At 39.9% G+C, this 72,089-nt stretch overlaps 1 protein-coding gene across 1 annotated transcript; it reads right to left on the bottom strand.

Annotated features, from left to right (window-relative positions):
• Positions 1 to 6,756: 6,756 nt before the first annotated feature.
• Lrrn1 (leucine rich repeat neuronal 1) lies at positions 6,757 to 49,458 on the bottom strand. Its single transcript, XM_048438509.3, has 2 exons — positions 48,981 to 49,458; positions 6,757 to 9,969 (listed from the first exon to the last, which is right to left on the bottom strand). Exon 2 carries the CDS (start codon positions 9,717 to 9,719, stop codon positions 7,569 to 7,571), a length of 2,151 nt encoding a protein of 716 aa, XP_048294466.1. The 5' UTR covers positions 9,720 to 9,969; positions 48,981 to 49,458; the 3' UTR covers positions 6,757 to 7,568.
• Positions 49,459 to 72,089: the final 22,631 nt, after the last annotated feature.

Here is a 72,089-nt window from a genome sequence, read left to right on the forward strand (position 1 = left end):
AATAATAATGAGATAACAGAGCAAAGCAAATGAAGAAGCAGAGCTTACACTGCCAGTGTAAAGAATACACCCTACCCAGCGTGCAGAGCAAGCTTTGAAAATAGGGCAGTGATGGGTGAACTGTGCTCTCTTCCAACTCATGACCTACAATATTTAAGAATGCGCTTTTGTTTGGAGAGATGATCAAGTTTCAATGATGTCACTGCTCTGATCCTCATCCAAAATACTAATGGCCCTTGAAGAAGAAAAATCACACAGGGGAAGACAGTGAAACCTCAGGAGTTCCTCCCGGCCCAGTTTACCCACTGCTGGCACTATCTCATATTCTGGAAATTTTAGGGATCCTGCTGCCTGCTACTCTGCCCCCATTTTTGTTTGGGTTTTGTCTGTGTTTGCTATGCCACTGTTTAGAAGTTCCACACCGATTGTTTAACTTTATTTCTTTTTCTTTTCTGATATCAATATTCTTCTTCAAATACCTCCTTTTCCATATGTGATCTGTAGCTGCAGAATACAAAGGAGATAGCATACAAATTTGTGATTGGTTTTTTTAAAGTACAAGAGCTGCCCAAGTCACAAAGATGGCTGGCTGCTTTAAGAGTTTGGGAAAGTGTGAGACATCTTACTGGGGAGTCTTCGTATCTACAGAGTTCATTGAGACCTGCAGGATGCCCAGCAAGAGTAAGCTCTTTTGCTATGAGTTAGAATAGCATCTTGGAGGGACTGGACACAAATCTGCACAGTCCTGGATCTTCAGAAGTGGTAGAGCTTCTGCAGATCATGGAAGGTGCTCTGGATTAGTGACGACCACAATATGGAAATAATTAAGGCAAGTCCTCAACATGGAAGGGCTAGTAGCATTGTAGCATGTTTCCCCAATCAGCCAAATGCCAGTGTGTTTTCTGCAACTCTCCAATAATCTATTACCAGACACAACATCGAAATAGAAAGATATGTCTGTTTTCAGCAAAGTTTTGTTATTCCCTGCAAAGCTGATGTTCTGAACGGCTTTACCCATCCAACAAAACCCTTGGCTTTCAGATTCTCTAATACGTTGTGAGTGTGTGTTTGTGTATACACAAATGGTTTGTCTCCCTTATGTAGTTAATAGGAAGCTAATTATAACTTATCTTTCCAACAAGAGAAATGGATGGGAATTAAGATATTTATTTAAATCTTCCTCCAGAGAGAAACTAGTAATTCAAAGAATAAGTTGTTGGGATCTTCAGTAAGGTCTGGATTCTTCTCCCTGTGATAAAAAACATCATCCAATACTACGACTGACAAAATACTTGTTAAGGGTTGCACTGGAAGATGAAACATTTCTGTCATTCTCTGCTGGTATAATTTCTTAGTAGCAGGAGGTAATGCAACTAAGAACCCTGAGGAAGGGGCTGGGGCAATGACTCAGTTGGGGCAGTATTTGCTGTACAAGCAGGAAAATGCGGAAGTGTCCTTGGCTCTAGTTGCATTGGCAAATTCCAGATTCCGAGGCTCTATATGAAAATAAGGACTGCATGACTAAGGAAAGCACTAGATACCAACCTTCTGAGTTCATGGACACGTGAACACAAGTGCGTGCGTGCACGCGCGCACACACACACACACACACACACACTACCAAAATAATCCCACAGTATTAGAGTTTTGTTTCAGAAATATTTTGTAGTAGGCCATACTACAGTGTTGCTTTTTTTAAAATGAAAGGGAAGCAATATGTGGGCTTGAGGGTACAGGTATCCAAGTGTAGCTTGTTCATGTTCATTTAATTATTTGTGTGTGTGTGTGTGTGTGTGTGTGTGTGTGTGCATGCGTGCGAACACACGTGTGCGCACACACACACACACACATACATGGACAGACAAAGGAGCAAGCACTTGTGATACCACGCATGTGTGGATGACAAAGGACAATTTGTAGGAGTTGTTCTGCTTTTACAACCCCACCCCACATTATTTGTTTCAATGTTCCCAAGAAGCACTATTCGTTTTTTTAGAGCAGACACTAAAGGAAACCTGTATTAACTGCAGGCCACTGGCTGGAACAGACAAAGGCAATTAGAGAAGACTCACATCTGTTTCATGCTAGTGTCTTACATATTCTTGCAGCAGAGATTCCACACCGGTGCTCTAGGACTTAGAAAGGTCAATCGAGCTGCTTTTGCAAGCATCTTTCATCTCACTAGGAAGGCATGCCACCAGTGACTATGATGGATGGGAACAAAGACAGGAAGCAGAGGTTCACCTGGGACCACAGGGCCTTTCTGGCCCTGGATCTCTTCATCTTGGTACAAACGCTTGTCATAATTTCTCCCTTGTCTCCCATGCTACTCACTCTCTACTTCTTGAGCCCTCTCTTCTTCCTCTGAGAATACCAACAGAATCTCCAAGTTCTCCTTATGTCCTTGATCACAGTTAGAGTTTAAAACTTACATGTCTTCCAAAAGTCCTCTTGCAAAAGGCTTGGTCCTCAGTATGTGGCACTACTGGGAGAGGGTGGGACCTGTGAGAGGCAGGACCTAGTTAAACTAGTAAGTTACACAATTTGAGCCACAACTCCTAAGGACCGTGGTATCTCTTCTTTGGATCTCCAGCTGCTAGGTGGTTGCAGTAACACATCCCTCTCCTACCAGGTAATTCCTCAAGCTTAGGAAAGCTGCAGCCAGAGAAACAGACTAAAATTTCTTTCACTATGAGCCCAAGTTAGTCTTGTCTTTTGAAACTGGTAAACTCAGCTGTTTGTTACAAAGGCAGAAGCCAAATAATGCATGTGGTCATGTATTCCCAATCCTGACCCTGAATGTTTCTTATGAGAATTTTTACCACAAGTTTCATTTCCGAGTTTCCATAGTTTACTCTGAAATTTTATCAGGGCACATCTTGTTTTGTACAGTGTTTCGTCTTCCATTAGATGAACATCTGCATTTCTCCGTGACTGCCATTAAAGAGTATGGGAAACATGGATTCATATCCATCAAGTAAATGATCTGGTGTAGTTCCTTGCAGATATCTAGGAAGAAAGTAGATCATTCTCATGATTTCTTTCCTGAGTTGTTGCAATAAATTATATATCCTTGTCCACTAAGACAGGGTCTTTAGTTTCCTAGTGCCCATTATATCTTTGACTATTAGTGAGATGTGCTAATATGCACTGGAGAATTCAAATGGCACCTTTTAAGATATCAGCTTATAAGGAGTTTGATCATTTTGTCATGGCCTAGGATAGAACTCTCATCAGTGTAATCAGATCAGCTCTTCTTGGGCACTCGCTCTGTTTTTACCTATGTGCTTCATCTGCCAGTCAATAGATGCTCCTCTTGCCACCCGAGAAGGGTACTGTCAAAGAGAGAAAAATTGCAAGTGAACCCTGACATGATCATCCTGTCTGTCTGGTGCATACCTATGAAAGTCTTGCCATGGACTGTAAATTGGACAGAATAGTGTGCAATTTACCTGGTTGTTATCAGAATCCATGTTTCAGGAAGGTCCCTGAAATACACTTGTGGTAGACTTTATATGAATAATGCCAATTTGAGAAGTTCTATGAGTCAAGGAGCTCACTTAGATCTTGGAAGTTGTGCTGAAATCACAAGGATAAAAACATCATCATTTCCCCTTCCATCCCCTTATTTCTAAACTTCCCTGACTTCCAGAGAAGCTGATGTGTGTGTGTGTGTGTGTGTGTGTGTGTGTGTGTGTGTGTGCGCGCGCGCGCGCATGTGCTGTGTGTGTGTTTTGGAGGCAGTGCCAGTTGTAAGAGAATAACATGTACCCATTAAAGTTGTCAAATTACCTATAGGTTCTAGGTTAAAGTCATTGAGATTTCTGAATGGTGATACTAAATCTTGGATATAGAAAACCCTTCTCCTGGTGCTGACACTGACAGGTATGTACTGCTCTTTCAGAGGACTTTCAATTCTCATTATCTATTTGGAGGGGGGTTAATAACCACTTTTAATTTTAGCTCCAGTCCCCTTCTGACCTCCACAGGTACTATCACATGTGCGAGTGCACGCGCGTGCATACACACACACACACACACACACACACACACACACACACACGAGAGAGAGAGAGAGAGAGAGAGAGAGAGAGAGAGAGCCTTTACTCTCTCATTTTTAATTTTGCAAAGGTTAATTTGCAAACAGGTTGAGATAGAAATGAGATGATAAAGCGTTTTCCAGTTGTATCTTGGCTATATCAGAAGTTAAATTTCCATCTCAGTGCACAAAAAGGCAGAAAGTATGGTTGTCCCAGCAGTATCAGAAACACAAACGGCTTTTATTCCTCCAGGGGTGAGAACAGTAAGGAAGAAAAGGGAAATTCTTGGGAAAATTAATGCTAAGACAGAAAGCAAACACCACAATGGTGCTGTCTTCAGAAAAGAAATGAAAAAAGTGGACTTGGGTCCTGTTTGCTAAGGACTGGTCACCGACTCCTTTGCGCTTTGCAAGGACAAATTAGAAACAGTGACATCAAACACAATGCCTCTTTTTTATTCATGGCTCCAGTTTTCTTTGCCATTAATTAAATGAGCAAATTAGGGAATGCTCATTTTAAGACACTGCTCCAAAAATAGCCCCATAGAATCAGGTCAGAGGACAACAAGAAGCAAAGGGAAAATGTGAGACGGGAATATGACCTACAGCAGCCATCTCACAAGTGAAATGGAGAATACCTCCTCTGTCCATGAGGATCTAGCTTGATGTCCAACTTTACTGGCTCCCTAACTTACCAAACGAGGTAGAGATGAGTAAATCCTTAACTCAGAAAAGAGAACTTCTGTCATCTTGCTTTCCATCAAGAAAAAGAAAAAAAAAAAAGCAACTCAATAACATGGTCGGGATAAATTGCCCAAAACTGGTCTGGGAAATGATATCTTTCAAATAAACATTTGGATTTCCTTGAGCCTGTTCTGTTTTCATAATGGAAGAATGGTTGAGCTGTTTTTTTAAACCCATGTTCTTTGCCAGCTCAAAGCATGGCTTCATGGGTAAATGATGTCTTCTTGCAACAGTGAACAGCCCTAGGCCTTCTGCTTTGTTGCTGACCTGCCTTGTGACTTCCTGCGTCTCAGCAGATGTCTGAAGACAAGAATGCCCATGGTTTCAGATAGAGCACCTTCAATTCTGTCCCATATGTACTTGGTAGTAAAACAATGCAAGATACTTTGCTAGTCCTCTTGTTTACATTTGTTCTAAATCTTATTCCAGATAAATGGGAATTTGAGGATGCCCTGCATGTTTGAAGCAGGGGTACACAAGGTAAGAACTGTAAGACCACCACTGGACCTAGAGAACTGATGGATGATGGAGGAGGCTGCCTGAAAGGACTCACCTTTCCTGTGCCCTGTGTTTTCCCCATTAGCAAATGAAGTCTCGGAAAAATGATTTTTCATTATGATACTGGCTATATTTTGGTTGCAGTTTGCTTGCAGAATCTGGAATTCTCTCCCCACTCCTCTTTGGGCTGGGGATGAAAAGGATGGTCTTCTGAAGGGTGATTCACAAAGCAAAGCATTTGACAACGAACATCCTCTCATTTCCCACCTCATCTGGACTTTGTTCCCTTATCTTTTTTTTTTCTTCTCATCTGGCACCTGCTTCCTCTTAGTCCCTTCCTAACATCCCACCATTCCATAGTGACAACTGTCATCTGGAACAGCTTGCCTGCCTGCCTGCCTGCCTTCCTTCCTCCTTCCTTCCTTCCTTCCTTCCTTCCTTCCTTCCTTCCTTCCTTCCTTCCTTCCTTCCTCCTTCCTTCCTTCCTTCCTTCCTTCCTCCTCTTACTCCTTCCTTCCTTCCTTCCTTCCTTCCTTCCTTCCTTCCTTCCTTCCTTCCTTCCTTCCTTCCTTCCTTCCTTCCTTCCTATGCCTTATCAATGAGGGTTTTCAGATGGGTCTTCTGTTGTTTGCCTGTACTTTTCAGTCTGCTCCCTCTAAATGGTCACAGAACTCTGCAAAACTAACTCCTCTCATTTTGAACTTCACAGATGTAGTTCCTGTGTAATCTTGAAATTGTTAATTGAGATGAACTGTATGTAATATTTTGATGACAAATGCCAGAGTGATTAAGAAATAACTCTGCCTTCTGTCAATTGTTTTTCAGCAGACATCTCCATGACAGCATACACCCTATAAGCACATAGATAGCTGTTGAAAGCAATACTATAAAAGTTTTGAACCATTCCTTAGCTCTGTGTTTTAGACTTTGATGAGGAATGTGTATACTATAAAATAAAGAAAAATAATGGTACATACATTGTGTAATTATGCCAGGGTTATAGTAGTATGTGGGTTTTTCTCTTTTTATATGAATACCTCCTCCATCGGGTTTTATTCAGCAATATTGAAAATATGGAAATGCTATTCATTAGAATATCCATTAATTTGTTTTTTTCTAATGCATTTGCTTATTTTATATACATATGAGTGTGGGTACATGTGTGTGTCTGTGCATACATGGAGCATTGTAGAGGTGAGAGGACAACTTAAAGTCAGTTCTTTCCTTCCATAACATGGAATGGGATTCAGATCAGGTTTGGTAGTAGGCACCTTTACACACTGGGCCATCTCACTGGTCCAGAATGTCGTAGTTAAAATGGATACCTTTTTCTTTATAGAAAGAACTCAAAAGATTTTAGGATCTGACTGTAAAAGATAGCATGCACATATATACTTTGGTTGTTGACTGCATTGGTGTGAAAGATATTACCTCTACAACTAGCAAGAACTATAAATGATACATTATCGCAAGTGTTCTAAAAAATCAGAACAAACTAATTTATTGTACTTCTGTCTTCATTATACACCAAGTTGGTGAGTTAAACACAACAAAATTATCTTTTCTTTTTTAAAAGTGTCTACTAAAGATAAAAAGAATATAGTAACAATTAACATGTAGTTCATTACATTAGAAAATCTGATATACATATTTCTATTGCCTGTTAGCTTGTTCTAAGCCTCTTCAACTATTACAAAAGAAAGAGGAAGGAAAGGAAAGTGGTTGCTGAAAGGCAAACATTCAATTCAGTTGATACAACATTACAGTACAGCCAACTAACATCATTCAACAAAGTAGCAAGTTTAGTCTTAGCTTGAGTTAAAAGTCTGTAGACCAGGTTGCTACGGAGGATTTAATGCTGCTTCTATCCCATAGGTTAGCTTTTGAGAGGACACAGTTCTTTGTATTGATGGCTTCAGAAGAAGGGGTCAAGCACTGAGGAGCCCCCACCTGTCATTAATCATTTTTATTGAGCATTGTAGTTAAGACAGCATTATTGAGTTTAGCACGTCAACTAAAATAAAATAATAATAATATAATAATATAATAATCATAATAATGATAAGGATAAAAACCAAACACAAACTGGAAGCTGAGAGCCACCACCAGCCGTGTCAAACCCTTGCGATACGCTATACTAAAAAACTTTGAAATATCCACCCATCCTCTCCACTCTGCCACAAACCAGCAAAGTCAAAAGTACAAAAGTCTTCACCTTGTTATTTTTGCAGAATAAAGCAAAAATGTCTTTGTGCTCCTTACTACCAGAAGCAAAACACCCACTGAGTTACCACATGTAATAGCTTCTGGATGTGTCGACCTGGGTTGGCTTGGTGTCCGCTGAGCCCTCTTTGTCCTTCTCGCTGTCACCTTCCCAGAGGTTAATGAGCGGGGGGTACAGCTCGTTCAGTGGGATGGAAGAGGTTTTTTGCATATACTTTTTAAGCGAATGGTGGTAATTTTTCCTCTTAAACCTTTTGGCAATGTACACAGCAATGGACGCGAGGCTGATGACGGCGAACATAGACCCCATCACCGCAGCCAGGGCTGTGCTGGTTTCATGGTCGGAGATGTCCAGGGTGAAAGCAGCATTTTTGGTTGTGACATTGACACATGACTTTTGAGTCTGCTGGTGGATGTTGGACACCGTGAGACACACTTCATAATCTGTAGAAGGCTGCAGATGTGTTAGGTTATATTCATGGACATCTACTGGAACCCTGGCGGTGTATGTTATGTGGGGGTTGTCAATCTTCATAGTGGCAGATGACCATTTTAAGTTTGATGTCATGACATTGGAATTAACTTTCCAGGACACCAAAATTGAATGAGATTCTGTCTGTTTGACATATATTTTCAGCACCTGGGCACCATCTAGAAGGGTTCCATTAACCTTGATAGCTGCCACTCGAGTGTCAGCCCCTTGGACATTCTGGGCAACACATGTGTACCTTCCCGAGTCTTCAATCTGGATATTTGCTATTTCCAAGGTGCCCTCGTTACTCAGCTTGTATTTATCTGAAAGCGTTTCCACGGTTATCTTATTTCCAATGGGAGTGACCCAGTAGATTTCTGGCTCTGGCTCAGCCATGGCCCGACAGTCTAGGAAGACTGTTGTGCCAATGTCCATGTTTAAATGATTTGGGAATGTGTCGTGTGATATCATCGGGAGGCACTGTTCACTGGAGTCCTGGATTAACACCTCCTTCACCTGCTGCCCTCTGTACTCAGGCGGCATGGCGCAGAACATGGAGAGGGGTTCCATGAAGCGGATGTTGGTTTTGTTGGAGTTAATCCAGTGGATGACACAGTCACACCTCAGGGGATTGCTGTGGATGCTGATCTCACGTAGGTTAGGAAGAGATTCTACTGTCTTTTGGTAAACAGCATTCAAGGCATTGTTGTTCAACATCAAGCTTTCTAGAGCCGGGACACTTCGGAAAGCCAAACGGTGGATGTAGGACAGCTTGGGATTGTTAGTTGCTTCTAGCTTTGTCAGTTCTGGCAAGTTATCCAGGGCATAACGGTCTACAGAAATCAGCTCTCCCATGTTGTTGATTCCCAGTTCTTTCAACCGAAGCATATTTTTAAAGTCCCCTTCTTGGATTTTATGAATGGGGTTTTTATTGAGGTCTAAGAATTTTAAATTTGGAACTTTCTGCAGAGCAAGTTGTGGGACTTTGATTAGTTTGTTATCATAGAAAGACAGGCTCTCGAGGCTATCCAAGCCTACCAAAGCATTTCCGGGAACATCCGTGAGGTACATCCCTGCCAAAACTAGGCTTCTCAAGTTAGAGAGAGGTCTGAAGTTCATGTCCAGGATTCCAATCACAGGGTTTTCCCCAATCATGAGAATTTCCAAGTTGGGTGTAGAATCAAACCAGCGGCTATCAATCACTTTCAATTTATTGGAATTCAGGTGCAGCCTTAGGAGATTTTTTAAGCCAGAAAAAGCATTAGCTGAGATTGTACTGATCTGGTTATGGTTGATATAGAGTTCTTGAAGATTGCTGAGGTCTTGCAGACAGTAATCTGTCATCTCTGAAATCTGATTTTCCTCTAGATGTAGGGTCGTGAGCTGGGTCAAGTTTGCCAGCCCCACCTCTTTGATGTTTGTGAAGTTGTTCTGGGAGAAATCCAGCTCGGTCAAGTTGAAGAGCTGCTGCAGCTCATCCACCGTCTTGGCGATGTTATTGCTCTGTAGGAGAAGCACTTGTGTGTCACTGGAAAGGTTGCCAGGGATCCTTGTCAGACGGAGGTCATTGCAATCAACAGTGGTAGCTTCTCGGTATGTGGATTGTGGGGTAAACCAAGGTCGAATCTCACATACACAAAGCTGGGGACACTCACTACTCAGTATGGAAGACTCAGTGAATGAAGCCATCAGCAAGCCCAGCACCAGTCGACAAGCTGCTATCCCAATGCTCCATCTGGCCATGGTGGCTTGTGGAACACACTCAGTTCCTGATCAAGATCTGAGCACTATTTAGTGGCGAGGAGAACAGCAAACAGAGAGTGTAAACATCCAAGCGAGTCTCAGTTGAACAGAATTCCAGAGTCTGAAATGATGGTTTTCTGAACTTCCCAAGAGGCACAAAGCAATCTGAAATCCCTTAACCGTGTCACTCAATTCCAGGCATGCTCACAGGTCCTTGTTGGAGCTATTTCGACCAAGTCTGGAGAAGTGTCTGAAAATTAAATCAGGGAAGATGTTATGCTTACTCTGTACACTCTCTATTGTTTACTACAACAGTTTAATGACTCACACAGCTGAAAAATTGTGTTCAGAATATACTCAAAGTATCCAAGCAGATTTTGAGTTTTAGGATGCTCTTATTATAGTCCACTTGCTACACTGATGCTGTCTAGAACTCGTTCAGTTTTATAATTAGAACTGCACATAGTCCGGCATAGTCATTAAACACACACACATACTCTAGAAAATCCTAAAGATGACATTTATGTAAAAATAAAGTTTTCTTTAGAAACTGCATGTTTATGCTTCTAAAAAGGTACATGCAGTCAAATGCTCTACCACTGAGCTATTGGGGTGGCCCAGTTGGGGGAGAAGATGGAGAGGGAGAGCAATGAAAGAGATATCTTGATAGAAGGGGCCATTAGGGAGAAACCTGGTGCTAGGGAAAGTTCCAGAAAATCACAAGAATGATCCCAGCTAAGACTCCTAGCAGTAGTGGAGAGGGTGCCTGAACTTGTCTTTTCCTGTAATCAACTACCATAACTGTCATCACAGAACCTTCACCCAGTAACTAATGGAAGCAGATGCAGAGATCTATGGACAAGCACTGGGTTTACCTCTAAGAGTCCAATTGAAGAGAGGGAGGAAGGACTATATGAGGAAGGGTGGTCAAGATCATGACAGGGAAACCCAATGAGACAGCTGGCCTGAGCTCATAGGAGCTCACAGACACTAGATCAACAGCTAAGAAGCCTGCATGGGATTGACCTAGGCCCTCTGCATATGGGCGACAGCTGTGTAGCCTGGTCTGTTTGTGGGGCTCCTAGCATTAGGACCAGGATCTGTCCCTGGTGCATGAGCTGGCCTTTTGGAAGCTATTCCCTGTGGTGGGATGCTTTGCGCAGCCTTGACACAGGGGGAAAGAGCTTGGTCCTGCCTCAATTTGATATGCCCATGCTTTGCTGACTTCCTTGGGAGGCCTTACACTTTCTGAGGAGTGAATGTGTGTGTGTGGGGGCAGGTAGAAAGGAGGTGGAGGAGAGAAAGGGGAAGAGGAGAGAGGAGAAAACTATGATTAATATGTAAAATAAAATTTAAAATGTAATAATAAAAAATTAAATTAAAAAATAAAAAAGATAAATGGCCACTCTTAATAAAAACAAAACATGGGTTGTACTTCACAAAAGACTCAGCACATCTTAAATTATCTGTGGTATTTACATTAATATAACATTTGTTTTCAGGGATTCTTTCTATTCCAAATGCTGCATTCTGTAGAAATTTCCAGCCATAGTGTTTCAAGCTCAATTACTTTTATGAAAGAAGTCAATTTAACAAATCTATAGAAGGAAAATATCAACTTTTCCTATATTCTAATAGTCATATGATTTTGGCTGAATAAAGTAATGATTCCTCTGCTTCACTACAAGTCTTTATTTAAAATACAAATATATTCAACACACACATGTGGAAATATGTTTCAGGCAAGAATCAGAGAGGTGTGGTACAACACTGGACTATATGCACGAGACTCTAACTTTAATCCCTGGGACTGAAAAAGAAAATGTGTCCATACTTAACATCTATGTTTTCATTACACTCCTTTGACTATCAGAGGCTACTTAATATTCACAGTCCATGGATATGTTGTATCATCTCTCAATTTCTTCAAGCTACAAAACAGGGTTGCTCATAAATGACTTTTACAGTATTATTGAAGAATTTATTCTATGTTAAAAAACAAAGCTTGAGAATCTATATAATGCATACAGTGATTGGCACATATCAAACGCTCATCAAAGTTGTGTTTTCCATCTACCCTCATGTTACTCTGTTTCTACATATTGTAGTCTTTGCTCAGTAGTGGTTCTCAGAGGACAAATAGCTGATCCTCTTGACTTGAGTATTGATTTTAACAAGATACCACATAGAAAAAAGGGTAGCATGTATGCCTTGCTAGCTTATATAATACCAGTGGTTACTAGTTCTAGTGTTTTGAATTCCAACCAGGTATATAGAGCCATTATACATCTAACTGGAATTAATCTTGGTTTCCTAAGAACAGACTGGGCATTTGCTAATGCACTTAACTATACTTATATATTTTCTGTATAACAGAAAAATAAACGTCAACTTTGAGTACTGAATAACTCAGTGACTGGATTTTCTAGAAACATTCACTAAGAACAGTGTACATAACTCCAATGTTCAGAACACAGCAAGCGCTCACTTTATGTCCACACCTTGTATTATCTTTTTACTTTGTAAATCATATGCTTGCCTTTGATCAAAAGCCATGATAATACAAGGAGCCAACACAACAGTTGAGTCGTATGTTAGTAGAAACTATTAAAAGATCCTAAACCTGTTTTGATGCTTTATTAACTATGGAAGTCTTGTTACTAGTCTCACAAAATAAAATCATGTTCTACTGTGGCAAGTTTGAGGTGAAATGAATTTGTGTGGCTTTGATGCTAGAAACTTGCTGATCTATGAGAAAAAAAACATGTTTGGAATTGTTCTTGCCTTCACCACCAAATCTAGTTACTCTGTCATTTATTATGTGTTTAAGAATGTTTCAAGAGTATTAAACCACCTGATTTTGATGCTTATCAGTAAATTCTGTAACATGAAAACATGCACAATAAAGTTTTTAAATATCATTAACTCCACATTTTTCCTATGTTCGTTTCTGTTTAGATTAACTTCAAAGCTAGTTCAAGGGAATTACAAACTTCCAAAACATTTTTGCCAGAATTCACTCCTCAATCTTAATTCATACTATAAAGCCAGGTATTCAAACGTACCTTTCAGAACTCTAAGATGGAATTACAGCAAACTTTTATGTATTAATTGAGTTAAAAATATATTAGGAAGCGAAGTATGCTAACATTAAACTTGTTCGAGAAATGCCACAAATAGTGTATTACTATTGAAAGGATAACTTTAATAGATCTATGGTATCACTGGTGTTACGAGAAACACATCATTTAGCTTAAATTATAGGATGAGACAATTATATTGAAAAGTTGAATTTGTCTTTGCATATACACAGCCTCAGACATCTGACTGATCATGAACCTCAGAAAACAGAAGGTCAGATTTCATATCAAATGTCTCCCAACCCTGAATCTCGCTCTTTTGGAAGCACACAAGGAAACTCCGATAATACAAAGGATGAATGTAAAACATACAGAACAATGGGACATTGAACTCAGAAATAAATGAAAGTAATTTCTGACAAGGACTGCACAGCTGAAAAAGCACAGATCACACTGGAGGAACTGGACAGCCACACAGGAAGAATGAGGCAGTGTCCTCACCCTACATCATCTGCAAAGATTAACTTAAATCACAGCCAAAGCCTAAGTGCAGCACACAAAATAATAAAGTTCCAAGAAGAAAGTAAAGAGGGAAAATTTCAATTTCGGGTTTCACAGTTATTTGTTAGACATGACACCAAAAGCTCTGGTATAAAAGCAAAAATAGACAAGTAGGATGATTTCACATCTCCAGCCTCCTGTGCATGAAAAGGACAAAATACAAAAGCAGCCTAAAGTGTGTGAGAAAATATTTTGGAGTTATATATTGGGAAAAAGTTAAAAACCAGTATAGTAAGTTCAACAACTGAATAACAGCAGTAAGAACAAAACAAAATAAAACAAAACAAAAACATAACTGAATGAAAGCTGGACAAAGGACTAAAAAAACCCAGAGAGTTCTTCTCTGAATATATTTAAGGGACCAACAAACAATGAAAAAACCCCAGTTTAACATCATTGATCATAAGATAAATATAGATGATATTTGAGAGTGTATATATTATGCATTTGACATGAGAAGAGATAATAACTCATTATCATCATTAGAATGGTCTGTATCAAAAAAGTAGAAAACAAGAAACAATGGTAAATACAGAGAAATTAAAACCCTTATGCCTTGGTGAGGATGTATAATAAGGTGGTCATTACAGAAAACAATGTAGGAGGTTCTCAAGAAAGTGTAAGCACAGTATGAAATTCTCAAGAATACAACTTGCTTTCAGTATCTATGGGTTTGACATCCTGACCCAATCAGCCTGGGATGCAACATATTCAAGAAAAAAATGTGTCTGTATTGAAGTACAAATGCTTGATATTATTTGCAAAGAATTACATAGTATTTTCATGGAATTTAAACCAAATTGGTGTTGTAAGCAATCTAGAGATGGTTTAAAGTATCCCCCACAGGAAGGTATGTACAAAAATTACAGGTAAATACTCAGACTCCATCATTTTATGTTAAGCATACCCTGGGTAGGTGATCCTGAGTGGAGTATTTTCTCTGAATTTGTCAAATGCAAAAGGACTAAACATTGTTGATGTATTTATTGCCTGTATATATTGTATACAGTCTTGTACTTAATTATATTTAGTTTTTCTTATATTACTTATACCCTTTTTTATTTTAGACAGAAAGGGAAATATAGTGGTATATTATTTATATTTTAATAAATAAATCTTGCCTGAAGACCAGAGGCAAAGCCACTAGAGGTCAGGTAATGGTGACACACACCGTTAATCTCAGGATTTGGGAGACAGATCTTTGGAGTTCAAGATCACCCTGGGCTACACAAGATCAACACAGAAACAAATCCAGGTGGTGGCTCACACCTTTAATCCCAGTACTAGTGAGTCACACTTTTAATCCTAGCACTAGAGAGAATATAAAATGAGAGGAAAGATTTCGTCTGCTTAGTCTATGGTCGCCCAACATTGGTAGAGGTAAGATTTCTCTAGTAGCTTGTCTGCTTTGCTTTTCTGGTTTCCAGGTTGAATCCTAATATCTGACTCTAGGTTTTTTATTACTTTTGCTATACCTAAGAGGATAAGAGAGATTGATGAACGTGAGTCTGGGGAGCAAAAAGTAAAGAATATTCCCCTATGGTCTGTGCTTTAGTACCTGCCTTCAAGTTCCTGCTTTGGTTGAGCTGCTTTGGTTTTTCTTAAGAATGAAATGGGATCAGGATATGAAAGTCAAATATACCCTTTCTTCCCCAAATTGTTTTTGGTCATGGTCTTTATCACAGAAACAGAAACCAAACTGGAACAGTCACCATAAAGCCAGTCATATGGTATAAAACAGATGTTGATTCCTGGTGACATTATGAAACAAACCAGTCACAAACAGACAAATACTGCATAAGTCCATCCTTAAGAAGTGTCTAATGTTGTTAAATTGCAGAACTAGGAAACAGAACAATAACTGCCAAGCACCAGGTGAAGGAATTAGCGTGTAAATGGTGTGTACATTTTCACTTGTGAACAATGAGCTGTCTCAGTCTAAATAGACTTGGTACAACTTGGAAATGGGGGAAGAGTCAACTTAATACTGTAAAAATAAAAGTAAGTGCATTACAATTTAGGGTAACTTTTAACACACATCAGAATTAACTACCTTCAATTCTGTAAAAATGAAATGACTGGTGTGGATTAGTTAAAAAATAACACGGCTTTATTCTGGGACTAGCTGGTTATATCAGTCAAATGTGAGAAGAAAATGTTCTGCTAATTATGAGAATAATGTTCCACAAACAAAATCTGATAGTTTTAGGAAATAATCCCTTAAAGAACAAACTATAGCCTTAAAGGCTCAGAATTGGCAAGGGACACAATTCAGTAAAGGCCTTAAAACAATGAGACAATTACATTTGATGCTTGGGATACTCTGCTCTGAATATAAAATCCCAAGGGCAAGGGAATACATAGCTATCATCCTGATAGAAATGACTTCAACTCTTACCTTCCCCGCTTATCTGCTGCAGTTTGGATGCTAAATAAAATGGTGATACTTGGTGGGAGTTAATCTGAATGTATGCATTAAATTCACAGCGGAGTAGGAAAAAAGAAATATAGATTTGCCACAGAGTCACGATTACATATATCTTTGGTTATGCACAAAAAGTCAAGAAGCAAACACAGGCTGTGGGACTACAGAAGGTGGTTTCAATAAGGAAGAGAAAGAGGGGTCAAGTGATCTCTATCCAAAATCTGACTTTTCCATTTGACAGACGAATGTCTGATGCAAACTACTGGATTTTCAAAAATTCCTGTTCATAGTTAAATTTAAGGCCCATTACATAATTTACATACATGAAAATTATTTTAGTAAATAAAGTAATCTTTGTGAAAGTATTTGAGCTAAAGTCTAGAATACAGTTGAGAGCCCAAGGTAGGCTCTCAAAACTTACTTGAGTCTCTGGGATTTCACTGAGTCATTTTATTCCATTCTCAGCCCAGGAGAGGAAGAATGAGCAAAACTGGTAATACTCTAGGGCATGAAAAGTATCTCAGGGCATCCTTATAACTATTTACCATTTCTATTATATTTTAAACTACTGTTAACTAGAATTGATAGCTAGAAATCTGCAGATCAAATATTGCATTGGAACTAAATGAAAGCCTCATGGAGACGAACAAAGCACAAATTACAAGCTGAGAGTGCAGCTTAGTGGAAGAGTGAAGGCCTTGAATACATGGGCCATCCAGGGCTGATCCTCAGCACTGCAAATAGAACCATAAAAACCAATCTTTTGACCTTCCAACTTGGAATTACTATCACCCCTGGGCAGTCTAGTTACAATAGAGAAATAAATTTGATCACCAAATGAAGATAAGATGACTTAAGGCATCTTTTTTTAATATGTTTACTCTTTTTGGTGGACAGTTTGTTACGATATAGAAAAGTCCTGGCAGGCTGCAGAGATGACCCATTAGTTAATAGCATTTGTTGCTCTTCCAGAAGATCCTGGTTTGGTTCACAACACCAACATGGCAGCTCCCAATGGTTTGTAACTATAGCTCCAGGAAACTGACTGCTGGTGCTGGCTCGTTTTATGTCAACTTGACACATTTAGAGTCATCTGAGAAGAGGAAACCTCAAATGAGAAAATGCCTCCATACAATTGGGCTGTAGGCAGGCAAGCCTGTAGGGCATTTTCTTGGAGATTGGTGTAGGAGGGTCCAGCCCATTGTGAGTTGTGCCATCCCTGGGCTGGTGGTTCTGGGTTGTATAAGAAGGCAAACTAAGCAAGCCACGAGGAGAAAGGCAGTAAGCAGCATTCTTCCATGTTCTCTGCATCAACTCCTACATCTGGGTGCCTGCCTGAGTTACTGCCATGAATTCCCTCTGTGATAGAAACAAAAGCAAAATAAATACTTTCCTTCCCAACTTGCTTTTGGTTTCATCACAGCAATAAGAACATAAAGATACCTCCATAGTCACTGGGCATGGATATAGTGTACACATATACATGCAGGCAGAATGCTCATACACATAAACATCAAAGTAAAACATTAGAAAATGCTCTGAAAATATTACTCATTTTGGGTCTCTCAAGTCTGCAAATTTGATCCACTGCAAGTAAACTTCTGAATTTCATTTTGGGAATGATTTCAGTAATAGGGAAGTGGAATTTTGATCAAATATAGTGATTCCTAGCCAGGTGGCAGTGGCACACGCCTTTAATCCCAGCACTCAGGAGGCAGAGGCAGGCAGATGCCTATGAGTTCGAGGCCAACCTGGTCCACAAGAGCCAGTTTCCAGGGTAGGCTCCAAAGATAAAGAGAAACCCTGTCTTGAAAAACCAAAAAAAAAAATTAAGAAAATATAGTGTTTTCTCTGGCCATATAGGGCTAAAAAAAGGAATATTATCAGTGTATACAAATTCTCCAACTAGCCATTCCCATAGGGGTAGTAGTAAATTGATAATATGAAATCAACTCTGTGGACTGACCGTGCAGAAGGATCACTTCTGGACCTGAAGTCCATGGTGATGTCTGCTGTACATAGAAGTGCTTACAGTTAACACTCTCGTGAACTTTGACCTTTTTGAACCAAACAGGAACATCACTTTATAATTAGAAGCACGGCTTTGAGAAAAACTTGGTTTCCAATTCAGCTCCATGACCTTGAACAAATTACTGAAACTTCCTAAGTCTTGCTGAATTGGTTTCATTTTCGTTTTGGAAATGGAAATCATAAAATCTATTTTGCAAGAGTGGTGAGAACTGAGAGAGTAGACGTAAAGCTTTTGGTGGAGCACCCAGCACATAGCGAGTGCCCAGTAGATATTAGCTATTATTATTTACAGGTTTGACATCTCATATTGAAAACAGAGTCTTTTGTGTGTATGTGTAATGGAGGATAAAAGGAAGCAGTGAGTAGGTGAGATCAGCAGACGGTTCCCACTGAAGTTCTGAGCCTAATGTAGATGGATACTGCAGGGGGAAACAGAGAAAGAGAGCAGCAACCCTTTTCTGGAATAGCCATTTTATTTCCCTTCAAAAGGAAGGAGGACGTGGCAAGAAGTGCATCTGAACTGCTAATGTGCACACACTCGATATTAATTCCTCAGACTTTTTTTTTTTGCCCTTTTTGACTCTTAGATTTATTTCTCTAGCCATTTTCCAAAGTAATATTCCTGGTTGACACATTGTCCAAGATAGACTACCCTGTCCTGTGTGACAGGAACCACAGATATGAATTCTGAGAGGGGGAAGCAACTTAATGGCTGCCATAATATATTAGGACACAATACAAGGCATTCTATCTCAAGGAGCTTGCAGGGGCTCTTTTGCATACAGAACTTTCCAGAAACCCACATTATTCAGCAGAAGCATACCTGAGTGGTCCAAACAGCATAGTGAAACACTTGTGATGTGGGATTCCCCTTTGTATGCTGCAAATACCATTAGTGAATAAAGAAACTGCCTTGGTGAATAAAGTTCTGCCTTGATAGGGCAGAACTTAGGTAGGCAGGAAAAACTAAACTGAATGCTGGGGAAAGGAGGCAGAATCAGAGAGAAGCCATGTAGCCCTGCCAGAGACAGATGCTGGACAGAACTTTACCTGGTAAGCCACAGTCATGTCTCAATACACAAATTACTAGAAATGGGTTAAATTAAGATGTAAGAGTTAGCCAATAAGAAGCTAGAGCTAATGGGCCAAGCAGTGATTTAATTAATACAGTATCTGTGTGATTATTTCGGGACTAAGCAACTGGGAGCCAACAAGTGGCTTTCCTCATTACAACAAATTGGCGCCCATGTGGTCAACTCAGAATGGGTGGCATGCTGCAGCTCCTATAAGAGAGGTTTTCCAGAGTCAGCAGTAGCAGAAAAAAAGCCATGCTGTTTTGAAATGCAAGCTTTCTGGGCCATGCTGCCATGCCAGAGTGACCTCTGGCTTTTTCAGGAGGCTGAGCATTTAAACAAGGTTTGTGAAAAGGATGCTACAACTTGTTTAATGGCAACATCGACTGGCTGTGTGCCTAAAAATAGGGCTGTGAGCATGGCTCTCAGAGGCAGCAAACAGCTCCACCATGCTGGACTGGGCGGGGCAAGCAGGAAGTGCCATATTTTCCCTACCAATAGCACCACTTAAGTTCTTAAGAAGGGCTTAGCATTTTAAGAAGCAGTTCTGGTCAGAAAATAATTATAGATATGCAATAAAGACAAATCCAGATGGAAAAGACTTCTAAATGGGTCACAGTGTTGAATAAATGTATGTAGAAAAACAATACAGACCATTAAAAATGTAAATCATTTTTTAAATAAAGGTAAAGTTTTTAAAGAAACAGTGTACAGAGAGTCATGGATTAAAGGAGTAAAAATAACAAAATAAATATTAAAAAAGTGATAGAGTGAAAAAATAAGCCATGCAAAGATGGACTATATACAGAGAGTTTGGATTATGTATATTATTGTTCCTTCTTTGAATTTTTTGACTGTAAAGGAGCTAAGTACAGACAGATATTCCATTGTACAGAATATCTGTTAAACTAAACCAGCATATATACTCTAAAGGTATTTTGTTTTCAAAATATGGATCTAATGATATGTTGCTTTGGAAAATGGGTTCTTCTTTTGTTTTCTCAGAGGATGAGAACCTCTGGATTGCTTCTGGACTAATATAATTTGATAGACCACGACCTCCTGAAAGGTTGCTGTGAACATCCTCAAAAATTACTTTGCCCAATGAAAAGCAGAAAGCTCTATGGACATAACTACACCCATATCACCAACTATTGTTTATAAAAGTTTGTTTATTTTTAAAGGGGATTATGCTATAGAGATTTGCATTGGTATGGATCTTGGTTTCTTGATACAAATTTAAGATCAATTTTGTTATATGTATACAACACTTGATTAAAGCATTGTGTTTGTGTAGCTCATTTAAAAATGTAATGTATAATTACAAAATATAGGTTAATAGATAATCATCTATAATAGTCAAGCTTGTAGTCATGTTAGTTAGATTTTCTAGATGTACAGAGATGTATTTCAGATAAAGAGGCATTCTTCAAACCATTTAAAGACTACAGAATATGGCATTTAAATGTTTTAAGAACTCAGGACTTTTCATGACAATGAGACACATCTGCTCCTGGCAGAACTAATCTACTTCAAGAGGATGCCAGGCATTAAAGAGGTTCCTTGTGGAGTTGGCTAGCCATTTGGGCAAGAAACTGCTCTTGCATGGATTACTTGATGGTATTCTGTGTGAACTGGACATGCAGGACCCATGGAAAATGGCTGCTGAATTTGCCTAAAGGTATGATGATCTTTTGGGGTTCCTGCTTCATGAAAGAGTCAGCCACACATTCTACATGAAACAGAAGAAAGTGTCTGACAAACTGCCAAAATAAGTGGAACTGCATTTGAAATTTCATGCTTCATGGAAAAGTCTGCCAGATACTATGGGCCTGTAGGCTTTGTAGAAGTTTGGGTGACTGTCCAGGCACTGAGATGTCTTTGCCAATTCTAGAGCTCTGGAAGTGGCTTACAATGCACTTTATGTTTTCTTAGGTAATATTTTATCCTTCTGGAGTCTTCGATGGAAGTTTGGGTGACTGTCCAGGCACTGAGATGTCTTTGCCAATTCTAGAGCTCTGGAAGTGGCTTACAATGCACTTTGTGTTTTCTTAGGTAATATTTTATCCTTCTGGAGTCTTTGATGGAGTTTAATAATTTATTCTTGTAACATAGTTTTCCTTAGTTGTGATAAAAGATAAAGTAGATATAAATATTATAACTGCAATTCTTGCTTGATACCTGTTTTGTTATATGTAATTTTATTGTGTTAAAGTTAAAACCTTCCTTATCATTTAAGCAGAAAATGAGAGGTGATGTGGGATTCCCCTCTGTATACTGTGAATACCATTGGTGAATAAAGGAACTGCTTTGGACTGTTGATAGGGCAGGACTTTGGTAGGCAGGAAAAACTAAACTGAATGCTGGGGAAAGGAGTCAGAGTCAGAGAGAAACAATGTCACCCTGCCGGAGACAGGAGCTGGATGGAACTTTATCCAGTAAGCCACAGCCACATGGTGATACACAGATTACTAGAAATGGGTTAAATTAAGATGTAAGAGTTAGCCAATAAGAAACTAGAGCTAATGAGCCAAGCAGTGGGTTAATTAATACAGTATCTGTGTGGTTATTTTGGGTCTAAGAGCCTGGGCAGTAGGGAAACGAACAAGTGGCCTCATTACAACATACCTGCCAGAGAAAGGACTCATTTTTCTCTTCACCATACACTTTCGAAGTGACCTTGAAAAAGTCACATAACTAAGTAGGCGGAGAACAGAAGTCCCCACAGCTTCCCCAGCTAGATGGATACTCAGGATTCATTGCATCTATCCATTCTTCTGATGCCCTGGAAAACTGCACACTCAGCTGTTTTCAAGAGAAGTATTTGTTCCTTCCTTCCCATTCTCCATTCCCTTTTTGTTATTTAATTATGATGAAGAGATGGAATTTAGTATTCCAAGGTTTTCAAATTTGGAATTTCTTGGCTTTCCAGGTCCAGGAAGGTAGCTGGCTGTAACACTGTAGGAAGCAATGGAACAAAGAGTAATCCATCCAAATGTACTTTATCTGTGCAGCCTGAACAAAACCCATCTGCTCTCTGAGGTCTTTGCAGTCTGTGGCTACATTGTAATGTCTGAATTATGGACTAACATGATCACTGATATTGTTCAGTCAGTCTCAGAGAAAATTTGGTCACTAAATGATTAGAAGGAAATGCCTGGATATTCCTGGTAAACACTGCATGTGTGAAATCCTACAATTAGAAACATTAACGTCTGAATCTTTGCTCTTAAGAAAATTTTGTTAGAAGAATTTTTTTTAAATATAGAGACATTTTGTTTTATTTTTTCCTTTTTTCAGGGACTTCCTCTTATAAATGCAAATAGAGCTTTAGATATTCCCTAGGTGATCAAAATGACCCAGTTAATTGCTAGAGAGACAAATAAATCCCGAATGCTTCAATTCAGCAGTTCCTAAGCTCATTTTAAATTTCTCTGGCTCCCAAAGAAAAATATGATTGTCCTTTCCCTCATTTTATTTTTTATGCTGTAATTATTATTTAATAGACTCTGAGATTCTCTGGTGTGTTTGGGTGGTATAAATACACTAGTGTGCAGAGGATGGACACAAGTGATCTTTTGATTCTCCCTCACTTTCCTTCTTTCAGGCAGGGCAAATTCATCACACTGCAGGTGCAGCCTCAGCCAATGTCTCTGGGAAAAGCGCAAAGGCGCAGCTGGTCTCCAAGCAAAGCATAAAAGCCGGGGGTCACAATTCATTCAGTTCCTAAGAGGAGCTGGGCATGGCCAGCACATTAGTGCTTTGAGGGGTGTTAGCCAGGTCTGGAAAACAAGGCAGAGTTAGTCTGGGTGGACTAAAGAATTGCCAAAGAAAATTATAAGAAAGAAAGAAGAAAAGAAGAAAAGAAAAATGAGAAGTCAAAAGTCCAGTGCCAGCTGGCACGATACCAATCCAAGTGGGTGGTTTGGCATGGTTGAGAAGAGGCTGTGTAGACTCAGACTGTGACTGGGCTCCAACTGATCAAAGGCAAACAGGCTGCTTCCCTGCAAAATCTGGTGAAGCCAAGTTGGAGGAAGGTTCAGAGGTGGCCAGGAACATCTTAACAGACCTTGCATTTTTGGTTACATACTCAAAAAGGAACTCTGACTTCATTCCAAATCTCCAACCACACTGCCTATTATAGAATTCCTCTCTCTCTTTGTTTCTTAAAAAAAAAGAGTAAATTACATTTGTTGGTCTGGGAGGGATATGCCATGCTGCCTGTATAGATCAGAAGACAATCTCTAGAAGTTGGTTCCTTTCCAAGGTCTGAATTCAGGTCATCAACTTCTGGTTTTTGCTTCCATCTCTGAGTACAGTACACATTTTTTATTCTTGCAGATGCTCAGGCTGAGCTGAGAGCAGATGATGTGCAAGCATCCTTCTGCTCCAGGACTCGAGGAGAGTAATGCTTCTTTCAGATTCTGACCCCTATGGGCAGCCCCTTATGACCTGAGGCATGATTCTTGGCCCTGGGTTCTTAAGAAAAATTGAGTTTCGTTGTTTATTCTTATTTTCCAAGAAAATCTAAAGAAGTCTCAAGAAGAGGGCACAGCTAGGTTCATATTTTAGCATTACCAACGGTGCAAAAGACAAATTACTTCACTTGCCTTGGTCTTGGCTTCCTTCTCTGTTAGCAGGATACAGTTATAGCTCATGTGTAGTTATGCCTCATATGCATTTTGTGAGAATTAAATGAAAGAACATGTCTTAAGGAGTGTCTGGCATAAGGCAGGTTTCCACAATATAATTTCCTCTGGAGTTCCCATCATAGAAGATCTGAGTCAGATGCTGCAAGCCCCAAGAGTCCTCTCTTCCTACAAGGATATAGAGGTGTCTTCTGAAAATTATCTGGAACATTTTTTCCTCTTTTTCTACCTGACACTTATCTGGAACATTATTTTTACCCTTCAATATTCTGGGAATGCAGGAATATTGCAAGAACTGACTGATGCACAGGGTTCTAAGGGATCTGTTTGGAAGACACAGTTAGAAAGCTGTGGTGGTGCACACCTTTAATACCAGTTCTCTAGAGGAAGAGTCTGGTGGATCTCTGTGAGTTCAAGGTCAACCTGGTCTATATAGCTAGTTCTAGGACAGCCAGGACTGTTACACAGAGAAACCCTGTCTCAGAAAATCAAAACAAAACAAAGAAAATATTCTATCACCTCCCATAGACACATGATCCTATAGCCAAATGTCTCCTTCCCAATTTAGAGTCAGGTGAGTTGGTAAATCATGAAGTATCTGAACAACAGACTGGTTTCTTGGGGGGGGGGTGTCTCAGAGTTGTTGAAGATAATGCATGTTTTCCCCAGAGACTTTATCAAAATAAATCACAGGGAAGAGTGGGGCATGCTCTATCCCTAGAGATTTCTAGATCATATAGAAGTGTAGAGCAAAATTAGTTTAGTTTCCACTGAACTCAACCTGGGGATGTGGCAGTTCCCAGAATTTAAATCCACTTTATTATAAAATACAAGTACAAATCAATGTCTTCTTGGGAAGGCCAAAGGAAGGAAGCTTGGCAGCTTCCCACAAATCAAGACTACATCTTGAAAGTACAACCCTCCTTTCCAAATTCACTTTCGGAACACATTTGCAAAAGTGCCATTGTTTCGAAGATAATAAACAAGTCATAAAATGTTAATTAAATCCTTACATTTTTGTTACTTAGGATTTTAGCTTTGAAGTTCCATGGGAAATCTCTTTTTTTTTTTTTGCATGCACTAAGTTAAAATGCATTTATATGCCTCTTAGCTGCAAGAGAGGTTAACAGATAAAACATCTCACATTTCTGGTTGCTATGAAAAGTGATGTTCTCAGCAAGCTTCACTCTCTACCCATCTACCAAGCAAAAACAAAACGTTAAGCCAGTGACAGAAGCCAGGGATGGAATCCACTCTATCTCCTGCATACATCTTAGTCATTCCGGATGGAAGCAGCAAGCTAAGCTAAGTGAGTTTGGGAAAAGGCGATATGAGACCCTTTGAAGAAGCGAATCATTTTTTCCCCTCGCAGACACTCTTAAATGTTTTCTTAAAAGACAAACACACAAAAACAAGCAAACAACAAATATTTTTCAATATAGTACAGATCTGTCCCACACCCCGCATCCACACATGCTTCATGTGTGTGGAAATCTGCTCTCTGTTCCACCCTTTTCTTCTAGCCGCTGCTGAAATCTGGTGCTAGCAGTCTGTATCCAATAAGTTCAGTATGATGGTGCTGACTGAATCTGACTAACTTAATAAGTTCAAAAGATTTTCATTGTTTATGATGTTACAGGGCCAGGGACAACAGATCTTGCCCTCAAGGAGCTTATATTCTTAAGAAGAGTAAGACAGTGACCCTGGAAGATAACACAAGGCAAACAGGAGGAGTGGATATGTGGGTCCTCTGAAGAAGACATTAGAATTGCCAGCTTGTGACTGCCCTGCTCCATCAGTGCCACCCAATGTGACTCCCTGCCGTGACAGAAGCGTTCCGTATGTACATATCCCAGCACGGCAGCTCCTGAGTGCCTATTTCATACTTGAAATGTGTCCAGTGGGAACAAGAAATGGAATGTTTATGCTTTATTTTATTTTGATTGATTTTAATTAGAGTTAAATAACCAGATGTGACCAGCAGCTACCGTTGCAGACAGCATGGCTATGGCTCTCCAAATCCAGCTGTTCATTAAATTGGGATCATTTTAAGGCTGTGAATTCTTTTGCCTCATGAGGGTTGATGAACTACATCCAGATGGGGTCTGGAGAGACATGTGTATTTGTAAAAGTTCCACAGAGGGCTGACATGTGGACCAAGTTTAGATACTTCAACCTTCCTCTGTCTTGGTTTGATTCTGCTCAGACACCACTCAGAGGCTCAGAATATCTCAAAGGCTCTTGCCTGGATCCTTCTGTCTGCTAAGACACAGCTAGACTTGGCTTTGCCCCATCTATTTCTTTGATGCATGTACTCAGAGGTGACTTAAACTTCATGTTCATATAATGATTGAGAGGTCCAAGGTTATGTTTATTTATCACAGAAGGCACTGTCCTTAACAGAATGACTAGTCTGCAATTATTGGATATACATGTGCTCAAGCAAACAAGGGGAGGATATACTTAGACAGCCTTCCATTTTCTCTGTTACACCACAAAGAACAAAGCCTCAGTGGAAGAACATAGAAGATAAACATGAAAGTTGAGACACTGCTAAATGGGAATGGTGTCACATTGCCCTGGAAGTTCTCATCCTTATAGCCACAGAGAAGGGCATTTGCGGGAACCTTCTTTGTGCAGGAGATGGTGACTAGTCACAACTGGTCACTGTACAAAGAGAGATGCTGTGCAGTTCTGAGCCCTAAATGGGACATCTATATCATACTCTCTTCTCCCAAGGCAGAGATGATGTAGAGAAGAGGGTCGGAAGATTGTGAGAACCACAGGCAGTGGATGATTACAAAGAAACAGCGTACTGGACACAACACTGCAGCTATACATAGGAACTCACAGTGGCTGTGACCGCATGCACATAACACTGCGGCTGTACATAGGAACTCAAGGTAGCTGTGACCACATGGACACAACCCTGCAGCTGTACATATGATCACATGGTGGCTGTGACTACATGGACAGAACCCTGCAGCTGTACATAAGATCACATGGCTGTGACCACATGGACAGAACCCTGCAGCTGTACACAGGATCACCTGGTGGCTGTGATTACATGTGCATACCACTGCAGCTGTACATAGGAACTCACGGTGGCTGTAACTACATGGACACAGCCCTGCAGCTGTACATAGGAACTCACAGTGGCTGTGACCACATGTATAAGACCTGCACAAGACCAAGCCAGACAAAAGCCCAGCTTGACCGAGAAGAGGCTCTTGATGTCCCACCCATATGCTGAGCAACTGAGAGGCTATTGGCAGTTAATGGCTGCCAGGTGAGGGAGAGTCAGTTTTCTTCAGGGATATGGGTCCTCAGAGACTCTTCATAATCCAGTAGATGGCCCTGTATCCATGCACACACTGGCAGTACCGAGTAAACCCAATAGGCTTTAAAACAGAACATGAGAAATTTAGCAGAAGTGGTGGGGGAGTGAAGGGAGAGGAAGTTAAGGGAGGGGATACGGATTTGATCAAAATACATTATATGCATATATGAAATTCTTAAAAAATAAGTTCACAATTTGAACGAGAAGGAATTGAAAATCCTTAAAAAATAGTTCTCTTACCAGACTTCTGGGATGAGAAAAGCATAAGTCTTCACTATAAATCAAGTGTTTGTAAGGCAAGAGCTGGAGGCCACCATTGTTCTTTGTATTATTTGAAAATAATAGAAAATATCCCTAAGAAAACCCTGTGTTTTGTTACTGCATGTCATGAGTCAACATATTTTCTAAAAGAAAGTCTTCTTGAAACTATTCAGAATTATTTTCTGATGGTATCCAGTAAAAGGCTATGCATAGAATGGATACTCAGAAATAGCGCTAAATACACACACACACATACATACACACACACACAAGCACACACACACAAGTTCATATTATTGTGAGGAAGATAGAAATTGCTTTGTCAAACTCTGGAAATTATCTCTTTATTTCACGATAGCAAAAGAAAAGTGGGGGGGGGTGTGTCTGGGAAAATATGATACCGGAGAAGGTGGCTCTTCAGAATGAAGCTGAGGACCAACAGATTGAGATCCCAACTTGGCTCTGTACATGCATTGCTTCCTTAGTCTCCCCGATCCCCTTTGGTGTGGTAGCCCTGTCCTTTCCCAGTGGGTTGTGAAAGGATGCAGTGAGCTCACATAGAAAATGTCCAGGTCACACATGTCTAGACTTGGTCTAGACTGAACTGTGTACTTCCTAAGAAAGAACTGAAGTAGTAATCTCAAGATCTTACATGGTGGCTGTTTTTGTCACAGAAGATACAGAAGTAATTAGTTGTGAGAAAGTGGAACTGAAAGGAGATGGACTACAAGTCCAAGACCACTAATACTGTTTAAAAATAATGTTCTTACTTTTAGTGGGAGGAGTGTGAACGCATGCATGAACATACACATTAGTATAGTTCTATGACAACTTCTGGAGTTCATTCTCTCCTTCTACCATGGCAGTTCTGGGAACCGAGGCAGACTGGTTAGGTTTGGTGGAAAGCACATTTATCTGTTGAGCCCATGGTGGCCTTAAAGGAAGAGAGAAGATGATGAGGCCCCAGGGCGAGCACCCGTGTTAACAATAGGATTTGCAAGCTGGAAAGGGGTAAGCTAGCAAGAGCCTGCTGATGTGCAAGAGCTTCGTCCTGGCCTCTAGTCTCGAGAAAAACTGTGAAACCACAAATTCTATTGTTTTAAACTATCCAGTTTATGGTACTTTGATATAGTAGCCTTAGGGAACCGACAATGTGCATGGTTTTAATACACATAATAATTACATAATAAGCCCATGAAAACTACTTTTCCATGATACTCATTTTATTCATACTTAAGGCACTGACTGTCCTTAGGTGTCTCATCCCCACCACACTCCCGATACACACTATGGATTAGGAAAGGAATCTGTGTTCCATACTGTCTCAAGTTCTCATGGGTGGAGATAGGGAAACCCAGTTACTCATTTCAAGAACTTCAGTAAACTCAATGATTTCTGCCTCTTCATTTCCAAGTACCTCACAACCTAGACTAGTAATAACTCATGAACCATCTCAGTTCTATGCCCAAACCACACTTTCTTCCAAGATTTTAAAAACTATATACAAGACACACTGGGCAAATTATTAAATCAGGACCAAGAAAAAAATTTTTCTTTTTTTCTTGGCTAAATCTCTTGTACACTTAAGCGCCCCTCCATTTGAAGAAATAGGATATTTGTCTACCTTGAATTAAAGACACAATTTAACATTATTGAACTGAGAAATGGACAGGAGGCTAAACAGAACAGAACTGCAACCAACAATGGGGCTATTTTTACTGCTGCTTTTAGCAATAACAGTGATATAAAAGCTATCATGGAACCAATTAATTTTAGTCTTTTACGGATTATTTTAACTCTCTTTTTTTGTAATATGTCTACATAAACTAATTGCTTTCTAATTAGTGGTCTGAATAAACATTAAATGAATGCTACATCTTTAATTTTGCAACATTAATGCAGGTTTGTACTTTAAGTACTTCAGAGAATATTGGATAGTATTTTTATTTCAGACATGGACACAGCTTTCACTGTGTTCAATAAATGTGACAATGGAGCTGGTTACTACAATAGTTTTGAACACTCAACACTATAGAAGCACCTATGAAAATACAAGACTTACCACGGTCGATACAGAAAACATCATGTGTAGACTGCTAATGCCAAGGTATAGATTTTCGCATGCTCACAAAGCTGAGAACCTCTATTAGACTGTATCACATTTGATTTCACTCCAAGGCAGGATTAAAGATTTGCCTATAGTAGTGACAATACTCTCTTCACCAAAATATACCAAATAGTCTATTTATTTTGGACATTTGTTGTATTTTTCTTTGCTTTACTCGGGCTCTATACTGTCTCCTATCATTTAACCTAGCAGTTATCTGACTTTGAAAAATGATATATCCAATAAGATGGGAGCTTATAGCTCTGATGTTGTGTCATTCTCTAAAGAGTCTGGCTGCTTGAAATTTGAAAATTTCAAAACTTTAAGAAAATGCAAAGGATGTATCTCTTTCACATTAAAGTGCTCCTTTAAAATCTGAGAGTGCCTGGGGCTGTATCTTAGTTTGTATAGTTGGTAGATCGCTTGCTTGGAACTCATGAAACCCCGGGTTGGATCCCTGGCACTGCATAACCAGGTGTGCCAATGCATACCTTTAATGCCAGCATAAGGAGGCAAAGGCAGGAAAATTTGAAGCTCACAGCCATTGGCTACATAATAATTTCAAAGCCAGCCTGCAATAGGTTAGACCTTATTTCTCAATAAATAAATAAAGAATTCAAAGACAAATATATGAAAGAATATGCATCTCTGACAGAAACTCTTTCATTGGTCAAGGTTAAGTACAGCAGTGTCCAGGTGAAGGTCAGCAGTTGTCCTTTGGCTTGAGAGGAAGCAAGCACACGGAGCTGTGCATTTCACAGCAGCAAAACAAGGCCAGATGTCCTCAAACTCCTAGAATAAACTTAGTTTCCAGTGCTTCTTATAAGTTATTTTTATATAACTAAACTAATAAGATGTCAAGATCTGTGTGACTTTGTCATTTCTAGAGAATAAAGAAAACAATACACCTAAACCCAGAAGAAGACAGTTTCACAATGGCCAAAGCCAGAAGACAGGGCCAAAAAGATGGAAGGAATGGCCTGCACCTGTCACACTGGGACTGTGTAACTTTCAGGAGATGTCAGATATAGAGTCCTCCAGAATCCAGAATCCAGAAACAGTTCCCATAATCTCAGTTTTATTATCTATCTATCTATGGATCAATCAATCAATCAACCATTAGTCATATGTCTACCTACCCATCATCTATTTTCCTATTACTCTATTACAGAACCCTGATTCATTCATTCATTCATTCATTCATTCATTCATTCCTCTCTTCTCTGTCTACCTACCTACCTTACTCCCCATCCATCCATCCACCTATCTATCCAACCATCCATCCATCCATCCATCCATCCATCCATCCATCCATCCATCCATCCATCCATCCATCCATCCACCTATCTATCCAACCATCTAGCCAGCCAGCCATCTACCTATCAATCAATCATCAATAATCTGTCTGTCTATCTGTCATTTATTTACCTACCTAGCATCTATCTTCCTGCTTACCTTTCGGTTCTGCTTCTTTGGAGAACACTGACTAGTTCAAGTGTCAGAATTCCCACGACTAATATGGGAAAGCTTGATACTAAAGCCATGTTTGTTAGCTTTTGAATTCTTGACCTTTTAAGTGGTCGTACTAGCCTCAGTTGTCTAACTGGACTACATTGGGATACACTGCAGTGTTCTCTTAGTTACATATAAGAAAACTAACTTGCAGTATAAAATCTAGAAAAATGATAGGCTTGGGAAATTTATAAATTTAAATTTTTGGTTAGCTTAAGAGTTCCTAAAAAGCTTGTGGTTTTAAACCTTAATATTTTGTTTCTTCCTTTTTGTAACTTTATTTTTAATGTATTTTCTTCAAAACCCTGATAATGAATTGATACTGATTTTTTTTTAAATCTAGAGCCCTTGTTATTAACTTATTTTCTTTAAAAACATTCCCTTTTCTCTTAAAAGTAGACTTTGGTGTGTGTGTGGGGGGTGTGTGTGTGTGTGTGTGTGTAGAGGGTATTTAGTTAATTAGAATTTCTGTTAATCAGGATTTTAAATTGTTTTTGGCAAATTACAATTAGATGAAAACTACTTTCATGAATTTGAAATCATTTCTTATTATAGCATCTCCTTCTTACAGATGTGTCCCCTATCTTTATATGCATGTGAAACTAATGGTCCAGTACTCGAAAGTGTTCAGAGCACAGATGACCCAGGCACTGTAAACCCACACTTTAGTGACTGGCCCTTCATTATGCATTAAAGGTCTTGTCTAACCAGACGGTGCAAGGGAACAACTGAAAACATTAACATGCCCTCAGGCACTATAAATCATGCTTTCCATGCATCCTCCTCAAGTTGCAAGTAAAAAGAACAATTGTCCTTGAATATCCACAGTATAATTCATAACCATTAAATGATAGAGTACCCAACATCGTTAGATCATCTTTATTACATGCTGAGCCCCTAGTTTTCCAATAGAAATTGTAGTTTGCATTTTGAGCTTTAAAAATAAGTCATTTTAGTAATGATGCAAAACTAAACTTTTCTCTTAAATAAAAGGGCACTTTCTTAGTAACACACCATTTTGACTAATACAGACCATCTCCCTTTCTCTGCTATTCTCAACAATCACTTGACTCTCTTCTTTTGAACTAACCATGTCATCGCATGAGTCTTTGAGGATCAAGCTATTGTTGAAAATCATCCTGTTCCTCGGTGGGTTTGGGCGAGAATCAGAAATCAGTAATAAAATCTGGCACAAATACAAGAGGAGACATTAGAGAAGAGTCTTGAAGATCCTGCAAGGAACTGTGCATGACACCATACATGTTCATGCTATATGTGTTTTTTCTGTCTTTCTTCCTTTCCTTCCTTCCTTCCTTCCTTCCTTCCTTCCCTCCTCCCCTTTTCCCTCCCTTCTGATCTTTCTTTTAAACCATAACAACTTGAAAACATTATCATAACCAGGACAGTTGAACATGTCTTAACTACAAAAATTAATTATTCTTTGGGTTTATGTTCTGTACCAGTAAAAGGGTTAGGTAAAAAAAAAAATGTGATCCATTCCCTTTAAAGCAAACAACCTGCATTGCCATCTGATACAATTGAGGATAAGCCAGTTTTCTTCAAGATTTTTATATTTAAAGACAAATTAAACTATGGGATATTCAAATAATTCAAATGGTTCTAACAATGAAGGAATACCCCCCCCCACACACATATGTATTTTCTTTCTGGTATTTGGGATTGAACGTGAGACCTTGTGTATGATATATAAGTGCTCTGCCACTGACCTAAATTCCAAGGTTATTTTTTTGTGCTTTAAGACATATCTTGCCTAAGCTTGTCTTGAACTCATTCTTTACCTCATGCTTGCCTTTAACCTTTAATTTTCCTGCCTTAGCTTCCTAAGTGCCTGGATTATAAGCCTGCATTACTAAGCTTGGCTGAAAAAATAAATATTTAATATTATTTAAAATGGTATTCAAATTTTGATAACAACAACCAACAGGGTTTTAAAACAAAATCAGAAAAACATTTCTCCAAGAAAGTGACCAGCACTAAGCTCTGGCATGATGGCTAAAAATTCAAACATATAACTTTGTGTCTTTTAAGTCCAAAAAACTTAAAGAGCATGATGGCATAATATTTGGGGATGATAAATATTACCACTAACATGTGCTAGTAATTAGTTCCATACATTCCAAATGCACAGGCATAATAGAAAGAAATGAAAATAATTTACTGAGCAATGCTTCTAGGTCAGAGGAGGGGAGGGAACTGCATAGAGTTCTTCATAGAGAGGATGAAGTGCACAAAGTCGTGATATTGGGAACTAAGTATGAACACTTCTTTTCAAATCTAGTCCACGGACCCATTGTTGGCCTAATAGTCTACAAATAAGGGCTTTAAAAACAGAAAACTCTCAACAGAGGAATCTAAAATGACTGAAAGGCACTCATTGAAAGTCTCAACATCTTTAGTCATCAGAGAAATGCAAACCAAAACAACTCTGGGATTCCATCTTTTAACTGTAAGATCAAAAACACTGATGACAACTTATATTGGAGAAGTTGTGGGTTTAAAGGAACAATCCTGCATTGCTGGTGGGAATGCAAGTTGGTACAGCCCCTTTGGATGTCAGTGTGGTGATTTTTTAAAAAATTAAGAAATAACCTTCCTCAAGACCTAGTAATACCACTTTTGGGTATATATCCAAAGGATACTCAATTGTGTCACAAGGACATGTGCTCAACTATGTTCATAGCAGCATTGTTTGTCGTAGCCAGAACATGGACACAACCTAAAGGCCCATTTACTGAAGAATGGATAAGCCCCAAATTCCCAAAATGATTGTTTATAAATGTTTGTTTTCATTTAAAGGTGGATATGATATGGAAACGAATACGTTGGTATGAACTTTATACAAATTCAAGGTCAATTTTATTATCTCTATATTTCTACTCTTGTTCAAAGTATTATGTTTATACAGTTCATTTAAAATGTAATGTATAACTTAAAATTATGGATTTTTAGATAGTTATCTATCATAGTAAAATATGTTAGGTTTTCTAGAAATAAAGAGATATATTTCAAATGGATAGGTATTCTTCAAACCTTTCAAAGACCTACAGAATATGGTATTTTATATGTTTTAAGAATTTAGACTTTTCTCAACAATGAGACATGTCTACTTCTGGCAGCAACAAGTAGTTCAAGAGGATGATGGGCTTTGAAGAGGCTCCTTATGAAGTTTGCTAGCCATTTGGGCAAGAAACTGCTCTTTCTTGGACTGCTTGATGTTATTATGTATGGACTGGACATGCAGGACCCACAGAAAAATAACTGCTGAACTTGCCTTAAGAAGGTGAGATACTCCTTTAGGGTTCCTGCTTCATGAGTCTGTAAGACATTCTGCATCACACAGAAAAAAAGTGACTGACAAACAGTCAATACGAGTGAAATAGTCTTTCAAATTCTTCACAGAAAAGTCTGCCATATACTATGGTCCTATAGGATGAATATGGATACTCCAAAGTTATAGAAGAACTTTGGGTGACAAAGTTTAGGAGGCAAGATATCTCTGTCAATTCTAGAGTTTTAGAAGTTGCTTGTAATGCACTTCCTGTTTACTTAGGTAATATATCCTTCTGGGGTCTTTGATGGAGTTGAAGACAGATACTTATAGTTTTCTTTAGTTATGTAAAAAAAATTAGATATGAAGCTTTAGACTCACTAAGAAATACTGTAACTGTAATTCTTGCTTGATAGCTGTTTTGTTATATATAATTTTACTATGTTAAAATTAAAACCTCCCTTCTTATTTAGACAGAAAAGGGGAGATGATGTGGAATGTCCTTCTGTATTTGTGCTGTTTTTATTGGATAATGATAAAGCTGTTTCAGCCAATGGCTTAACAGAGTAAAACCAGGAAAGAAATCTGAACAGAGACATATAGAGAGAGTAGGCAGAGTCAAAGAGATGCCATGTAGCTGCTGAAGGAGAAGGGCGCTAGAACCTTACTGGTAAGCCACAGCCTCATGTCAATATACAGATTAATAGAAATGGGTTAATCTAAGATATAATAGCTTGCTAGGAATACATTTGAGCCATTGACCAAACATTGTTGTAATTAATATAGGTTCTGTGTGGTTATTTGGGTCTGGGAGACTGGGAAACAAATGAATAGCCACTGTCTACATCTTTGGGAAGTGGTTAATAAGCCTCTACAACAAGCTAAATGAAAATGTAAGGAGTCCTGGCATGGGGGCCACATTTAAAGAACATTTGGAAAAGACAAGTCCGGGAGCATCTATTGGGCACTACAGCTAACTAGATGTGAAACAAAAAGACGTTATATAATATGGAGGTCACCTGTGATGAAGATCTGGGTTTCATCTTGTCTGTGCCCCTCCCTGTTGGGCCAGCTCACAGTGGCTTCATTCTTATGTGGAAAGCAAACTTTGTCACACAGATACAGATAATTCTGGACATTAGACACTACTATTTCCTCTCACCTCAGGGTGAAAATATCTAGCAGACATTTATGTGTAGACAACCAGAATCTTTGAGTGATATTAGGTCAGGAATGAAATGTTAGAGGTTATTTCATCAAGATCTAGTGGGACCCTTCTAAAGATCTCAAGGGGCATGGAAAGAAAAGGTGGCCAGTGACCAAAGGGTCACACAGTATAAAGGATAACTAAACATTGCTTAAAAATAACTGAGTAGGAGAATGCAGTGATAACTCAGTCAGCAAAGTAGGGGACTTGTCAGCACAAGGACTGGAGTTTGATCTGTCAGAATTATACAGTTTCATTTTTGAAAAGCTGGGCAAGATTGGTGATTGTCTGTAACCCCAGTATTGGGGAGGTGGGGACAGGTAGATCCCTGGGATTCCTTGATCAGTTAATCTAGCCAACCCGGGTATATTCTGTCTAAAATATTGAGGTGGGCATGCTTGAGAGAGGACAGCTGAGGTTGTTCCAGGGGCTCAGCATGTATCCACACATTTACATCCAAGTACATACACAGCCTCCTCCTAGCTCCTGTTTCTACATATTCATAAACATGTACACGTGTACACACACACACACACACACACACACACACAAATTGGTTATACCTCTGTCATCTTCTATGATAAATCTACTTGTTGATATTATCTGACTATAGTTAATACTGTGAATCTCAATGACAGAAGGGCAGATCATACCACTGAAGATGAATCACTACCTTTCAGTCATTAGTGCTCTGGGAAGGTATTCAGCATGCAATCTCACAGAGAATCTTGCAGACTCCCCATCAGTCTCCATTCTCTTCATAATGTAAGAGGAAGCCAATTGTGATTTACATATGTGGAGGTCATAGACAACAGTGGCATCTCATACATGAGCCACATGCATAAGACTATTTTGAGATGCGTTCGAATCAGTATTAAGAAATTTGGCTCTGCCAGGCAGTGGTAGTGCATGTCTTTGGTCCCAGCATTCAAGAGGCAGAGACAGGCAGATCTCTGTGAGTTTGAGGCTAGTCTGGTCTAAAGAGTGAGTTCCAAGACAGGCCCCAAAGCTACAGAGGAAGCCTGTCCTGAAAAATAAAAAGTAATTGTGCTCCATAGACAACATAGGTGATGACTTGTCAGTTAACGCTTGTGACACTTAGCTATAACAAAAGAAAAATGCATTAGAAGGGACAAGAAGGCAATGAAAATAAGTCAAAAGAAGGAAGCTAGCTTACAAGACACTCACATTTTAATTATAAATTTTCTCTCTATTCTTTGGTTTTCTGATAATCAAGATTTGGGCAACTTAATCAAGATATATAATACAGGAGAGATTTTATTTTTCTCTCCTGGTGTGAACTTTATTCTTGGATATATGCCATATCCAACACACCAGACACGGGCATGCCACATAGCCAGCAAGGACTCCATGCTATTCTCTCATAGAGCAATTCAAGATTTCTGCTCTTTTCCTCCCACGACTACACACTTCCATATTTTTTTTTTCATTTTGCATGTGGTGTATGCATACGTATCTACCTGTTCATGGATGTCTTCTCTTCATTCATGCACACCGGAGACCAGAAGCTGATGCTGAATGTCCTCCTCTCTCTCCCTCTGCCTTTTTGCTTTGGAGACAGGGTCTTTGATTGAATCTGGAGTTCATCAATTCAGCTAGTGGGGAAATCCACAAGACACGCCTATCTGTCTCCTAGTGCAGGGTTGCAGGCGTGCACACCTGTCCACACCTGGCTTTTACATGGGTACTATCGATCTGAACTCAGTTCCTCAGGCTTGTGCAACCACCTCCCCAGTCCCAACTCCTCTTTATGCACCTTAAACCCTCTTTTAACCCTCCATTAAACCCTCCATTCCTCATACCAGCTCTACTTTCTCTGTTCTTATGTCACATTAGTCTTTTTCTTGTCCCTCAAGCCCACAAAGCTCCTTTCTACCTCTGTGCCTTCACCTGCAAAGCTTTTCCTGCTCCACATCCTTTGCCTGAAAAACTCTTACAGATTTTTGTTCAGATATCACCTGTTTGAAGAGGTCTTCTCTTAGATATCTCCAGGTCGTATTCCTTAAGCCCTATGATCACTGGACTTATCAATACAGCCACGATTTCATATTTACTTGAATGATTACCAGATTATTGCTTTTCTCTCCCAGAAGTCAGCAAGCTCTATGCAGGAAGGCAGACTGTCTCCACCCTTTGCTCACTGTATCCCAGCTTATGGGAAAAAAGAATCTGCCCACAAATGGTACTGTCACTGTTTGCCAAATGACTGAACTGCAGACTGTCATGCTCTGAGAATTGTGCCAAGTTCTTTCCCATATATACGTCTATCTGCAGATGAGAGAGGGTAGGAAGAAAAAAAAAAGCAGTTTTTTTATAACCACCCAGGACTGCCTGCACAGCCAGCATGTCTTACAGTGGAGAGTCAAACCTACATGCATCTGGCCTCATCTTCTGTTTTCTCTGATTTGTTCAAGAGTATCTACACTTAATTATTTTGCCTTGCTTCCATTTCTTGTGTCTCTCTACTAAGTCTGGAAGTTCATTTAGGACAGGAACAACGCCGTGTAATTCTATGTATCCCTCATATCTCCCTTCTAAAAGAACTTTATATTCTATTTGTATGTAATGAACATTTGGATTAATAACATAATTTAGTAATAATATGAAAGCTTTCTCAAATTGAGTTCTATGTTCTATTACAGCCTCTATATCATCTGAGTGTAATGCACACGCACATATGAACGGCTCATCTCTACCCGAGTACAGAGGAAATAATGAAACATTGTTTAAAAGATGCAGTATTGGCCAAATGAAACAGACACGATATGGAAATCTCTTCTCCTACTCACTGAATATTTGCTGGGTGCATTTTCCCTGTGCCAAGTGCTTTTATGAGTGCCAGAGACCAGAGACTAAGTTGTAGGCTTTTCCCTTATGGAGCTGTGTGGTAGCGATGGCATTGCAAGTGATATAAATAAATAATCTTAAATTAAGACAGCATGTTCTAAACTTGAGGTGAGGATGAGGAGGAGACTTGAGGGAAGCAAGGGGAGCGTGAGTAGCTCATTCTGGAGAAAAACAGCCCTAAATCTTGCTCTCCCATATTTACTAACTGACACACACCGGACAATTTCCTTATCTCACGTATTTTTTTTTTCTTTTTCATACACAGCAAAATACTTAACTCCCAGGGTTGCTACAGGCTCCTCTCCACACATATAGAAAATCATATTCATTAGCGTCCAGTGGTAGCCAGGCGACCAGCTGGGAGTAAGGACAGATCTAGAGTGTGCATTTTACCAGTGACTAGCAAACCCATCCACTGTCAGAGACCTTTCATGAGATGAACCAGACAATGCCTATGAGGTTCTTTGTAAAGGATCTTCGTTTCCATCTCAGAGGTAGTTCAAAGATGATATTCTACACCCACCCTTTCATGTGCAAATAGAAAGCTGCTAGTTGTAGCAAGGCAGAAACTGGGAAGCTAAGCAGTCTCCTGTGGGAATGGCTGTTAGGGAGCAAGCTCACCTTCCTGGCTCGCTTTTCTTATGTTCTTTACTTACAACAGTATCCATGGAGGTTCTTCCTGCATGTTGTAACACAGTGAGGGGGGCAGAGTGTGCTTATCTGGATAACCCTGCTGTGCTATATGGATTTTTCTAGTTACTAGCATGGAGAGCCAAATCAGCTTTATAAAATATACCAGTTATTTTGTTATGGCGACAAGAAATGGATAAGGACAAGATATGATCTGGAAATAATAACAGCAAAGACCTGAATGCATTCAACTATCTGCCAGTCCTTAAATATAAAGTTCTCTTGAGTTCTAGCATGGAAGTGAAAATTATGTGAGCTACTGACTTCAAAGAACATTTAATCTGAATCTTCTTGTCCCTTAAATTCTTGCCTCAGAATTAACATCCTAGGAAGGCAGATATATAGCAGGTGGAAAGGTCATACTCCCTCTTCTATGCTCTGCTATGTACTAAGGATCATTTATGGTGCGCTATCCAAAGGGCTTTGTATTCATGTTGGTATAAGACAGGTTTGACCATCACATTCCCCATTTTGCAGATGGAGATACTAAGGCTCAGGAAGATACTTCCAAACTTCAGAGACTTTTTGAAACTATTTTTTTTAAATTCTGAGCTGCTTCATTACTACCCCCTACCCCAAATCATCTGCCATGAAGCAGACAAGCACTTATAAACACGCTATTTTATAAAAACATCACTTCCACGATAGAAGGATACCTTAAAAGAGAACAACCTTTAGAAACTCTCAAGTGGTTGTTTTAAACACTGCTTGCAGCTTGAAGTATTGGAAGAAATCATTTGACACTTTCTTTCCCCCAGCAACTTACCTCTGCAAATGTTAAAGACACTAATTCTTTTCAAAGTTAAACGCTTTATATCTGCCTTTTCTGTGTGTAACAGAATGGTGCTCATCATTTGTGTGGGTGCTGGTGTACGTGTGTACATGGTCAAGTGTATATGCACATGTGTGGCAGGATCCATACTCATGTCTGCATGTGCATTTGGAGGCCAAAGGTCAGAATTGGATACCTTACTCTATTGCTTCCATTTATTTATTTATTTATTTATTTAATTTATTTCCTGAAGCTCACTGACTGAGCTACAACAGTTGTCCTAAAAGCTCCCGGTATTCTATCTCAGCCTTGCCAGCCTTGGGATTCCAGGTACAAGGTGCTTAGGATCAAAATTCAGGCTCTCATAGTCACACAGAAAGCACTTTATCTACTGAACCATCTTGCTAACCCTTGATGTCAATCTTTAGAAACCAAAACTGAGTCAATGGTAAAATAACCATATTCAGAGTGATGATAATGATACAAAGAACATAATCTTCCAAAATGCATTTTCATCCACTTAAGATTATATAAAATGAACTTTAAAAATATGTGGTGAGTAATGCCAACATAATTTTAAAGGAAGTTCAATAGCTACTAGGTAAGTAAAATGCAAAACTAGATTTGAACTTTAATAGCAATACAATGTTTTATTTTATTTAAGTATTACTTCGTGTGGCATGGTAGAATTTTGTAGAATATGGATAGGCTACTGAATTCATCTAATCCAATATTTTTCCCTAGAACTGCAGTTAAAGAGGGAGAGACATAGCTAAGGGCTACAATGGTGCAGATTTAGAGTGAGACAGACCCAAGTTCCCATCTTGAGTCTGCCTCTCCGCAGTCCTGTGAGTCACAGAGGAGGGTCTTACAATGCCTTGGCTAGAAAGCAGAAATGCTGTACCTGGAATCAAGAATTCTCTCCAGAAACCTAAGTCACTAATTCATTTAGTCATCCACTCATCCAACAAATAAGTATTAAGGCCGCACTAGCTGTATGGCCGCAGGCAGGTCACTTAGCACCTTCTGCCTAGATTTCCAAAGGAGCTGTAAAGTGGGGATCTATGTGACAGCCGTAAATAAGTTAATGTATATAAAGTGCTCATGGTACACTGCAGAAGCTAAGGACTAATATTGGAGATTATTATTATTCTCCTACTACTCTGGTGTGTTAGGAAAAACGACTGACTCTGGGGATATAATTTAGGAGCCCTATGTAATATTTTCCTTCCAATTACTAAGCTTCGCATTTGCGTGGATGCAATCTCTCATTCCATTGCTCAGCTGTGATAGCAAAGTCATTTGGAAACTTCTTCAGTAGAGGTCCACTTTGACGGGGCTATCCTTCATACATGGAAAGAAAAATACTCCATCTGGAATATCTGTGCATAAATTTTGTGTTTTCCTGCAGGTAACTCCGAAGTCTTAGCTGGCCTCCTGGGTGAGACCAGATGAGTTTGTGAGTACATGAGGAGGTTAGCTGTGTCCCTACAGAGCAAAGCAAAGTTAACTGCTCCTCTGGGGGATCGAACCTTACATGTCATCCTCAGTGCCCAGAACCTTAATCAGCCATTACAAGCCACAAAAAATCACCAATGACTATTTCGTTGTCCTTGGTTTTCTGTGAGAGTCGGATGAGTTAATGAGAACATAGATTCCATAACTCATGTCTGATGAGTTAATGTAGATTCCCTTACGACCGTGGAACACTCAGGATATGGCAGAAATCCTATGGAACTCTTATATAGGATCAAGTACATCACTGAGATTGCACGAAGCTTTTAGTGGCCATTTCTCTTTCTTCTCCCAAGACATTACACTATCTAAGAGAAGTGAAGGGTCAGCACAGCTTTAGAACCTTGAGAGAAAGCTCTCTTTAAGAGTCACTTTGACATGTGAGTCTTACAAATAACAAACAAACAGGCATACATTTTTTAGTATGGATTATTTTCTCTTCATGTGTATGTGTGTTCATATATACATGTGCATACACTTGTGTACATGCATACACAGCTTGGTCATCATTTTGTGGTAAGAAATCTGAACTGCCCCCAGCCAGGATAAGAAACACTCAAATTCAGAAAACTGTGTTACTGGGGCCAGCCAAAAGGTGTGTGCTGCCAAGGCTCTGACAGCTTCTTCAGGTTATCACACACAAGCTGAAGCAGTTCTTAAAATTTTGGGTGGAGTTTGGTCTCTGGGATCTACATTATAGATGCAGATCTGAGTCTTGAAAGTTATTCTTTAACCTCTTCACATACGCCATTCATGGGCACACACCACTCTGACACTATAAATTATATATTAAAAAACTCTACATTATTGCACATTTTCTCAGTAGACCACCCCTGTTTTCCACACTTTCTAATCCTACCATCCCTCTACTATGAGATTTCTTCCCAGTTTGCCAGTGAAGCTATTGTCAGCTTAGGATTTTAGAGAGCGGGCCCAATTAGTCTGCAGGGAAACCCGGTTTAAATTCCACGGCATGATTCATCTTCACCGTCGCATTCCAGGTCTTGAGTTTGGTAACCCAGGAGCTATAGTGCTGATTCACTGTAATCTTGCTACCTGCTTTCTAGTCAGAGAGGAAGAGGCAGTGGGTGTGAGAGATGCAGACAGCCTCGGGACTCATCATTTCTCCCATCCTCTACTTGCTATTTGACCTCAGAGAATTTCAACTTGGTCTAGGAAAGAACTTCGCTACCACCCTTCTCTCACAGAAAAATCAGATATACGTTACGTGACTTCCTCGGAGTCAGAAAGAAACTGTTCATGGTTTTAATTCCTTTAGTTACTGGAGAAAAAGAAGAAAGAGTAACACCTGTCATCTCTGACTGTGACACGCCAAGAGAGGCGTATTTGATGGTTGGGCAAAGTTTAAGACATGAGGCACTACATCATCACCAACTCAGCCACATCTTTCTTCCATGCAAGTTTGTGCTGTTCTGTTTGTTACCATAGACCTTCTCTTTCCCCACTTCTGCTTCTCAAGGCACACTGAATATTCAGTCCTCTAAGGACAAGCAGTCTCCACTCTGCAATTCCTCATCCACTGAAGAATCTTTCCTTGAGGAATCATGCACTACTTCCATTCAATGAGGCTGGATTTCAAATTGTCTCCTGAATACTTGTTCCTGTTGATCGCCCCCTGTTCACATTTATTGGTGTGTTTCTCAATGCCTTTTCTGAACAGGCACTGCATGAATTAAAATATATCCCATACTTCCATTGTACACTTTGTTCATCTGTCGGGTCCTGTCTGGAACCCCAGGTAGAACCCCAGTGCAAGCAGAAGCAACACTTGACAACATGATTTTACATGGCCCTAATGATAGAGAGTCAGGTAATTCTTAAATGAAGGAGACCATATTAAGCATTTTTGGAATTCTTACTGTTACTCCTGGCTTCTGCACACTAGAATTTCTACTGTTTTTAGATTTTATAAATTTTCTAAATACCCTGTGTATATGTGTAGGGTTTGCCTCTACTGCTAATCTTCTATTTGAAATACCTTTTTCATTGTTGACACCGAAGAATGTAGAAGAATACAAGGACTTATGGACACAGGATGCTTGTGTTGGATTTGGAGTATGAACAACAAGCTAACTTCATTTGGGTTCAGGGCCTTATGCGACATATTGCATGTAGCCAGTGTTAAATGTACTCATCAGGTGAACTGATGTTTGGGAATCATAACCAGCTTCATGTTTCCTTCCAAATTCTCTTCCCTGGAAGAGCCTACCAGGTCAGGGAGTATGGAGCTGTCAATATTGGGGGGTTATTGTATGTGTTTGTTTTATTTTTTGTATATGAATATTTTACCTGAACGTATATATGTGCACTAACTGTGTGCTTGATGCTCACTGAGGTCAAAAGATGGTATCAAATTACCTGGAACTGGAGATGCAGGTCATTGTGAGCCACCATATGGGTTCTGGGGACTTCAGCCTGGTTTTCCAAAAGAACAACCAGTGAGCCTAACCTGTGGGACATCTTTCTAGCACCAGAAATTCTTTTCAAAAGGAACACAATAATATAAACCATCTTAGCTGTAAGACTAGGGAAAAATCACCTTATAGGAAAAGTGAAGTGATTCCTTTGACTGTTAGCCACCCAGAAAAACATAGCACTGGAGCAGAAGTCTAGTTCTTTGCAATAATAATCCTAGCAGCGTGGAACAGCTCTGCTGGCTCCTTGCAGCAGCACCTTGACAGGGATGCAAAGAACCAGGATAGTTGCAGGACACCCAGAAGGTCACACACACACACACATCCAGGCATTATTATCAGAGCTGGGCACTGCTCTGAGCTTTCCTGACTGTGCACTGTACTTGATTATGCTGATTATTATAGATACAAATGAAGAACTATCACTATTGTGAAACAACAATGCGGGTTAATGGTATTCTTTATTCCTAGAGGGGGAAATTACAGACATGAAACCAATTAAGCCACCTTTCTTTCTTTGCAAAGCTGTTTTAGTTGTCCGAGATGGAGATCTTCAGACTGTGCTTATTGCTAGTAAAGACAGATGGATTTGTTGTTCTTTCTAAGCTTTTACTAAGATAGGCACTGGTTGTGGGGCTGTCCAGGTTTTCCCTTCAGGATGGAAAATGACTATGTCAATACGCTAGCTCACAAAAGGCAGTACTAAATAGGAAAACCAAATATTTTGAAATGAATGCGAGAAACCCCCCCCCCATCCGCCCCTTGCAGAGGTTCAGAAATGCTGCTCTTGGAAATCTCTATTAGGGAAGGGCTCTTGGTTGTTCTTTCCTGGCCATGGCATGGGGAAGCTATCATCCTATGATTAAGTGGCTCTAAAGAACAATGGCAGACCAATTCCTGTGTAACTTAAATTTTAAATAGTTGTACTTTAGTCTCAGGTCTACAAAATATCTGCCACAAAAACCTTTAACATAAGATGTCATGTCACATGTACATTGTTAAGGTAACCATGGAAACCCCCCCCCAAATGCCACCAATGTGTCTGTTTCATACACAAATGAGGTGAGAGCTGTGGAGTCCACGTCTGCCCCGCAGTATAATAGATGCGAGCTAAGACAGCCTGGGTCAGAAGATTACAACTCATTTACAGTAATCAGAGCTTTCAAATGACATCACAACGTCTGAGTTTGAAAGAGTGTAAATGGAAGGTAAGAAGTCACTATAAAAGCAAGCCCTACTCCACAGCTTTCGAAACTAAGTGTCTTAACCTAATGCATTTGTCTTTTCAGCAGGTGCTCTGAAATTAGGGTGAACAGCACCTTTGATGTGTATTGCAAGCCTACACCTATTTTCTCAGCTTCTTAGGGGCAATTTTTCAGTTCAGTAGAGATGATGACTCCATCCAAGTTAAATGTTTATGGTAGTTGTGTTGCTAGAGGCCAAGCTTTTACAATCCTCTTGACAACTCAACCGATTATAGTAGTTAGTCCTTCCAGGCCTATCGGCCTTGTTATGTTACAACGGAGGAATCTCAAAGTTAGTAGATTAAGGAAGACACACCAGATCACTTAGGTATGATTGGTAATAGTCTACTTACTAACCAAGTAACTGGTATAATAAGGCAAGGTGATCAACCATTTATTATATCTTTTCTTTGAGAGATGGAAACAAAACTCTGAAATATACCCAGAATGGTGATATGTTAAAAGAGAGAAAGAACAAGTTTTTTCTCTGAACTTCAAGAATAAAGTGAACTTCATTTAAAACTTTAAGGACAAATGGTTCTCTGGTGCTCTCTAAAATAATGCATTTTATTGAGTTTAGCCTTTATCTTTATTCTGTTCTTTGAGCCCAAACAAGAGAGACTACATGTTTTTCTGACTTCATCTGTATAATTTTAATTTCATTCTGAATAAAATATTAATCAAAGCTCTATTCATGAGTTAAAGATATTTCCATTGTTCTCAGAAATAAAACTATGACTTTAAAATGGAAGCTGCTTTATCTTCAGATTGGCTTAACCCAAAATAGATGCTCAGCACAATAATTTTAAAAAATTAAATACAATATTTGAGCAGCCTTATATTAATGCTGAAATGAATCAGAGAATAGCTATTTGCAGCTGAAAAGGAAATTCTAAGAAAGAACTGTGAAAGCCTAGTAAAAGTGACACCCATGCCTATAATGGATCATGTTTTATACACAGTTTATGGCTTATTTAAGGTGGCCTAAAGGCCTCCAATAAGAAAATTAGTGTTATTTATAGTTAACCTGGTAGGGAATAGACTATAACTGTAATATCAGATTTATTTCTTAGAAGTTGACTTTTAAGTACTTATACTCCCTCGATATGTCTCTGAGAGATTATTTATAACAGACAGAACAGTTCAGGTCAAGAGACCAACAGTATCAGACTCTATATAGAGGCCAAAGGTCAGCCTTCTCATGTTTACTTTACTCGTTACTTTCACAATTACAGACTCTAACGGGAACTACCTATGGCTATTTCTTCAGAACTATCGTCCGTCTGTAGTTGTAACGGGTTTGCATTTCTTTAACAGAGTAATCTTTTATATTAAGTACTTTAATACTTTTATTTGCCAGAATGCGTCCTCAGTCCTTCCTGTATTAGACTTGTCCAAAAAAGATCTGACCTAGGGAGGCTAACAGTTGACCATCCATAGGTGTGCTGCTGTGGCATCTTACCTTGATTTCAAATCACCCTCTGGTAAGCTTACATCAGAGAGATATGTGGGCTTAGTTTGGAAATGCTGTTTATATTTTATAGTCGTCCCTCAATTCCATCAGGGAGTTGAAAGCCAGGTTTGAGAGTCAAATGAGAACTCAGTACACCAATGATGCTTTCTGACGACTGCATAGTTTCAAGACAGAAAATGCGAACTTGGCTGTAACACTTCTTACTCAGATTGGACTCAATTCATTTCTTCCTAACTGCAGTAGACTGGCTTGTATATAAAAGGTACTGGGCAAGAATATAATAATCATAATAATAGCAGCTTCAGAAAACATGTGAAACAGCATGCTAACATCTGTTGTCCACCCCTCTTCCCAATCAAGCCCAAAGCAATATTGTCTTCCTGCTGTATTTTAATATCTCTTTTGGTGAGTACATAAAATGCAGGGTCACCAAACCCTCTTCAGTGAATAGGTTTCTTTCCCTCTTCAACAATGTTCAGGACTGACAAAAGAAGGGTTTCTGGTACTGGTTTGTCAGAGGCTATAACTGCAGGCCTCACATGTGGGCCATACGGCTCAGCTTTTGTTTCATCGGTCCTAGAGAGTCAGGAGGTGAATAGCATGGCTGTCCAGCTAATATAACACAAGACAGAAAGGTCCTTGCTCTGGGAGTCCTTCAAATGATTTTCCCTGTTCACTGTTCAGTACTGAGACACACACATACATTCTCTCTCTCTCTCTCTCTCTCTCTCTCTCTCTCTCTCTCTCTCACACACACACACACACACACACACACTCACACCCAGGTCCTTTGCTGGAATGGGACACTCTCATCATCTGCAATTCTTTAACTTTGTCACCTAAGGAACTCACATGAGGATGAAAGGACACGGACACTCCAGTGAGACCTTCCAGTGACAAGCACTTTTTCTTACATTACTTATCTCTCTGGGCAGGGGGCAAATGTTGGACAAGATTAAAAAAATATTGGAAGAAAAAGAAAAGTACTCTAAAAAGTTGAGGAGTCAGTGAAGAAATCATTTCAAGCAAGTGGATTAAAGTTACTGCCTGCATAAAAACACTCCCTATATGCCGCATGCACATATACATCCAGGTAAGAGCAAGTGGATTTGAGCTTCCCCCATAACACCATACCAAGAATTTGGCTCTTGAATAAAGGTGTCAGCAAGCCATGGAATCCCCAAACAGAGAAACCCACACTGGGCCTTTATCCCACGTTCTTAAGGTCTATTGTTAACTGAAGACTCCTTGTCTTTTCAAATTCCTTCATGTGAATGGATGAGGCCAGACATCTGCCAGGATCGGCTCACATTTGCATGCAAATTAGAGACTTCATGACACACATGGCCCGGGAGCCAGTAATACCACTTCGACTCCAGCTTTATACAGGTCAAAGTAGAAATCTTCCTGAAGTTCCTACTTCTCCAGTTCCAGCTTTTAAAAATGAAGTCACGACGACAATATAGGAATAACATTAATTGCCTAAATTGGTAAACTGAACTGCAAAACAAGATAGCATATTGTCTCAGGAGATTCTACAGGGAAAAGTACAAGTCAGCAGTACTTGTTCCCTGGGCGAATCTGAATTCCTTATTTGTTTTATTATCTGGATCGGGAATGAACATACTAAGGACAGGATGGGATTTAGGAGCTTTGCCTACAGGGTTCAGTCACTCAAAGGCTTTGACAACTCTGATCACTCTCTGCAGCAGCTGCCTTTGAAGCTATTGCTGTGGATACCGCAGGCGAAGTCTCTCTGGAGCAAGTATTACTACGGAATCTTCCAGCCTGCGCATCCATGCCTGCTGTCCAGCCACAATACCAGGACCAACTTTCCAACCTGCCCAGTGCACGAGGTGCCTCTTGGCTTGACTTTTCTGGGGAAACCCAACCAGCCAGGGACTTCCCCCTCAGGTACTGGTGATTGTGGAAACCTAGGAAGCAGGGAAGCAGTAGGCAGCAGCTCACACCCCCTCTCAGTGCAGCACAAAGGACACTCGCTGGCAAACTTTTTTAGCTACTGACCCCGGAGCAGAATGCCTGGAAGAGACCAAGGCTTCTTTGAAATTTCCACATCCATGACATGCCTTCTTAAGTGGCTACACCTTCTAGGCTCAAAACGTACAATTTTCTCCTTCTTGGACCCCCATAATAGTTAAGTATGTTCTCCGCAAGGCTCTGACTTCAGTACTTTCAATGTTTTGTTAATTATGTTCCTTGCTCTTTATTCTTAATATTGAGGCCATTCCCAAGACCTCTTCCTCTCCCCACAACCTGCCACCTTCCTTTCTCTCCTCTTGACCCCATTCCAACTCCCTGGGTCTTCTATCTGCACGCTTCCCAGGCCCCAGCTTCTTCCCCTGTTCACCTTCCCAATCAAGCCTTCCCTTCTCTTTGCCACCCTGGACGCCACCATCCCCTGATGGGTCCCTGAAATCCTGGGGGCTCAGCTCCAGTCACTGCCTTTTGCCCATTCCCCCCCACCCGAGCTGCCTTTTCAACTATTGCTCTTCTTGATTCCTTTTTAAGGCAAGAGAGTGATAACTAGATTCTTCTTTCCCTACTTCGTCTCCCCCCAACCCCAGCTCGAGAAACCGCGCCCCCGTGTACCCCTTAGACCGAGATTTCTCAAACGTTGTAGGGACCGCCAAGCCGCCAAGTTTGTCTCTACTCCCCCCTTGCTGCCTCCCAAACCTTCTGTTGCGGCCCAGTTAGTCGGGGCACTTACCCTAAGGCCCGGCTGGTGGGGATGTTGGGGTGCGAACAGAGCGGGCAGCCGGTGGCAACAGCAGCAGCAGTAGCAGCAGCAGCGGGAGGATGAGGACCGGCTGAGCAGCGCCTCCTCCCAACCCGCAGAGCGCACTGGCTCCTTGGGGGACCCCCGGCAGAGCACCAAAACGCTAGGCGAGACAGCCGCAGGAGCAACAGCTGCTGAGCGGGGCTGGGCTAAATCCGGTTCTTGGGGGTTGGAGTAGAGACAGGCAGGATTGGGAAGGAGGGTAAAAGAAATGGGGTTCAGAGGGCGGGGCAGCGAACGATCGGGTCTCAAGGAAGGCGCTCTAGGCGTCTCGGGATGCAGTGGCACGGATGCCGCTGCCAGGGAGGACACCGTGGGCCCCGGTTCCTGCCCGGCAAGCGCTGCAAACCGGGGCGCACGGGCCTCGCCTCGTTCCGCGGCTCGTTGCCGGCGCCCTCCGTGCGCCCCGCTTTGTGCTCCCCGCAGCCGGCGTGCACCTGGTGTAAGCAAAAGCGGTCAGCTGATGGGCTGCGCGCTGATTGGCTGTTCAGTCGTCTCCTCCTCTCCCGCCCGACCCCCTTCCCGACCTCCCCCAACCTACCCCCCCTCCCGCCGCCTCCTGCCCCCCACGCCCGCTAGGCGCAGCCCCGCGCCGGGACACCATCTGCAACCCGTCCAACAAAAGGGCTGCTCAGCCCCGCAACCCCGGGTCTGCTAGACCGCTGCGCCTCTACCGTTGCTGCAGAGAGCAGTGAGCTGCTCCCTTTTTTTTTCTTCAAATGGGGACGAAAGGCTGACTGGGTGAGGGAGGCAAGGAGCCGGGAAAGCCCTTGTAAGAAAGCCGTAGGCATAATATGACTGCATCTCTGAGCAAGGTAGAACTTGGGTTCAGGCGATTATACAAAACTCTGACCCTTCCTTCGGAGATAGGTGATACTTGATGCGTACAAAAACCCGCGGTGGAACTGGTTCACGCCCTTCCCGTAGGGATAGGACCCTTAACTGGAAGGCAAAGTCATTGCCAAATTCTGGAGGCTTTCTGGAGACGATTCTGAAACTTTGAAGCTACAGCTTTCTGTATGAAAGTTGTGTTCCTATTAGCAGAGGATTGAAGATGCAGACAGTTTGCGGGGTGGGGGATGTCGATGTGAGAGCAAGGGTGAGAGGTAGAGGTGTTAAGCGCTAAACTGGAGACTGCGCCTGAATCCTAGTCTCAGCTTCAAAGTGTCAGCCAAAAGCAAGATTCAGGATAAGTCCTAGTTACATGGTATTGGGAGAATCAGCTTGAAACCAGAGAACATCATCAGTCGTCAGTAGTGAACAACTTTGAGAAAGACAGTGTGATTTTATTTCCTCGGGTTACTCAAGTCCAAAAATTCTGTATTTGAAAGAGTACATTATCACAAAATTTACGTTTGAAGTCTTTAATGCTAGGGGAGAGATTCAATAACAATAATCTTACATTTTTGATCCTTATAGCTTCCCCTCTCCGGGGTGTCTTGCATAGATATCTGAGAAGCGTTTGCTTACATTTTGTAATCTTCTGAAGCTATTAACTATTTTGTAGCCACTGGTGGGTCACAAAGTGTACCTTCATAGGTTCTAGGGAAAGGCAATGTGAGGATGCAGGGTAAATAATGAATGAACAGTAGAGATAGCTAGACCGGGTTGGGGTGAGTGGGAATCTAGTTGAGTCTAGACTAGATTATCTGTTTCTCTCTCTCTCTCTCTCTCTCTCTCTCTCTCTCTCTCTCTCTCTCTCTCTTGACTGCATGTAAGTTTAAAAGAAGATGGCTACTGGCTACAATAGAGACTTAGATGTGGCCTCTCAAGGTGACTAGGAAAGTCTATATTTTCTTGAGAGTGTGAGAGAGTGGCTGCCACACCCTGCAATGTGGAGTTCTCCAGAGGTGAGCCTTGGGGAAGACAGCTGATATATAATGGCCAATGCTATTGGGTGACTCCAAGTTCTGTAACAGTATCCAGGTTTTAGAAAATCTTTCCTGAAGAAGGTGGTAGGAAACAGTCACCAAGGTATGATGTTTGAAACCAGGTCAACACTGTTTTGAAGGCCAGAACTGCAATTAAGATCCATGTCCCTGTGGGAATGTCACTTCACCTCCTTAAGCCTTAGTTTCCTTGGCTCTAAAGTGGGATTAATCACAGTAACGATCCCAAGGGGGTGTGCTGGTTAGGGAGTGAAAGAAAGCAAGTAAAATGCTTGGAGCACTACATGGTGGATGGTAAGCATTGACAGACACAGCCAGTAGCATTATGTAGCCAGGTTTTGCAGATTAAAACAGCACATCAGGTCAGACAGGAGGTATTGTGATTTTACAACTTTCTCTTCAAAGGCCGAGCCAGCAAGAGAAATGGTCTCTGTCTCCCTGTTATCCAATTCATTTCTTTTTAAATCAGGGTATCATTTATTTAAACTATTTTCTCTCTTTCCCAAAGCAAGGGTAAGAAAGGAAGCCCAGCCTGCTTCTGCTTGATTGCTGCATTTATTTGGCTTCAGACAGAGGAACATTAGGTGAAAAACGTGTCAGCAATGTGGGAAGAAGCTTGCGGCTCGGGGATAGTTATTGTTGTGAGGTAGGAAAAGTTACTGAGGGCCAGGAGACAGATGAGGCTTGGTGATGAAGAGAGTTAGAAATGTGACCCAATTATTGGACTTTTGGTGGATTCTTTAAATTGTCAACTGGGCCACATTTTACAAACTGTCATTTGGTAACTTTGCAGAGGATATTGGCAAGTATTGTATTCCCTGTCACTCAAAAGTCTTTGGTCCTAGAGATGAGTGAAGCAGAAATGGCAAACTAGCAACTCAAATGTGCTTGTCACTTAAAGCCTCCGGTGCATCTCTAAATAAATCTTTTGTGAATCTTGTTCTTGAGGCCAGAATTTATTAGTTGGTCCAAAACGGTTTGGATCTTGGTATTTCTGCTAGGAGCACTGGGTGAAGACTGGAGTCTTTGAAATGGAATGGAATTAGAGAGATAGGAATGAACATTCCCATGAGATCTGGATCTTCATGTTAATACAAGGAGTTGTTCTTGCATTGGAGTTGGCGATGCTGAGACACTACCAACCTCTCCAGGGTTTCTTTTAGTCCCTCTTGAGGTTTCTTTACTTGACACTGAAGGAACAATGTGTTTGGTATTAGCCTAATTATATTGATTTATGTGATAAATGCAGAGGGAAGAGAGATGGCACTGTAGATTATGAACATATTTTAATATTCTTTCAAAGAACAATGCATTTTGAGAACAAAATAGAAATATGTCATTTAAAAATCACAATTTTTTAGACCTTGAAAATCTCTCGCCCTCTCTCTTTTTCTCTTTCCCTCCATCCCTTTTCCCTCCATCACTGAAATATTAGCAGGATGCTATTCTTTCCAACTTCTAGACAAATATTCTAGTTTTAAAACAATGCATGTGAAACTTTTTGAAGTATGTAGTACTTGTGAATTACGTTAACTTTCATACCAGATGTGTTGTTGGTCTAAAAAGTTTGGACAACTGGGTGTGTTTTTACTAAATATATATTATTTATATATATACACTTTTGAATGGTTGATTTGCATTAATCTTATTTTTGCTGTAGTTATGTAATATAACTCTTTGTTCTTCTGTTTTTTAAAACTGTCTATGAATTCATTTTAATGTAAAAAGTCACTAATTGAAGTTTGTATAATTAAAATTAGTTTTAGCACTTAAGTCTAATTATTTGACATGAAGTTAAGGGGTCTGAACATCTCAATTTGCTCAGAACTCTCTCTATTTTAGATTAAAGAGTCTTCCCTCTCAAGAAACCCCTCAGTCTTGGTTAAAAGAAGAATGTAAGTACATTAAGTAAAACTAACATTAATAGGTTTATGGTGATGATTACAGGTTTAGATGAGTCAAAAGCTGGTAGATATACCAAATGATAACTTACTATCTATGGAATAAAAGATCTTATTTCACATGCAGAATGTAATTGCCTTAGAGACCTTAGTTATGGTCTTTTCTAACTTCCTTATTATTTGCATAAAGAGCTCAAACCCTGGGTAAGCAGTTCTCCTGATCTTTTGAGAATGCCTACCCTTTCGAGAAAAGTCAGATCATATACTTTTGGAGGCAGGGACCATATGGCCAGATCCTCGGCTTATACTTAGCATGTAATTGGTACCCAGCAGACACTTTTGAATGGTTGATTTGCATTAATCCTATTTTTGCTGTAGTTATGTAATTGAATCTCATTGTGTCATAAGCATTTTCTTCATGTCATTAAAACCTCTTCCATGATTGGATGCACTGTGATTGTGTAAGTCCATAAATCTTGGTGAGAAATAACAGCTTTGCCAATTATTTTCTATGATTTATGTTATCACACACTTTCTTTATTGAAAAACCCATTTTTGTTATTGAGCTATAGACTTTGTATTGAATTATCAATTTAACTCTAACTTTAATTTTTATCGTCTTTTACCTTTATATTATTGATCTGAGTAAAACAAAAATGTTTTCTTTGCTTTTTAAGTTTTAGTTAGAATTTTAGAAATAAATTTCTTTGCTTTCAGTTGCTTGCCTTCTGTTGTGGTTTAAGCTTTCAGCTGTATAAGGGTAGCTAACATAAGCTAAGAAATAATTTTGCTGTGCGGTACACCTAGAGTTATACCCTGTATTGAGAGAGAGTGAAGTGAAATGTTTAAGACTCAGGGCTAGTTTAACACGGCAGTGGAACATTTTCACAATTCATTAAGTTCTCCATGCCTGTAACAGTATTTATATTGTGGGGCTTTGTGAGAATTGAAGAGGTATCTGTGTGTGTGTGTGTGTGTGTGTGTGTGTGTGTGTGTGTGTGTGTGCGTGCACGTGCACGCACATACACGCACGTGCACGCCCGGACCTAGCAGATAGTAAGCATTCACTCAGTTCTGAGGTATTCATTAATATCATTTTAACTACTGTCACAAATAGATGGAAGAGTCTTAGTGGCTTAAATAAGGCAAGTTTACTTTCTCCTTCTGTAACTGTGTCCCTGTCTAGATGACCTCCACATGGTCAACCCAAGCCTGTGTGATTTCCACGTTGTCACTTTCTTTTAGGTTTTCTGACTCATGTCTCATCACATAGAGGAAGGGGAAAGAGTCAATAAAGAATCGTTGGAGAAGTTCTGTAGTGTGCACTAAAAACATGGCTCTAAGCTCCTCTACCTTCTGGCTTCTATTGGCAAAGACTCAGTTAAATAGCTACACTTGGTGATGAAGGAGCAGAGATAACACTAGGTATGTGTCTAGAGGATTTTACAGCATACAGTAATCTTTATTAGAAATACAGCAGCATATATTATAAATGTAGATGTTTCTCCTAAGACAGCTTGACGGTTTACTTAACCCCCAGATTGAGTTTGGTAAGAGAAGGAATCATAGCACATGTCAACAGCAGGTGAAAGGGTGGCAGGGTAGCAGTGATGGTGTGGCTAGAACAACAATCAGGTAAGGGCTTTACCTGGGGATTCCTTTTAACACTGTCCTTGGGCCTTCAGAGATGGCTCAGTGGCTAAGGGTGCTTCCTGTTCATGCTGATGGCCTGAGTTCAGTTCCTAGCACCTATTGAAGACTGCCTGTAACTCCAGCTCTAAAACATCTGATTCCCTCATCTGGCTTCTGAGAATACCTGCACTTCCTTGCCTGTACCCACAGAGAGATATGCACACATAATTAAAAATAAAATAAAATGAAATCTTAAATTGAAAATAAGTTAGTTCTTGGCTAAGTGCTGACCCAATAGTTATCTCCACATTGCCTTGGTGCCATCCCCAGAGACCCTAGGTACGAGCAGAGTGGCTTGTCTTTTGGTACTGAAGTTACCTTTATAGGGTTCCTCTAGGAAAAAGCTTAGAAATCATGGTACTAAAAATTAACTGCCCCTGTTTTCATAAACCTAATACTCACATTAGTTGTAGACCTGGGGCCTATGAGGCTGTAGCACAAAGACTGGGAGATAGGGTCAGCACACAACCTGTTTTATGTACATTTTATAAACACTTAAGCTCACAGAATGTCCTCTTTATTTCCCGTAGTTTGTCTGCCAAGTTTGTCCCATTTTCCCTGGACTCCCTTTTCTTTTTGTGAAGAAGGAGTCTCATGCTTTTTTCTTTTTTAATTTATGAACATGTAAATGGCATCCTCTGATAAATCACTAGCCTCATTCCATTTTCATAAGTAACTAAGTATCAACCTGCCTGAGGGATCTCTGCTGAAATCCTCCTCTCCTGATCTCACCTCACACTGTACCCTTGACTGGCTCTGCCCGAGCCTTGCCTTCATGGACAAGCTGCCCTTTAGAGCAGAGACCGTTTTTGAGTGTTACGAGTATGAAGAGAGCAAGCTCCGAATAGACATGTGATGTATAAATTGGAACTTACCTAGGTTTTAGAAGTGAGGCCATTATAATTCAGTGCAGCAAGTGCTATAGGATTTGGAATCTGAAAAGAACTTAAGATATGATCTGCTTCAACCCGTTCGTTTTACAGATGGGCAAACTGAAGTTTCCAGAAAGCTAACGCATCTGTGATCACAGAGGATCTAGGAAACTTGACTGCACTTAACCTTTATGTGAGTCTGTCAGTAGCAGAGCCAGGCCTGTGAGAGGAATTCTTTCTTGTTATTTAGAGATTCTAAACTCTTTCAGATGTTCATGCATATATCTTCCCTATTTGATTAAAAATAAGTGCCATAGTTTTTATTTTCTGTCTGTTTTTCTTTTTGTTTTTTGAAATTATCATACTATAATTTTGCTTATACTACATACTACAGTTTGCTAGATTGCTGTATGTGAGCTCAAGAGATCAGGCAACACATTCAGACAAATGGGTCCATCTCAAATTATAAAGTGTCACACACAGCTGAGGAAACAAGAAAACAGAACAAATACGACTGATCCACACCATATGTGTGATAAGAGGTTCACATCTAAATTATACAAGGAACTCAGATTTCAATGGTAAGAAAGTAAAATAAAAAAAGGATCTGAATATGCATTTTAGAGGAAATATACAGCCAAAAGTATGTGAGAAGAATCACTATTAAAGAACATATCTTCATGCCTGTTAGAATGGCCATTATAAGAAAGAGCTGGTGAGAGGTCTGGAGAAATGGCTCAGCAGTTAAGAGTATGGAAGCGTTAGCTGCTCTTCCAGAGGATCTGGGTTTGATTCCCAGCACCCACATGGCAGCTCTCTGTAGCTGCATTTCCAGGGTAAATCATGCTCTCTTCTGACTTCCATGGGTAGCAGGTACCATGTGGTAGACAGACATACATGTACGCAAGCACCCATACAGGAGAGAGGGGGGGAGGGAGGAAGGGAGGGAAGGTGGGAGGGAGGTAGAGAGGGAGGGAGGGAGAGAAATTTCAAGATGGTTCTGCAAATGTGGCTGCTTCCTGCCGAGCCTGAGGACCTGAATGCTATCCTAGAGCCACATGATGGAAGGAGAGAAACAACTCTTCCGAGTTATTCTCAGACCCCTGCAAGAACGTGGAGGTCTGTGTGTCTCCCATAAATAAATTAAAGTAATCATTTTGTTAATTATGAGAAAAAGCTAAATAATATGGAGAAAGTGAAACCCTGACATATCATTGATTGGAATGTAAGTTATTATAGCCATTATGGAAAGCAGGTATGAAGGTTTCCCAAAAAAATTTAACAATAAAAAAGCATATAATTTGGCAGTGAGACTTGTGCGTGTATAAACAGAAGGTAAACCTAGTGCAGGGTGAGAGGTGGCGACTGAAAACATCAAGAAACTCTACTTATCTAACAACATTCACCTTTAAAGGATTTTGAATATACAGTCTCCAGTGTATAAGTATTCAGAAATGATAATCCAAGTATGCTATTGCTGAATCTGGGGTCGTAAATGCCCCTCCGAGGACACATATGTCAAAACTGAGGCACCAGTTTGGTGCTACTGGGAGGTGTAGGAAACTTTACAAGAGGGACCGAGTGAGAAATCTTCTGGTCATCAAAGGCAAAGCTTCAGAGAAAAAGCAGGACCTAGCCTCTCTTCCTCTTTTTCTCTTTCCTGTCTTGTTCATGAGGTTAATGGCTTTGCTCTTCCATATGACCCGGTCATGATGCTTGGTTTCTCCAGAGGCCTGCAACAACAGTGTGCTTCATGGATTGACATCATCAGAACTATGAGTCCAAAAAACTCCCTTTCTCTTTAAAAAGCAATTTTCTTGGGTATTTGTTACAATAAGAGAAAAATAATGGTCACAGATACACAATTTGTATGCACACACAAATGTCTCGAGTCCTGGATCAAAAGGGCATTGATCAGTCAGTTACCTCTTGCTTGACTGTAGACTTGCTTTTACTGTTAATAGCTTCATTTATCTGACCCAAATTCTTGGCATGTAAAGTAAGGCATAGATTAGAACCTGTGAGATCTATACTTTTATTTTTTCTAGTTCTCTTTGGTTAAATTATTTCATAAGGAAATATCATGACAAGATATTTAAGCAGCATTCAAGCTGGATTCGCAGCTAGAGAAAACACCCAGTTCACCGGGTACAATTGTCCATGCCATGGTGCCTGTCACACTATGTTCTGGTTGGCAGAAACTAGTTACAAGTCACCAAAAAGATGCAGCCATTGTCCTTGCTGAGAATCTTGCACCCACAGCCATAGTGTTTGCCTGTAGCTCACCTGTCCTTCTGTATTGCTAGACCATATCCAGCCTCAGTGATCAGCAGGAAACAGCTGCACGGGTTAAGACTAGGTACAAAGGAATCTGGCAGCACTCAAGGTGGGGCCGACTCATAATTTCCACTCGTTGTGCTCAGTGAAGGTGTCCAGAGCAGCAGCCTTTGCTCTGTTTCTTCCTTGGCTCTTTATGTGTTGATGGTACCTTAATCATTCCCTGAATAGTCTTTACAGGTCAAATTAGCAAACCATCAAACTAGACTGATTTTGAAGTTCTCTTTGATGCTAATATTCCTTGATTCTATGCATTTCCAAGGTTAAAGTTGAGGTATTTAAACAAGTATTTCCCTGTAGGTTTTGGCTGATTCTAATCTATTCCTTGTAATTACCAGTATTTGAGAATAGCATATTCAAGGGATGAGCCTTTATCAGCATTTATATTTTAGTTGAAATCCTTGTTTCCATATTTCCAAATAGAAAACCAACTCAAATTGCCGGGAAGGGAAGGGAGGGAAGAAACACTTAACAGAGGTGTTGTATGGCTATCCTTTTGGAAGCTTGTGTTCCGGCCTTTCAAGGGAACCATTTTGAGGTGAGAATACTTGCAGATGCATAAAAGTGCTCACAGGGTTTGGCAGAGATTCAAATTTGTAAGCCCCAAACACAAAGCTCCAAGATCAAAAGAAAGAGTAGGCAAATATAAGCTATCTTGAGTTATACAGATTTGTTTATATAATTTTTCACTCTTTAATGTCTCTGAATTATTAAAAAAATAATAATAATCTAGTTCTCATCAAAGCACCAAAAACATCAGAAAGTCACAAAGTTCCATTTTCTAAATTTATTTTTAATTAATTTATTTATTGTTTTATGTGTACAGGTATTTTGCCTGAATGTATGCCTGTGTACCAGCTGTGTGCCTAGTGCCCATAAAGGTCAGAAGAGAGTTCAGACTCCCTGGAATTAGAGTTACAGATGGCTGTAATTCCTGCTGGGACTTGAACCTGGATGATTTGGAAGAGCAGTCAGTGCTCTTAGCTATCAAGCCCTCTGTATCCTCCATCTTATAAGTTTAAGAAATAGTATTAGTATTGGGGCTGGAGAGTCGGCTTGGTGATTAAGAGCACTCACTGGCTGCTCTTGCAGAGGACCTGTGTTCAAATTCCAGCACCCACATGGTATCTTACACCTCTACTTGTTGCTTATAGGCTTATGACAAGCCAGTACCTCATAAAGAGAATGTATGGCAGAGAAAATCACCCATCTCATAGCCAGGGAGTAAAAGAAGATGGCCTGGGCTTTCACTGTCCCATTCAAGGGCAGTGGCCTGTTGATCTCCTAGGTCACACCTCTTGCTAGCTCCTCTACCTCCAAGGAGCAGTTATATGAGAACCAAGCCTTGCATCATGTCAGTTTTGGGGGGGGGGGCATTCTGGAGTCCAGATTCTAAAAGAAACCTCCTTTGATTCTGGGTCGTTTGGGGTACCAAATGACATTGTCAGCTGAACAGGAATTTTGGAAAGATGCTGCCGAGGAGAGGAAAAATACCCCCCCTCCATCCTTCTAGAGAAACCATGCGATGCTCTTCCTTGGGCCCCTGTTCTTGCGGGGGAGGTGTAGGTAGGCATGCCAGAGCGCTTTTCCCTGTGAGTGTTCCTTAACTTTAAAACAGCACACTTGCAGTTTCTTATGGGTGACTTTTGTGCACTACATTTGACTCGTTAAAAGTTGGTGATCATTAATGACATGTAAAGGTGATAATTAATGGAATGGAAAGCTAGAGCACCATAGGCTTTGTTGAGTTTGTGCTGTATTTTAAGGACTGCTTTTGGCTCTGAGCATTAGCAAGGCCAATAGGGAATGATGTTTACGATTTAGCCATTGGGATTGACTCTGCTCACAAATATGATGGAAAACTGCACTTGGTGTCTGTAATTGATTGTCTCAGGTTTTGGGGGGGGGGCTGAGGGATCATCGGAGACATAAAACTTTTGTTTCTTTAAAACCAAGTCTGAGTGATTTTTCAGAATCTGATATTTTGATATTAAAGCCAGGAAGTTTGTGGCTTAACCAGAGGGGCTTGGTAGTGCTAACAGTTTTTCCATCCCCTATTGGGCACTGTTCTAGTTTTCTTTTCTGTTGCTGCAATAAAACATTCTGACCAAAAACAACATGGGAGAGGAAAGGATTTATTTTGATTAGATTCACAGGTTATTGTCCATTGTTGGGGGAGAAATTTGGGCAGGAAGTGAAGCAGAAACTGGAGCTGAAACCATGGAGGAAGGCTGCTTACTGACATATTCTAAGCTAGCCTACCTATATAGCCCTTCTGCCTAGTAATGGACTGGGCCCTTCAACGTCCGACAGCATTTAAGAGTTCTTCATAGACCAGCCATGGGACAATATGATTGAGGCAGTTCTTCAGCTGACATTCCCTCTTTCCAAATGACTTTAAGTTGTCTCAATTAGACAATAAAAAATAGCCGTGATAAATAATTTCTATTGTCTACCTTTGAGATATTATACCTGAATTCAAAATGGAAAAATTTTGGGCTGGCAATGTAGTCAACCATAGAGCATTACCTAGCATGTGTGAAACCCTGGGTTCAATCAAAAGTGTATGTATTTGTGTGTGTGATATATGCATATATATTTATACATATAAATAAGTATATATTTAAGACAATTTTGTTGTTTAAAATATATTAGATAATTAAACTATATTATATATGGTTTAAAAGATACATTTTTTAAAACCCTAACAGCAATAAACAATAATAATTATAGATACTTTGGGCCAACAAGATGGCTCCATATGCAAGGAATTTGCTAAACAAGCTTAGTGACCTGAGTTCAATTCTTGGAAGTTGCATAAGGTAGAAAGGAGACAACTGACTTGACTAAGTTAAAGAATGTGCACTATTGATGCACATATCATGCATGTATGTTTGCATTAATAATAATGATGATTTTTTTAAAATGAAACTGAATCCCAGTGAAAAGCTTTAAACTGGAATATGGCGGTCACTAGGATGCTATGGTGATGTGAGGGCTACGGAGCAGCCTAGAGCTCAGACACTGGCTCTACTTCTCCCCACTGTGATTTTCTTGAGAAATTGCATACCTCTCTGATTTCACAACTTTCATGATAGACTGAATTAAAAGTGAGAAGCTCTCTATCCACATATTTATCTTGGTAGCTTCCATCGTTTTTGCTGTATAGTCTTAGATATGCTATTTGTGTTTCCACTGAGAATGTTCCAAAGTTAAAGACCACCTGTTAGCTCCTTGGGTGCAAGCACAGTTGTTACATCTTCGTTGTCCCCTAAAAACTTTTATCCCTAAGCATAGTCAAATTCTCAGAGTACGGATTTCCAAGTTTTGTATGCAGTCCCCTAGGGAACAATATTTTATTTTTATCATTTAAGCTACCCATCTACCATCATGAATATTAATTTTATATAGATAAAAAGAGCTAGCTCAGATTATATCCTTTGGAAGCCCCTTTATTGCCTAAATCATTACAATTAAATCCCTTTATCTGTGTGATTACTTGCCTTGTGCAGAGTCAATGACAGGAGAAGGTGTCAGAGACGAGACAGATGCATTCCTTGCCATGCTAATGAGATAAAACCCTTCCATGCCTCCAAGCTTGAGAAAGCACAGTTGAAATATCAAAGCTAACAGTGTAAATTTGTGAGTTCATAGGCAGCAACAAGTCAGCCACATGCAAGCCACTTGACCAAATAGAAGTAAACTTCTTTGTAATTTCAGATTTTCTATTAATATACAGTTAGTCAGTCTGCTCATTTGGAAAGTCACAAGAGTTTTCTGTAAAAGTACTACTTGAAAAAGAAAGCCTCAACCCTTCAGTTACCTTTGTTCTTCCTATATTAACCCTTCTCTTCCCCTTTCTACTCTCCTCTGGCTCCCACTTCTGGCAGTTTCTATAATTGACTTCATGCCAAATGTCCCAAGTTGGACTTGAACTTGCCATGTAGTAAGACGATACTCTTGAACTTCTGATCCTCCTGCCTTCACGTAGATTATAGATGTGACCCATATCAGCCAGTTTCTCTCCTGCTGGAGGTTGAACTCAGGGCCTCGGGCAGTCTAGCAACCATTTGTGCTATGTGCCCAACCACTTATTCCCCTTCAACATATGTTATCATATGATGATTACAATGGTCTCCACTCCAATCTCTTCTCTTGTCTGTTGAAGCAGCTTCATCAGATGCTTTGATGACTGAATATATCCCATATTCTGAGACTTAGTTTATTACCAAGATGTTGAGGCTGGCTTTACACCAGGGTAGAAAGTTTTACAAAAACTATGTAATAAATTTCCCGTTCTCATGCTTAGAGGTGATGCTGAGTTTGTGGTTATGGATTCCAGAAGGTGATTCCCCTGTCTCTTGAAGGTTCCGGAGGAGTGAGGTCAGGTAACTGAGTGTTTATCATTTCCCAAAGAGCTAATGTGATCCTTGCTTTCATTAGAATTACTATGGCTGAAGATGGAAGAGATTTTTAGCTAAACACGGGCTGTCTTCAAACTAAATTATTCATTTCTTCAACTGAAATGCATGACACCTAGTCTGTGAAAGGCACTGTGCTGTGAGAGATACAAAAATAATAAGTAGCACAGCCAGGCAGGCATAAATCCTATCAAACGAGAACGCTGCTGGGGGACTGCTGCTGCTCTGGTTTGGCTCATGGAAATACCAAGGACTTTAGCAAAGCTGTCCCCAGCCCACATGTCTGCAGGGGCTTGGCAGAGGAGAGGAGAGTGGCCGAGGAGAGTTGGGGCCAAATTGGAGAGGATGTGCCTGCCCTGCTTAAACTGGGCAGCTGTTCTTCCCTTCTCTTAGATTGTCATAATTTAGAATGTAGGTCTAGTTTTGCCAAAAGTAGCTAGACATCCAGATTGTATGAGAAATATATTAACAGAGATGTTCCTCAGCTTATGATGGGACTGTCCTGATAAGTTCACAGTGTTCAAAATATCTAGTTAAAAATTCATTAACTAAACCTAATTTATTACCCATCATAGTTTAGCAACATGGGATAATGTTTACTCTCCCCTACCCTGACTAAATGACTGGTTGGGAAGTACAGCTTATGGATACTGTCCCACATTACTAGAGAGAACAAACTGGAAAATGTTAGCCTGGGGAGTGAGTCAAAATCAATGGAAAGCATGGTTTTTTTTACTGAATATATATGGCTCTGACACCACCAGAAAGTTGAAAAAGAAGGTTATATCAAAACATCATAATTTGAGTACTCTCTGTATTGCCAAGATGGTAATTCTGCTTTGTTGTCTAGTTTGGAGAAAGAAGGGCTAGAGAGATGGCTCAACAGTAAAGAGAATTTGCTGCTCTCCCAAGGGGACCTGGGCTTGGTTCTCAGAACCCATATTCAGCTGTTCACGATCACCTGTAACTCCAGTTCCTGGGGATCTGAAGACCTTTTCAGTCTTCTCCATGCATGATGTACACATATGTATGCTCAGTCATAACACACACACACACACACACACACACACACACACACACACACACACAGAGTAAATTAATCTGGAAAAAATTATTTGTGGGAAGAAAGGGGAGAAATGTAGTTTGAAGCATCCAAACTTCCAAATATATCAGATGAAAAAGTACAAACAAATGATGGAGCAGAAACGTATGCATGAATCACATGTTCAGGATTTTTATTGAATGAATAAATTGTATCTGTTCTTGCCAAAATGGCAAAGAACTAACCTATTTAGGATGTAGGTATGTATCTGGTCTTGTGATATATCTTAAATATACAATAATATGTATTTTAAAAGTAACAACAGTGAATTAATTGATAAATAAATCACACCTGTTGGAGGTGGGATTCAGTGAGTTCAGAGTTCCAAAAGATTTCTAGAACAATTGTTATCTGTCTTTGGTTTATGTTCTTTCTGTTGGCTTCTCTCTTGTCAATTCTACTCTTTAAGTAGTAGGTACTCAATCGAATCACATTTACCAATAACTAGAGAGAATTCTTCGACTTGAGGTTTCACATGGATAACTGGCTAATATAGATAACCTGCACTCAGTAATAAGAATAGCTATTTACCCAATGAGGATGGAACAAGCAGCCTGTGATTTTGGTAGAAGAATTGTTTCTCCACTTACCCTAGAAAGTTTAGTGTGTTCAGCAACCCATGGCCTGAATGAACTCAAACTTGCACTGAGGTGCAGATAAACCCCTTAGACTCCATTTGCTAATTTAAAGGTTGGCTGAAACTATTACTGTGGGAAGTCCCCAATGTAGGTTTGCAGTGGGCTCAAGACTGCAAGTTTCTCTGTTGATATCTTGAAATTATGTCTAGGACATCATATTCAATACACAGGAGATTTATTTACTCTGTAACCCAGCAAAGAAATTCATATGACTGATTATTAGATCACTGACTCTTGATGAGGCTGCGCAGTTAACCAGTTGTTGGAAATTTTGTTCCTTATATAATTCCATAGCATCTTCCAATTTTAACTCTTCTTTTGAAGATTTATTTTTATTTTATGTGCTTTGGTCTTTTACCTGCATGGTATGTCTATGCATCACATATCTGCAGTGCCTTTGGGGATGAGAAGGAGGGCATTGGATCCCCTGGAACTGGAGTCACAGACAGTTGTTAGCTGCCTTGTGTTTTCTTGGAATCCAACCCTTGTATTCCGGAAGAACAATCAGTACTCTGAACCAACAAGTCATCTCTTCAGGACCCAGATCCAGCTCTTAACAACAACAAAAAGACTTATTTTCATGTGTGTGTGTGTGTGTGTGTGTGTGTGTATGTGTGTGTGTGGTGGGGAGTTAGTACCCATAGAAGCCAGAAGAGAGCATTGAATTTCACAGAGCCAAAGTTGCAGACAATTGTGAACCATCTGATGTGAGTGCTCAGAATTGAACCTGGGTCCTTTGGAAAAACAGCAAGCATTGTTACTATTGAACCTGACCTTTAGACCCCCCAATTTCAGATCCTTCCCTGATGGCTGAATAATGCTGAACAAAGAAATACCATATTCCATCATGTATGTGGACTACTTCCATCATGAATAGAAGTCACTGGCCATGTTCTGGTCAGTTGTTACTTACATGCATTAAATTACAATACAAAGTATGGTCACTGTTACCACCCTATTCCTTAGGTAGAAGTTGAAATGTCAAAGGGAACATATTTTCATTTTCTCCCCCCTTTTTTTGTAAAACAAATGAAATAATGGTTGGCATTCTAAATGAGGGCTATCTCTTGCTATCTATGAAGTAAACACATGATCATTGTTCCAATATGCCTTGCCTAGAATGGAAAGGCTAGAATTTAGGTAGCCTCTAACATCTACATAGAAACTGATTACATAATTAAATTTACATACATATGACATATTGCTTATATATAAATGTAATTAATGTGTTTTAAAAATATTTATTTTTAAATTTTTTTATTTTATGTGTATGTATGTTTTACCTACATGCATGTTTGTGTCCACCACATATATACTGTGACCATAGAGACAAAGAAAGGGCGTCAGATTCTCTGAACCTGGAGATGCAGTGTTAACACCCATGTAGGTACCGGAAACCAAACCCTGTCCTATGGATGAACAGCAACATTCTTTTTTTGGTGCTTCTTTCTCTGCGATATTTATATCTCTTTCTTTATTGATTTTTATTGGGCTCTACATTTTTCTCTGCTCCCCTCCCTGCCTCTCCCCTCCCCTTCAATTCTCTCACAAGTTCCCCATGCTCCCAATTTACTCAGGATATCTTGTCTTTTTCTACTACCCATGTAGATTAGATCTATGTAGGTCTCTTTTAGGGTCCTCCAACTGTAGAGTCATCACTCTAGATTTTAGCCATCACCTCTTATAGATAGTTACTCAGGAACTTGAACTCTTTCCTGGAGAAAGAGAAACACCATTCAATTCTTGTCTGCTGATAAACTTTGATCATTGGATTTTCATGAAATTTGAGGGAGTTTTGTATTTGTATATAGTAAGTGGGGGATTAAGTTATGTTTCACTGCTACTTGGATAGTTGTTATACATCAGATAACTCCACTCTTGTATCGGCACTGATCCTACCCTTCAGAGGAATCTGACACTTTTGTGCACTTTTAAACTGTTTGTGCAAAATGTATTTTTGGGATGTGTGTGTGTGTGTGTGTGTGTGTACTTGTGTGCTTTCTGTGAGCTAAAGACTTGTTTAAAATCAAATCATTATTTAACCAGCAGTCTCGTGCCGTAGCTGTTGTATCCTGCTGTATGTTTCAGGAACTGATACTGAGAGTAAATAAGAAATTTGCTCAAAATTTTGCAATTGATTATGTAGGGAATTAGGATTCAAACCCATCTGTCTTATTTTCTTATTGAATTCACTGCAGCTATGAAATACACTTGTAACATTGTTTATATATAAGAGAAATCACTTTTATAGAATTCATATTAACTTTTAGTGAGAACATAGTCAATATGAGTCCAGATACTTTCAGTAAATCCATTTTAAGTGAGACAAAGAGATGGTACAAAACAAAATAACTCACAAGTTTCCATTAAATTTGGAATTCTGTAAAGGTGCACTTGACAAGCCTTCAGCAAATTAACTTGCATAGCTAAGAAGAAATTATTCACTTTCTAGTGGAAATGTCCTGTTTGAGTCTGTGGTCTCAAATTCCAAACTTTTAGCTCAGCATTTGAATCAGGAGGTGTTACAGGCACAAGGATGAAGGGTATTTTTAGACATGTCCTTTGGATGTGATCTTCTCAGAAAGTACAAAGGCCACTGTGTATGGCCTCATCCCCTACAACTGGTCCTCTGCCTGCATTGGTGCTTGCCTGGTGCTCCTTTAGAAGGAAAATAGAAGCCATAAATCCAATGCAATTTAAACAGTCAGAATTTTATTGGAATCTTTTGCATGAGGTCAGGTCAGAGCAACTTGAAACTCCCTTCAACCTTTATGAATATAATTACCTTTCCTTAGTTCCTTCTAACATTGCCCCCCTGCCAGATCAGTACCTGACCCTAGAATACTCTGTTCCCACATTGCTCTTCATAACTTAAACAGATTCTTAGCTTTAAATGCCCGATTGTTTTTCTTATACCACTTCTTTTACGAGTAAATTTTGCCTCCCCCTCTCTCCTCCTCCTCCTCCTCCTCCTCCTCCTCCTCCTCCTCCTCCTCCTCCTCCTCCTCCTTCACCTCCTCCTCCTCCTCTGTGTGTGTGTTTTAATCTATTATTGTTCCTTAAAATACTTTCTTTCCATTATTCAGATTTTCTATCACAAAATTCAAGGAACCAAGCCATTAAAGACATGATCTGTGAAGTAGGGGAGATACCTCAGTTGGCATAACTTGGAATACAAATGTGAGGACCTGAGTTTGATCTCTTGCACTCCCCAGGTGTAGTAGCATGCACTTGTAACCTCAGCACTGGTGAGGCAGAGCCAGGCGAATCTCTGAGGCTCACTGACCAGCCAGTCCAACCAAACTGCCGAATCTCAAGTCCCAGGGAGAAATACTGCCTCAAAAAATAAGATGGATATGTCATGAGGAATAATGCCTGATATTGTCCTGTGGTTTGTACTTGCACATGCACACATGTCCATGAATATACCCCATGTATGTACATATATATGAATATATACATGTTAGATCAGTGGTTCTAACCTTCCTAATTCTGTGACCCTTTAATACAGTTCCTCATGTTGTGGTGACCCCCAACCATAAAATTATTTTGTTGCTACTTTATGACAGTAATTTTGCTACTGTTATGAATCATAATGTAAATACATGTGCTTTCTGATAGTCTTATGTGACCTCTGTGAAAGGTTTATTCAACCCCAAAGGGTTCATGACCCCCAGTTTGAGGATCACTGCGTTAGTTGTTGGAATCTAGGGAATATTTACACTTTGGTTATTTTTGGTCTGCTTCACATAAATCCTACATGCTATTACTATGAACTAAATATAACATAATCTACCCATATACATCATTCATATGTCCTCAGTTCACATGAGACACTTGAACTACAGTGAAATTCTGCGAGTTAAAATGAGGAGATATTCAGCCTGTGGTGGCTGTGAAGTGGGATTTGCAGACCTATGGGCTGAAATTCGGCATCAGGTAGAATATGATAGTACTGTTTTTAAATTACTTATAAATAACATTTAAAAGCTTATTTTTCTACTTTTTAGGTATCGTTAAAACAGTCCTTTGCCCCAGTGTCTGCCAGAGTGCTATTTACTTTGCTGTACTTCAGTGTTCTTGCTCATCTTTTCCTCTCTTGTTTTAGTCTTATGGATACTGCGCTGGCAAGTTTTTCTGTCAACTTGACCCAAGCCAGAAACATGTGAGAGGAGGTAACTTCAATAGAGAAAATTGCCTCCATAAAATTAGGCTATAGGTAAATCTGTAGGATGTTTTCTTAAATATTGATTGATGTGGAAGGTCCTTGCCCACTGTGGGTGGTGCTACCACTGGGGCTGGTAGCCCTAGGTTCTATTAAAAAAGCAGGCTGAGCAAGCCAAGAGAAGCAAGTCAGTAAGCAGCATCCCTACATGACTTCTGCATCAGTTCTTGCTCTAGGTGCCTGGCCAACTTGAGTTTTTGGCCTGATCTTTGATGATGAATTGTGATGTGGAAGTATAAGCAAAATAAAACCTTTCCTTCCCAACTTGCCTTTGGTCATTGTGTTTCCTCACAGCAGTAGTGACCCTGACTAAGACAGAAATCAGATCAGGTTGAGTTGAAATGTCAGGTTTGGAAAGAATTGTAAAGGTCATGGACTTCACCAATTCCCAACTCTTACACTTTGGCTGCTTTTTCCAAATGTGCAGCTTTCCATTCTTATCCTCACAAATTCTTTTTCTTAACTGACTTATGATGGAGCTCCAGAATCTACATAGAAATGATGATCCAAATTTTTCCAGGTACCCAAGTGTGTGTGTGTGTATTTATAAAGATAAATGTGTGTGTGTAATATAGTTAATTGATCCTACTACAATTTTGTACAAAACTATGTAAGATTAAGTCAAGCATAAAAGGTGAGTGATATCTTAGAGGGAAAGGTCATTTGTTGAGAAAGCCCCCAACAAGGATAAGTACTGGAGTTTTTATTCCTAATATCTACACAAAAAATCTGGCATGGCCTCACATTTACCTGTACCTCCAGTGTTGTGGGAATGAGTACAGAAGGACCGTTGGGGCTTGTTCTCTTTAAGCCTAGCTTCAGCTTCAGTGAAAGGTGCAAGAGAATAATCTAGAAAGTTACACATCAGGACACCTGATACCTTCCTCTGACCTGAGCTCTCAAACATGGGTATGTGCATTACACATGCATTACATGTGCACATATATCAGATACATATTCACCACACACCTTCAGCACACATACTCTTACACACAGTAAATAAAAAAAGCACAAAAGGGAATGGTGGGATGAGTGTTATACATGAGTTGTATGATTGTGCCACTGTAATATGAAATACTGTGTAAGATGCTATCATAAATAGAAGAGTACTATCAAAGGTATCATGTAGTATACACACATGGCATTCACATGCCTATTATGTAATATACACACAGGAGCTAAAGAGATGGACAGTGGTTAAAGAATACTCACTGCTCTTGCAGAGAATCTGAGTTCAGTTCTTAACACCACATCAGGTGGTTCAGAACCTGGAATCTGATGCCCTCTTTTGGCTTCCATGAATATCCACACACACGTGGCATACACACATAGAATACACATCAATAAAAATACAAAATAAATCTTTAAAACTACATATAAAATATTGACCTTATTAGCTCTCACATACTGTACATAATTGTGTGTGCTCTTGTGGGTTTGTTTGAATGCACATCCCCCCAAATACATGAATAATGCATTGCAATATGATGTCAGGACAGCTATGACATGACTAGGTAACAGTGGTTATTTAATCTTGTGGATCATAATCTTGTAGGATCACAGTTGTATATTCAGACTTAATATTTATCTCATAATTACATAACAATCTCAAAAGAAAAGATAATTCCCATGGTGCCTCTGATTGCTGAATTTGCTATAGATTCAGTCTTCTAGGTGTTGGTCCGGGTACTGCTTGCCCCTGAGGGCAATCTGGAGCCATGAAATGCACACCTCTCTTTTGAGCTTTGCAGCATCTGTGCTTACTCCCTCCATATTTCACTGGTAAGACAGTGCAGTTTAACAGTAAAGGATGTGGATTCCAGAGCCACACTCTGTATTTTATCTGGGGCTCTGCTTCCTTCTGGTGCTGTTGCTCGGAGCTAGCTCACTTTGTATTGCCCCCTTTTTTCTCCATTTGTGAGATTGATATTCTAAATAGCATCTCTGCTGAGCATTTAAGGTGAGGATCAATGCATGAATGCACATTAAACATTTAGCTTATACCCAGGGAGGAAATAAATGCCCCATAAATATTGCTTTTCATTATGTTATTACTTGTTTTTCTCACTAATGAGTCATGAGAATCTTGAATGCTGAGACACTATCTTTCTCAACCTTTATGCTTTCCACCCAAAATTCCAAACTTTTTCTCATAAATAACTTTGGGTCCCAGGGGCGGGGGGCAGGGAAGCTCTCAGCCACTCTTGTTTTCAAATATTAGAAAACCCAAGTTGCATTTACTATTTATGAACTGTGTCTTCATATTTTCACATGACCAGATGATGCTCTGCTTTTACGAACCAGCAGAAGTTATGAGATTCATCATCTTTTAATGTATAAGAGAAGACTCTGCCATGTAACACACAGCCATGAAGCTCACTGTTGCCTTAGAACTGGCATTAACATCTTTCTCCTAGAAATTAGTAAACTACATTCCATCTTTGCAAACACAGTATTTGAATGAAAGCAGCGCTTGCTGGAAGTGGCATTCTGAATTAATTGCTGTACAAGATTCATAGAATGATCAACACAGCAATGTCCTAGTACTGAACCAAGGAGTCTCTCTCTCTCTCTTTTTCTATCTCTTTCCCTCTCTACCTACTTCCATCCCTCATTCCCTTGCCTTACCCCTCCAGTGTGTGTGTGTGTGTGTGTGTGTGTGTGTGTGTGTGTGTGTGTGTGTGTGCGCACGCGCGCGCCTTAAAAGGACATATGTCATAAAGAAGCCCATGGACTTTTCTATCACGATTGTCTTTCACCAAGGGCTACACTGCCATTTTTGCCTCAGTGTCAACCCACTTCAAAGCACAACAAGAACAAAATGGAAACAAAGAAATTAGAGTTAAAACTGAAAATTAACCTCATCACCCAACTTGTTCTAGAAGAAAATTTAATTTGTACTTTTGCTGAGACTGGGCATTGTGGTGCTTGACTTTAATCTCAGCACTCAAGATGGAAAAGCAGACAAAACTCTGTGTGTTTAGAAACTGCTTGGTCTACACAGTGAGTTCTAGGGCAGCCAGAACTAGGTAGTAAGACCCTGGCTCAAAACACATCACCTCCCGCTTTCTGTTTAAATAAAAAGGAAGGTTTTAACTTTAACACAGAAAAACTACATATAGCAAAACAGAATTACAGTTACAATATTTATATCTACTTATCTTCTACCATAACTAAGGAAAACTATAACTATCTATTCTTCAAGTCCATCAAAGACTCCAGAAGGATATATTACCAAAGTAAACAGGAAGTACATTGTAAGCAAGTTCCAAAACTCTAAATTGCCAGAGACATCTTGCTGCCTGGACAGTCACCCAAAGTTCTTCTGTAACATTGTAGGCTCCCATCTTTAGCCTATAGGCCCATAGTGCCCGGCAGTCTCTTCCAGGAAGCAGGAAATTTCAAAGACACTTTGACCTATGTTGGGCAGTCTGTCAGTCACTTTCTTCTGTATCCTGCAGAATGTCTGGCAGACTTTTTCATAAAGCAGGAACCCCAAAGCATTGTCTTACCTTCTTCTCTAGGTCCTGCATGTCCACTTCATGAAGCATAACATCAAGCAGTTCAGGCAAGAGCAGTTTCTTGCCCAAATGGCTAGCAAACTCCATTAAAAGCATCTTCGATGCCCATTTTCTTCTTCAAGTACTTGGTTCTGCCAGGAGCAGTTGTGTCTCATTGTCATGAAAAGTCCTAAGTTCTGAAACATTTTAAATGCCATATTCTGAAGATTTATGAAAGATTTGAAAAATCCCTATCTAACTGAAATATATCTAGAAAATCTAATATGTCTACAATCTTGACTATTTTAGATGACTATCTATTAACCTGTATTTCTTAATTATACATTACATCTTTAAATGAACCGTCCAATCACAATACCTTAATGGTAAGTTCTTAGTGTACATTTCTATAGCACCACTGAGAAATTTTTTCAGTGTTAATTTTTAAAAAATTGTTTTATTC

Source organism: Myodes glareolus, chromosome 3 (assembly GCF_982192425.1).
Source record: "Myodes glareolus chromosome 3, mMyoGla1.1, whole genome shotgun sequence".
NCBI lineage: Eukaryota > Metazoa > Chordata > Mammalia > Rodentia > Cricetidae > Myodes > Myodes glareolus.

Coding starts and splice junctions, on each gene's coding strand:
- Lrrn1 (XM_048438509.3), bottom strand. CDS start 9,719: ATGGCCAGATGGAGCATTGGGATAGCAGCTTGTCGACTGGTGCTGGGC.